Source organism: Haematobia irritans, chromosome 1 (genome assembly GCF_050003625.1).
Source record: "Haematobia irritans isolate KBUSLIRL chromosome 1, ASM5000362v1, whole genome shotgun sequence".
Lineage (NCBI taxonomy): Eukaryota > Metazoa > Arthropoda > Insecta > Diptera > Muscidae > Haematobia > Haematobia irritans.
In genome coordinates, this window is record NC_134397.1 from 260,615,235 (window position 1) to 260,687,323 (window position 72,089).

At 33.0% G+C, this 72,089-nt stretch overlaps 1 protein-coding gene across 1 annotated transcript; it reads left to right on the forward strand.

Moving 5' to 3' along the window:
* The first annotated feature begins 11,761 nt into the window (after nt 1–11,761).
* On the forward strand, nt 11,762–51,265 carry LOC142219674 (glycerol-3-phosphate dehydrogenase [NAD(+)], cytoplasmic-like). Its single transcript, XM_075288554.1, has 7 exons — nt 11,762–11,847; nt 11,926–12,310; nt 12,365–12,553; nt 12,621–12,958; nt 13,017–13,109; nt 13,183–13,397; nt 51,001–51,265. Exons 1-6 carry the CDS (start codon nt 11,807–11,809, stop codon nt 13,211–13,213), a joined length of 1,077 nt encoding a protein of 358 aa, XP_075144669.1. The 5' UTR covers nt 11,762–11,806; the 3' UTR covers nt 13,214–13,397; nt 51,001–51,265.
* Nucleotides 51,266–72,089: the final 20,824 nt, after the last annotated feature.

Here is a 72,089-nt window from a genome sequence, read left to right on the forward strand (position 1 = left end):
GTATTTAATCGGGTTTTTTTGTTTAATATAAGTATGGACTAACTTACAATGGAGAAGACGGTGTTAAGAAGTTGTTAGATACCTTGCCATCGGCAAGGTATACCGCAACCCAAGTAATTCGATTGTCGATGACAGTTTTTAGTACAAGTTTCTATGCAATCCATGGTGGAGGGTACATAAGATTCGGCCTGGCTGAACTTACGGCCGTATATACTTGTTTGAGTATGAAATTGTGGGGTATCAAACAGTTGATCCGTTGCAACTTAAGTATTTTCTCACATGTTAAAAAAAAAAAAAAACAATAATTGCAATTAACATTAATCCTCTTTAAAATGTTTGTTACGATGTAAAACAAACTCGTCTATCTGAAAATATGCTATTTTTCCATGCATTTATTTCCGCTTAAGATAATCGCATTAAAAATCCTCTATCCCTTGACACATTTTGTTTGCATTTAACAAACAAGTAATTATTGCTCACTCTTTTGCGTTGGTGTAAGGATAAACCAACAACATCAAGCTCTTAATTAAATTATTTGTAATTAGTAAACAATCAATTATTATTGGAAAACAACAGCACCATATGAGCTTCAGTTGAAAGTGTATAACTCTCTTGCAAATGCGGGCAAATGTTTACCTATTTCATTGTATCCTGCCACCAGTGCTAGCAGTGTCTCACAGCAAATACGATTAATGGGTCATTTCGAAATGAACTTGCCAAACGGAAGACACTCAGTCACATACAGAAGGACATCAATTGACTTGATTTATTTGATCGTAAATGTAATGAAAAGCACACAGACACAAGTCATCCCGCAATGACATTTAACTAGAGGACCTCAAATCAACACCAAGTGGTGGTAAAATCTAAAGTCATATGGAAGCTATATTTTGTGGTACCCTATAATAAGTCTACTGAATTGTTATATCTAACATAGGCACCATGAGTTTCTATTAAGATAACTATCATAAAAAGTTGCCACATGTAGCTATTAAGATAAGACCATTAATGTGATTCTGTATGCCAATCATGGTAGAGGGACCACAAGATTCTGCCTGGCTGAGCTTAAGGCCTTATGAAATTGTTGCCAAATTGATTAAATTTCTATTAGAATTAAATTTCAATTTTTAAATTTCTCAATAATATCACCAGGTCATAGGCTTCTTCAACAATTGTCCAATAGAGTTAAAAGCCTAGGTTTGCTATAGACTCTCTCTCTATCTGCTTTGTTAAAAATATGAATGGCAATGAACTCAACTCAGTCTATGTTGTCGCTCGAGTAATGCTACAAATTTACCACGTCAGCATGTACATTTTGTGAATAAATCAAATATTTAATATATTTTTTATTCTTGGCAGTGTGGTGGTTTGGTGTAATTGATATTGATTCAATTATGATGTAAAACTAATATTTGGAAGAAGGGGTTCGTTACAAATTTAGCTAATTTTTGACCCACAACCACGTTGGTAGAATTCTACCAAAAATGGTAGATTTTTTACTGTTTGGTAAATTGATAAAATTCTTCTTCAAATTTCTGTATAAATAGACTATTGACAAAATATTAGAAATAAATTTTTGAAAAAAAAAATTCTATGGAAATAAAATTTTAACAAAATTTTCTATAGAATTAACATTTTGACAAAACAAAATCTTGACAAATTTTCTATAGGAATACAATTTTGACAAAATTTTCTATAGAAATACAATTTTGACAAAATTTTCTATAGAAATACAATTTTGACAAAATTTTCTTTAGAAATAAAATTTTCACAAAATTTTCTATAGAAATAAAATTTTGAAAAAACTTTCCATAGAAGTAAAATTCTCACAAAATTTTCTATAGAAATCAAATTTGGAGAAAATTTTCTATAGAATTAAATTTTGACAAAATTGTCTATAGAAATAAAATATTCTACAGAAATAAAATTTTGAAAAAAAATCTATTAAAATAAAAATTTGACAAAATTTTCTATAGAATTGAAATTTTGACAAAATTTTCTATAGAAATAAAATTTTTACAAAATTTTGTATAGAAATAAAATAATGACGAAGTTTTCAGGATGCTTGAAGTTTTAGTAGAATTTGAAAAATATTCCTCTCGAACTAAGAGGTACTTCAATTGTCTATATAAATAAAATTTGGGGAAAATTTTCTACAGAAAGTTTAACAATATAGAAGTACTTATTTTGACAATATTTTCTGTAGAAATAAAATATTGACAAAATTTTCTATAGAAATAAAATTTTAAATAAATTTTTTTTTTCGATAGAAAAAAACTCTTGACAAATTTTGACAATATTTTCAATAAAAATAAAATTTTGACAAAAATTTCGATGGAAATAAAATTTTGACAAAAATTTCTATAGAAATAAAAATTTTGACAAAACTTTCTATAGAAATAAAATGTTGACAAAATTTTGTATAGAAATAAAATTTTAAATAATTTTTTTTTCGATAGAAAAAAAATCTTGACAAATTTTCTATAAAAATAAAATTTTGTAAAAATATTCTATAGGAATAAAATTATGTCAAAATTTTCTATAGAAATAAAATTATGGCAAAATTTTCTTTAGAAATAAAATTTTGACAAAATTTTCTACAGAAATAAAATTTTGAAAAAAAACTCTACAGAAATAAAATTTTGAAAAAAAAAAATTCTATAGAATTAAAAAAAACGGTGTATAGAAATAAACTTTTGACAAAATTTTCTATAGGAATAAAATGTTGACAAAATTGTCTATAGAAATAAAATATTCTACAGAAATAAAATTTTGAAAAAAAAATTCTAAAGAAACAAAATTTTGACAAAATTTTCTATAGAAATACAATTTTGGCAAAATTTTCTATAGAAATGAAATTTTGACAAAATTTTCGTTAGAACTAAAATTTTGACAAAATTGTCTGTAGAAATAAAATATTCTACAGAAAGAACATTTTGCACAAAAATTTCTATAGAAACACAATTTTCACAAAATTTGGTATAGAAATAAAATAATGGCAAAATTTTCAGGATTCTTGAAGTTTTAGTATGATTTGAAAAATATTCCTTTCGAACTACGAGGTACTTCAATTGTCTATATAAAAAAAAATTTTGAAAAAATTTTCTACAGAAATACAATTTTAACAAAATAGAAGTAAAAATTTTGCCAATATTTTTTATAGAAATAAAATTTTGACAAAATTTTTTGTAGAAATAAATTTTTCACAAAATTTTCTATATAAATAAAATTTTGAAAAAAAAACTTTCCATAGAAGTTAAACTCTGACAAAATTTTATATAGAAATAAAATTTTGAGAAAATTTTCTATAGAAATAAAATTTTGACAAAATTGTCTATAAAAATAAAATATTCTACAGAAATAAAATTTTGAAAAAAAAATTCGATTGAAATAAAATTTTGACAAAATTTTCTATAGAGGTGAAATTTTGACAAAATTTTCTATAGAAATGAAATTTTGACAAAATTTTCTATAGAAATAAAATTTTCACAAAATTTAGTATAGAAATAAAATAATGGCGAAGTTTTCAGGATTCTTGAAGTTTTAGTAGGATTTGAAAAATATTCCTCTCGAACTAAGAGGAACTTCAATTGTCTATATAAATAAAATTTGGAGAAAATTTTCTACAGAAATACAATTTTAACAAAATAGAAGTAAAAATTTTGCCAATATTTTGTATAGAAATAAAATTTTGACAAAATTTTCTATAGAAATAAAATTAAAATTTTGACAATATTTTCTATAAAAACAAAATTTTGACAAAAATTTCTATAGAAATTAAATTTTGACAAAACTTTCTATAGAAATAAAATGTTGACAAAAATTTAGTATAGAAATAAAATAATGGCGAAGTTTTCAGGATTCTTGAAGTTTTAGTAGGATTTGAAAAATATTCCTCTCGAACTAAGAGGAACTTCAATTGTCTATATAAATAAAATTTGGAGAAAATTTTCTACAGAAATACAATTTTAACAAAATAGAAGTAAAAATTTTGCCAATATTTTGTATAGAAATAAAATTTTGACAAAATTTTCTATAGAAATAAAATTAAAATTTTGACAATATTTTCTATAAAAACAAAATTTTGACAAAAATTTCTATAGAAATTAAATTTTGACAAAACTTTCTATAGAAATAAAATGTTGACAAAAATTTCTACAGAAATAAAATTTTTTTTTGATAGAAAAAATCTTGACAAATTTTCTATAGAAATAAAATTTTTAAAAAAATTTCTATAGAAATAAAATTTTGAAAAAATATTCTATAGGAATAAAATTATGGCAAAATTTTCTATAGAAATAAAATTATGGCACAATTTTTTTAGAAATAAAATTTTGACAAAATTTTCTACAGAAATAAAATTTTGAAAAGAAAAATCTATATAATTTTAACAAGTATATACAGCAGTAAGTTCGGCCGGGCCGAATCTTAAATACCCACCACCATGAACCAGATATTAGGGTTTCCTTTGAAATTTCAGGAGGGCTAGAAGACTTGAGGACACTTCCCGAAGATAAATTTAAAGATTTCACCTATGAGGACTATATCAGATTCTGGATTTATAAGAACCATTTTTGCTCGAGTTTTAGAGGAATCATTAACATCTCTTGTAAGTGTGCAAGAAAAATATAAAATAACGTCTTGATTTGAAATCTTAAATCTGTAGAAGTAAAATCTGGAAATTTTACATTGAGTTTCAAACAATTTTCATGATCAGTATTTACAATTTCTGGCAAATCAGATAAAAACTACGGTTTCTAGAAACCCAAGGAGTTTAATCGGGAGATCGTTCTGATGGGGGCTATACTAAAATATGGACCGATACTCACCGCTTTCGGCACACCTCTTTATGACCCGAAAATACCTATAGATTTCCAATTTCAGGCAAATAGGATAAAAACTTCGGATTCTAGAAGCCCAAGAAGTAAAATCGGGAAATCGGTCTATATGGGGGCTATACAAAAATATGGACCGATACTCACCATTTTCGGCACACCTCTTTATGGTCCCAAAATACCTCTAGATTTCCAATTTCAGACAAATTGGATAAAAACTACGGTTTCTATAAACCCAAGACCCCAAATCGGGAGGTCGTTTTATATGGGGACCATAAGCGTAGGAAGGCCTCTGGGGAGGGGGCTTAGACCCACCCAGAAAAATTTTAGCCCCCCCCCAGAATTTGAAAACCTATTTACGATTTTACATTTTTCTAAAAATTAAACAAGTATATACACAGCAGAAAGTTCCGCTAAAGATTTTCATGCACAATCGAATTACTTTGGTTGTGGTAGCAGTTGCCGATGGCAATGTTTTTAATCTGGTATTTATAAAATAAATCTGTGGTTGAACTTTTGATTTAGTTGAATAACTAAAGCTCCTTTATTATTTTGTTTACCCCCATTTTCATAAAGCTCCGTTAGTGTTCCGTTAACTAACCAACTTCTAAACCGTATTATAGACGAAGCTGTCATTTTGCCTTTATATTCCATAGGCCAGTTAGGAACTTAAATGACGAAATTTTTTCAGTTAAAATTAATCGGAGAGAAAATATTTGCTATTTACTTTCTGTTAACTGGCAGTTAAAGCCTAACGGAGCTACATGAAAATGGCCGTTAGTCTGGTTTAGTCAATTTAATTTAAAAAATAGTAATTGATACTATTTGGGGGCTACACCAAAATATGGACCGATACTCACCATTCTCGGCACACCTCTTTATGGTCCTAAAATACCTCTAGATTTCCAATTTCAGACAAATTGGATAAAAACTACGGTTTCTATAAGCCCGAGACCCCAAATCGGGAGATCGCTCTATATGGGGGCTATACCAAAATATGGACGGATACTCACAATTTGGCACACGTATTTGTGGTCCTACAATACCTCTAGATTTCCAATTTCAGGTAAATTGAATAAAAACTGCGGTTTCTATAAGCCCAAGAAGTAAAATCGGGAGATCGGTCTATATGGGGGCTATACCAAAACATGGACCGACACTCACCATTTTTGGCACACCTCTTTATGGTCATAAAGTACCTCTAGATTTTCAATTTCGCGCAAATTGGATGAAAACTACGGTTTCTATAAGCGAAAGACCCCAAATCGGGAGGTCGGTTTATATGGGGGCTATACCAAAACATGGACCGACACTCACCATTTTTGGCACACCTCTTCAAGGTCCCAAAATATCTCTAGATTTTCAATTTCGCGCAAATTGGATGAAAACTACGGTTTCTATAAGCGAAAGACCCCAAATCGGGAGGTCGGTTTATATGGGGGCTATACCAAAACATGGCCCGATATAGCCCATCTTCGAACTTGACCTGCGCGCAGACAAAAGACGATTCTGTGCCAAATTTCAGGACGATAGCTCCATTATTGAATGCTGTAGCGTGATTACAACAGACAGCCAGACAGACATACAGACAGACGGACAGACGGACAGACGGACATGCTTATTATACCCACCACCATAGGATGGGGGGTATATTCACTTTGTCATTCCGTTTGTAACACATCGAAATATTGCTCTAAGACCCCATAAAGTATATATATTCTGGGTCGTGGTGAAATTCTGAGTCGATCTGAGCATGTCCGTCCGTCCGTCCGTCCGTCCGTCTGTTGAAATCACGCTAACTTCCGAACGAAACAAGCTATCGACTTGAAACTTGGCACAAGTAGTTGTTATTGCTGTAGGTCAGATGGTATTGCAAATGGGCCATATCGGTCCACTTTTACGTATAGCCCCCATATAAACGGACCCCAAAATTTGGCTTGCGAGGCCTCTAAGAGAAGCAAATTTCATCCGATCCGGCTGAATTTTAATACATGGTGTTAGTATATGGTCTCTAACAACCATGCAAAAATTGGTCCACATCGGTCCATAATTATATATAGCCCCCATATAAACCGATCCCCCGATTTGGTTTGCGAGGTCCCTAAGAGAAGCAAATTTCATCCGATCCGGCTGAAATTTGGTACATGGTGTCAGTATATGGTCGCTAACAACCATGCAAAAATTGGTCCACATCGGTCCATAATTATATATAGCCCCCATATAAACCGATCCCCCGATTTGGTTTGCGAGGCCTCTAAGAGAAGCAAATTTCATCCGATCCGGCTGAAATTTGGTACATGGTGTTAGCATATGGTCTCTAACAACCATGCAAAAATTGGTCCACATCGGTCCATAATTATATATAGCCCCCATATAAACCGATCCCCCGATTTGGCTTTCGAGGCCTCTAAGAGAAGCAAATTTCATCCGATCCGGCTGAAATTTGGTACATGGTGTTAGTATATGGTCTCTAACAACCATGCAAAAATTGGTCCACATCGGTCCATAATTATATATAGCCCCCATATAAACCGATCCTCCGATTTGGCTTGCGAGGCCTCTAAGAGAAGCAAATTTCATCCGATCCGGCTGAAGTTTGGTACGTGATGTTAGTATATGGTCTCTAACAACCATGCAAACATTGGTCCACATCGGTTCATAATTATATAGCCTCCATATAAACCGATCACCAGATTTGACCTCCAGAACTCCTTGGAAGACCAAAATTCATCTAATTCAGTTGAAATTTGGTACGTGGTGTTAATATATGGCCTCAAACTCCCATGCAAAAATTGGTCGATATCGGTCCATAATTATATATAGGCCCCATATAAACCCATCCCCAGATTTGACCTCCAGAGCCCCTTGGAAGGGCAAAATTCTTCCCATTCGGTTGGAATTTGGTACGTGATGTTGGTATATGGTATCCAACAACCATGCAGGAATTGGTTCCTATCAGTCCATAATTATATATAGCTCCCATATAAACCGATCCCCAGATTTGACCTCCGGTGCCTTTTGGAGAAGCAAAATTCATCCGATCTGCTTGAAATTTGGTACGTGGTGGTAGTATATGATATTTAACAACCATGCCAAAAGTGGTCCGTATCAGTCCATAATCGTACATAGCCCCATATAAACCGATCCCGAGATTTGGTTTTCTAACCTCTTGGAGGAGCAAATTTAATACGAGTGAGTTGAAATTTGGTACATTGTGCTAGTATATAGTCGTTAACAACCATGCCTAACTAGGTCCATATCGATCTATAGTTATATATGGCCCTCAGATAAATCGATCCCCAATCACACAAAAATTGGTCCATATAAAGTTCATAATTGTATATAGCCCCCATATAAGCAACCCCCATATTTCATTTCTGGCTCTCTACGTACAAAAAGTCCATATCGATTCGTAATTATTTGTAGACTTAACTATACATAACTTTTTTGTCTAATACATACCATGTATGGACTAAATCACAATTTAGAAAACGATGTTAAGAAGTTTTAAGATACCACAACCCAAGTAATTCGATTGTGGATGATGGTCTTTCGTAGAAGTTTCTACGCAATCCATGGTGGTGGGTACATAAGATTCGGCCTGGCCGAACTTGCGGCCTTATATACTTGTATCGTCTTAGAATTTCTCCCTGATCAAGAATATATATACTTTATATAGTCGGAAATCGATATTTCGATGCGTTACAAACGGAATGACAAACTTATACCCCGTCACCATTCTATGGTGGTGGGTATTAAAAACGGTGTATAGAAATAAAATTTTGACAAAATTTTCTATAGAAAAAAAGAAAGTTTCTATAGAAAGAAGTAAAATTCTGACAAAATTTTCTATAGAAATCAAATTTTGAGAAAATTTTCTATATACAAATTTTAAATAAAATTTTTTTCGATAGAAAAAAATCTTGAAAAATTTTCTATAGAAATAAAATTTTTACAAAATTTTCTATAGAAATAAAATTTTGACACAATTTTCTACAGAAATAAAATTAAAAAAAAAAAAAAAATTCTACAGAAATAAAAATTTTAAAATATTTCTGTAGAATTTTATAAAAACGGTGTAGAGAAATAAAATTTTGACAAAATTTTCTATATAAATAAAATGTTCACAAAATTGTCTATAGAAATAAAATATTCTACAGAAATAAAATTAAAAAACAAAATCTATAGAAACAAAATTTTCTATAGAAATACAATTTTGACAAAATGTTCAATAGAAATAAAATTTTGACAAAATTTTTTGAGAAAATTTTCTACAGAAATACACTTTTAACAAAATAGAAGTAAAAATTTTGCCAATATTTTTTATAGAAATAAAATTTTGACAAAATTTTCTATAGAAATAAAATTTTGACAAAATTGTCTATAAATATAAATAAAATTTTGACAAAAATTTCTATATAAATATAATTTTGAAAAAAAAATATAGAAATAAAATGTTAACAACATTTTCTATAGAAAACAAAATTTTCTATAAACATAAAATTTTGACAAATTTTTCTATAGAAATAAAATTTTTACAAAATATTCTATAGGAATAAAATTATGGCAAAATTTTCTTTAGACATAAAATTTTGACAACATTTTTTATAAAAATAAAACTTTGATTAAATTTTCTATAAAAATAAAGTTTGCCAAAATTTCCTATAGAAAAAAAATCTTTACAAATTTTCTATAGAAATAAAATTTGGACAAAACTTTCTATAGAAATAAAACATTGACAACATTTTCTATAGAAATAAAATTTTGACAAAATTTTCTATAGAAATGAAATTTTGACAAAATATTCTATAGGAATCAAATTATTGGTGGCAAAGGAAAAGAGAAATATTTGTATGAATTTATTTCGGCATAAGCTTTTTTCGTAAGGTTCAAGTGTGGTTCACCTTGGGTTTATTGAACTGCCTGTATTTATTCAGATAGTTGATAGTTTTGCTGCAAGTAGAGGATGCTGATGAGGAATGTAGTAATTCCGAAACGTGCGTCCATCCAAGCATCTTGTAGTCTATAGGGCTTTGCTCAAATAAATTTGACAAACATTCTTTTCCTCTGTTGGTTAAGCTACACTTGTAGTTTAGTCAATGCATGGTTTTAAGCTGAAATCAAAAAAACAACAAAAATGATTAAAGAAAAAAACCAACAATAACAAAACAAAACGAAAGAAGTAAAAATTTTGACAATATTTTCTATAGAAATTGAATTTGATAAAATTTTCTTTAAATTCAATATCTTTAAAAAATTTAATTTTCGTGTTAGATCATACTATCAAAATCCATTGTGAGTAAGTTCTATTTTTTTTGTGGAAGTAGAAATTTTCCCTTGATGGCGCAAGCTTAAATCCTTATATTTAAGATTTAAAATTTGACACATTTAAAATTGTCGCAAAACATATAATAAATAAACTTCTAAAATAAAATAATAAAACATTTCTTTCGAAGAAAATATGATCAACAATTTCAAAATAAGGACTGGGTAGATTTTATTTTTTGATAACATTTTATTAAAATTTTTGTATATTATTTTTTGCCACAAGTGGCAACCGTGTCTATGACACATAATTAAGGAGATTGTATCGAGCCAATTACTCGTACATAACATATTGTTCTTATTTTGAATGTAGTTAATTCCCATAGTCCCCATTTTTTTCCTTCGTACCACTGTACCCACTTAGTTGCTTTATGTCACTGTACCCATTGCATTCATTTCATGCATAAAGTACAAGTAGTATCGAAGGGAACCTACTTTAACCACTCAACGTTAGTGAATTATACGCTAATAATTCCCATTTGGTTGGTGTCACGGCCGACTTAAGAATGTAGGTTTGTCGGGACGATGGCATGAATCAATCGAGTAGTAAAGCGAGTGGCACTGACCGCAGTCTAACTTCCGATAGGAGCACCCGATTCATCCCACTACCTTCTCCTATCCCCCTTCCTCCCTAAGGCTATACTAGCACCCCTCTAACGCAGTTCGTCCGTTCGGCTGCTTACGCGGTTCGTCCGCTTACGCGATTTGTTCGCTTACGCGATTTGTTCGCTTACGCGATTTGTTCGCTTAAGCGATTTGTTCGCTTACGCGATTTGTTCGCTTACGCGATTTGTTCGCTTACGCGATTTGTTCGCTTACGCAGTTCGTCCGCTTACGCTGTTCGTCCGCTTTCGCTGTTCGTCCGCTTACGCAGTTGGGCTGCAATCGCTTACTCGATTCGTTTGCTTACGCAGTTCGTCTGCTTACGTGGTTCGTCCGCTTACGCGATTCGTTCGCTTACGCAGTTCGGCTGCTAACGCAGTTCGTCCGCTTACGCTTTTCGTCCGCTTACGCAGTTCGGCCGCATACGCGGTTCGTCCGCTTACGCGATTCGTTCGCATCATTCAAGTGCTAGTATAGCCGAAACCGACACGAGCACCATCGGTCCGATACCATCGTCATTCTCGTATAGGAGCACCATCGGCCCGACACAATCGTCATCTGCGCACGCGAACACCATCGGCCCGGTACCATCGTGATCTCCGCACACGAATGTTATTGCACCAGTCCTCGTCATCGTCCAACCCAGCGCAGCCCTCAGTTCTTCATAGTCGAAGCCCCACCAGACGTCGCCGCTCCTTCAGCCCATTCATTGCCCCTTCAGCCCATTCATTGGGATAAAAGTAGTGTGCTATAGTTTAAGGTTTGTGACCTACCTAAGCCCACGAAGAAAACCACGTTACAGGATATAAGCAAAATAATTATTTTATATAAATTTTGTGAATTTTTAAGAATTTGCATTACATTTTGGGATCGCCGCGAACTTCGCTTCTTTTACCCCTAGGACGGATATTTAAGGAGATATTAACAAAGTAATTTATTTTTTTTTTGTTGACATAGGCCTTTGTCTAAAATCGTATATATTTGAGTTTTCTTTCCAAATAAAATATATTTTTGATTATTGTTTAAAAAAAAGTTTCAAACCAATGGAAAAAACTAGCATTTGTGTCATTGGATCTGGAAATTTGTAAGTTGAAATTCTTTCATTTCATACACACTAACCACATTTCTTAAATGGCCTTGGATTACTACCCTTCATAACCAGAGGCACTGCCATAGGCAAAATATTAGCTGAAAATGCTGCTATTCTCACCGATGTTGAAGATAGTGTCAATTTGTTTGTCTATGATGAACTTTTCGAAGGAATTCGCCTTAGCGAAATTATTAACACTCATCATGTGAATGCCAAATATTTGCCAATGTTGCAGTTACCAGAAAATTTAATAGCCTGTACAGATCTGGTGGAAACAGCTAAATATGCTGATATCATTGTATTTGCAATGCCCCAGCATTTAATTGAGGATTTTTGTCAAACACTTTTGGGAAAAATTAAACCAAATGCCATGGCCATATCGATAATAAAGGGATTTACGATAAATGAAAATGGAGGTATTGAATTAATATCGCAGACCATTATGAAATTTCTGAAGGTAAGAAGATGACATTAAAAAACAAAAAAATTATCCTATTCCGAAAACAAACAGATTCCCTGTGCCGTTTTAATGGGGGTCAATATGGCCAGTGAGGTGACTCTGAATAAATACTGTGAGGCCACATTGGGTTGCCGTGATATGAAAAATTCCAAATTATTCAAAGATCTATTTAGCACACCCAATTTCCGGGTAACTGTGATTGATGATGCCGATTGTGTGGAAGTTTGTGGCTACTTAAAGGTTCGTAAAATAAAATTCCTAACCCCAAAAGGGAACGCTTGTCATCATCATACGTACCGACATACAGCACATCATAGCATTTTCATCAGGCCTTTTGGATGGCCTTGAGGCTAATGAGAATACCAAGTCAGCTTGTCTAAGATTTGGCCTTAACGAAATAATTCGCTTCATTGATGTCTTCTATCCGGGTTGTAAACTATCGACATTGCTTGAAAGTTGTGGCATTGCCGACATGATGACAGTTTGCTGTAGTAGCCGTAATCGACGTCTGGGTGAACTTGTGGTAAAAACTGGCCACAGTGTTGACCATTTGGAGAAAACCTCAATGGGTAGAGAGAAAATATTGGGTCCCATGACAGTGAAGGCGGTGAACTATATGCTGCAACAAAAGGGTCTTCAAGAGAAGTAAAATTATTTATATTTGCTTACTTTATTTCATTTATTCATCTATTTATATTAATAGATTTCCCTTATTTGTAATGATTTATAAAATTTGTCAAAACATTTGCAAACCCGAAGAATTGTTAAATTGCATTGCCAATATGCCAAATATAATGTAAGTAAACAATTTTTTTTTTTTTTTTTGCTTTATCAACTTAAATCTTAACTTTTTGTTTCTAATATTTCAGCTACCATCCAACACATTTGTTTCCACTATAAAAACAAAAATTAAATTATTTGAGAGAAAATCTAGCAAAATTCGTTGTATTAAAATAGGCTGAAAAATTTTAAAGGGATTCCAATCTCCAAAAACCATGCAATATTTTTTGATCAAATTTCAAAAATTTATATTATTTTTCTTTTGTCTAATAAGCCATCAAAAGGGTGAAAAAGAGACGAGCATGTGAGTAAAATCAATTTGAAGATTACAAAAAGTAATTATTTTTGTTTGTATAAAATCAATTAAAAACAAGTAAAAACAAGTAAGGAAAGTCTAAAGTCGGGCGGGGCCGACTATATTATACCCTGCACCACTTTGTAGATCTAAATTTTCGATACCATATCACATCCGTTAAATGTGTTGGGGGCTATATATAAAGGTTTGTCCCAAATACATACATTTAAATATCACTCGATCTGGACAGAATTTGATAGACTTCTCCAAAATCTATAGACTCAAAATTTAAGTCGGCTAATGCACTAGGGTGGAACACAATGTTAGTAAAAAATATGGGAAACATTTAAATCTGAAGCAATTTTAAGGAAACTTCGCAAAAGTTTATTTATGATTTATCTCTCGATATATATGTATTAGAAGTTTGGGAAAATTATAGTAATTTTTACAACTTTTCGACTAAGCAGTGGCGATTTAAAAGGAAAATGTTGGTATTTTGACCATTTTTGTCGACATCAGAAAAACATATATATGGGAGCTATATCTAAATCTGAACCGATTTCAATCAAATTTGGCACGCATAGCTACAATGCTAATTATACTCCCTGTGCAAAATTTCAACTAAATCGGAGAAAAAATTGGCCTCTGTGGTCATTTGAGTGTAAATCGGGCGAAAGCTATATATGGGAGCTATATCTAAATCTGAACCGGTTGGTCTATGATTAAAAGGTTGGTCTATGATTACTCTTTCTTGGCGTTACATACAAATGCACAAACTTATTATACCCTGTACCACAGTAGTGGTGAAGGGTATAAAAAATGTGTTTTTCTTTGTTAGACCGGGGACTTATCAGCCAACCCGTTATGTATTTGGGACAAAAACATTTATATATAGCACCCAACACATTTGACGGATTTGATATAGTATCGAAAATGTGGATTTACAAAGTGGTGCAGGGTATAATATATTCGGCCCCGTCCGACTTTAGACTTTCCTTACTTGTTTTAATGAAACGTCTTCAATCACAAAAATGATAAAATCAATCACAGTTTTAGTTGGGCATAAAAAATAATTAATTAACAAATTAATTGTTGTCATAAATAAACTTTTTCGAAGTTTCCTTAAAATTGCTTCAGATTTAAACGTTTCCCATATTTATACCCTTCACCACTACTGTGGTACAGGGTATAATAAGTTTGTGCATTTGTATATAACGCCAAGAAGGAAAAGTCTGAGACCCATTGTTTAGTATACCGATCGTCTTAGAATTAAATTCTGGGTCGATTTAGCGATGTCCGTCTGTCTGTCTGTAAGTCTGTCTGTCTGTCTGTCCGTCTGTCTGTCTGTCTGTCTGTCTGTCCGTCTGTCTGTCTGTCCGTCTGTCTGTCTGTTGGTGTATTTTTGTGTGCAAAGTACAGCTCGCAGTTTTAGTCCGATTGTCCTAACATTTGGTATAGAGTCCTGTTTCGGCTCAAAGACGATCCCTATTGATTTCGGTTCAGATTTAGATATAGCTGCCATATATATTTTTCACCGATTTGGTCATAATTGGCGTGTATATCAACCGATCTTCCTCAAATTCCGTACATCTGAATATTTTATGAGTCTCGAAAAACTTGCAAAATATCAGCCAAATTGGTTCAGATTTAGATATAGCTCCCAAATATAGCTTTCGCCCGATTTACACTCATTTGCCCACAGAGGCCAATTTTTTGCTCCGATTTAGTTGAAATTTTGCATAGGGAGTAGAATTAGCATTGTAACTATGCGTTCCAAATTTGGTTGAAATCGGTTCATATTTAGATATAGCCCCTATATATAGCATTCGCCCGATTTACACTCATATGACCACAGAGGCCAATTTTTTGCTCCGATTTAGTTGAAATTTTGCACAGGGTGTAGAAATAGCATTGTAGCTATACTTGTCAAATTTGGTTGAAATCGGTTCAGGTTTAGATATATCTCCCATATATATGTTTTTCTGATTTCGACAAAAATGGTCAAAATACCAACATTTTCCTTGTAAAATCGCCACCGCTTAGTCGAAAAGTTATAAAAATGACTCTAATTTTTCTAAACTTCTAATACATACATATCGAGCGATAAATCATAAATAAACTTTTGCAAAGTTTCCTTAAACTTGCTTCAGATTTAAATGTTTCCCATATTTATACCCTGCGCCACACTGTGGAACAGGGTATTATAAGTTAGTGCATATGTTTGTAGCACCCAGAAGGAGACGAGATAAACACATGGTGTCTTTGGCAATAATGCTCAGGGTGGGTCCCTGAGTCTATATAACCATGTCCGTCTGTCCGTCCGTCCGTCTGTCTGTGAACACATTTTTGTGATCAAAGTCTAGGTCGCAATTTAAGTCCAATCGACTTCAAATTTGGCACATGTTCCTAATTTGGGTCAAAATAGAACCCAATTGATTTGGGAAGAAATCGGTTCAGATTTAGATATAGCTCCCATATATATCTTTCGCCCGATATGCACTAATATGGACCCAGCAGCCAGAGTTTTACACCGATTTGCTTGAAATTTTGTACAAACATAATACTTAGTCGTATAGTCAGATTTAGATATAGCTCCCATATATATCTTTCGCCCGATATGGACTAATATGGTCCTAAAAGCCAGAGTTTTGGCCCAATTTGGTTGAAATTTCGCACAGGGAGTAGATTTAGCATTGTAGCTATGCGTGCCAAATTTGGTTGAAATCGATTCAGATTTAGATATAGCTCACATATATATCTTTCGCCCGATATGCACTTATATGGACCCAGAAGCCAGAGTTTTATCCCGATTAACTTGAAATTTTGCACAAGGAGTACAATTGGTAGTATAGTCATGTGTGCCAAATTTGATTGAAATCGGTTCAGATTTAGATATAGCTTCCATATATATTTTTCGCCCGATATGGACTTATATGGCCCCAGAAGCCAGAGTTTTGGCCCAATTTTGCACTAGGAGTACAATTAGTAATATAGTCATGTGTGCCAAATTTGATTGAAATAGGTTCAGATTTTGATATAGCTTCCATATATATGTTTTTCTGATTTCGACAAAAATGGTCAAAATACCAACATTTTCCCTGTAAACTCGCCACTGCTTAGTCGAAAAGTTGTAAAACTGACTCTAATTTTTCTAAACTTCTAATACATATATATCGAGCGATAAATCATAAATAAACTTTTGCGAAGTTTCCTTAAAATCGCTTCAGATTTAAATGTTTCCCGTATTTTTATACCCTTCACCACTACTGTGGTACAGGGCAGGGCTGTGGAGTCGAGCCAATTTTGCTCGACTCCGACTCCGACTCCAGCATTTTTCATCAGCTCGACTCCGACTCCGACTCCGACTCCGGAGTCGACTCCGGGTAATATAACTAAATCTCATTTTAGTACCACTAATTTGTAGTTCTATTGAGGGGATATATATGGGGTATATATATGGATCGATATAAAGTATCGTATTTATTTATGTGTGCAAGAAAGGTCTTAATTTCGCATTTATACCAATTAAACTCTTTATTTCAAATTTAGGGCAATGTTTAATAAATAAAATAATGATATAAATACCCATCATAATATGAGAAGATACCGACAGTATATGTATTTGTGGACGAAAATTATTATAAAGGGTTATATTCCCATATGCATGAATTTGAATCTGAATCGATTTAGACAAAATTGTATATACTTCTAGAAAATCTCTGTACCTAAAATTTAAATCTAACGTTATGGGACGTAACACAATTATAGCAAAAAATAAAAATGCAAAGAAAGTCTAAAGTCGGGCGGGCCGATTGTAACATACTCTGCACAACTTTGTATTTAGATCAACATTTTGATAAAATCTGAAATCAGACTTCTACAAAATCTCGTGCAATATTTGGGAAACATTCATAATTTTTTATATAGCAAAATTTGAGTCACTTTTACCAGTTTTCGACTTAGCAATGAGTATCAGTAAGAAAAAAATTTGAGAAAATTTGCTACATAAATAAAATTTTGACAAATTGTTTTATAGAAATAAAATTTTGAAAAAAAAATATAAATAGAAATTTTGGAAAAATTTTTGTGTAGTAAATAAAAGTTTGCAAAATTTTCTATAGAAACAAAATTTGAACTAAATTCTCTATATAAATAAATTTTTACCAAATTTTCTATAAAAAGACTATAGTAAACAAATTTTGACAAAATTTTCTATAGAAATAAAATTTTGAAAAAAATATCAATAGAAATTTTTGGAAAATTTTTTGTGTAGTAAATAAAATTTTGCAAAATTTTCTAAAGAAATAAAATGCTGCAAAATTTTCTATAGAAAGAAAATTTAGACTACATTTTCTATAAAAATAAAATGTTGACTAAATTTTCTATCGACATAAAATGTTGTATAAATTTTGTATAAAAAAAATCTATAATAACAAAATTTTGGCACAATTTTCTATGGAAAAAAATTTGAAAAAATTATTAATAGAAAATTTGGAAAATTTTTTGTGTAAATAAAATTTTGCACAATTTTCTATAGAAGCAAAATTTTGGCTAAATTTTCTATAGAAATAAATTTTTGACAAAAATTTCTACATAAAAATATTTTTATACCCCCCACCATAGAATGGTGACAGGGGTATAATAAGTTTGTCATGTCGAAGATGAGCTAGATCGGTCCAGGTTTTGATATAGCTCCCATATCAACCGATCGCCCGATTTGGGGTCTTGGGCTTATAAAAACCGTAGTTTTTATCCAATTTCCCAGAAATTGGAAACCTAGAGGTATTCTAGGGCTATAAGGAGGAGTGCTGAAAATGGTGATTATCGGACCCTGTTTTAATATAGCTCCCATATAGACAGAACTCCCGATTTTATTTCTTGAATCCGTAGTTTTTATCCAATTCTAGAGGTATTATAGGACCATTACAAGGCGTGCCGAAGATGGTCACTATCGGACGAAGTTTTGATATAGCCCCCTTTTAGACCGATGTTACGAGTTTACTTCTTGGACTTCTACAATCCGTAGTTTTTATCCAATTTGCCTGAAATTTGAAATCTGGAGGTATTCTAAGACCATTAAGAGGTGTGCCGAATATATTGTGTATCGGTCCAGTTTTTGATATAGTCCCCTTGGGGTCTATATTCTAGAGCTACAATAGATATGCTGAATACTGTACGTATCCTTCCATGTTTTTGGCGTAGCCCCATTAGTCCGATTGACCAAAATAGACCCAAAAAATAATTGAAGAAGAAAATTATTGAATTTTTCTGCAGAAATAACATTTGGACAAAAATTTCTATAGAAATAAAATTTTAACAAAATTTTCATAGAAATAAAATTTTAAGAAATTTTTCATAGAAATAAAATTTTAACAAAATTTTGTATAGAAATAAGCTTCTTAAAAAATTTTGGGATACAATATTATGCAAAAATTTTGTACAAATTTCTGCTAAATATGTAATAGAAATAAAATTTTGGCTGAATTTTTTACAGAAATTAAATTTTGGCTAAATTTTCAATAGAATTAAACTTTGGCTACATTTTCTATAGAAATTAAATTTTGGCTAAAATGAAATCTATTGAAATAAAATTTGGACCAAATTTTCTATAGAAATAAAACATGGACAAAATTTTCGATAGAAATAGAATGAGGTCAACATTTTATATAGAAATAAAATTTTGAAAAAATTTTCTTTCGAAGAAAAATTTTAGAAAAATTGTAACTTTTAAATTATTTTAATTTAAATTAGAAAACTGGTCCCCTGGTACGAATTTTGGAAAAATTTGGTCTAAAATAAAAATTCGTTGTTGCAACGGTGGTAAGGCCTCCATATAGACCGATTTCAGATATTGAGGGTACAGAAGGTGCATTTACCATAAATGTAAATTTGCCAGATATTACTTCCCGTAATCACAAAACAGTTGGTGTACTATAGATTTTAGATTTCAAATCAAGGTATTTTTTCTTAATTTTCTTGCACATTTACAGGATATGTTTATGATTCCTTTGAAACTCAAACAAATATAGTTCTTATAAATCCGGAATCTGATAGGTAAAATCTTTGCATTTATTTTCGGGATGCGAACTGGTTAAACTGATCTGTCATCAAACCCCCATGAAATTTTCTAAGGAAATTAGTATATTTGATTCATGGCGGTGGGTATTTATGATTTGGCCCGGACGAACATACAGCTGTATATACTTGTTTTATTTTTTATTTTCTATAGAAATAAATGTTGACTTAATTTTCTATAGGAAAAAAATTTTCTATAGTAATAATATTTCGAATAATTTTTTTATAGAAATTAAATTTTGAAACATAAAATGATAGCCGTAATTGGAAACATAAAATGATAGCCGTAATTGGAAGTTGATTTTTATTTCCAATCGCGGTGTACATTGATCGAATGCATAACGCATTGGAAACTAATTTGCGTAAAAACTTTTTTAGTTACAAAAATGTGAAGTGTTTTAAAAAATTTGGTTTAGCCGGAGTCGGAGTCGAGCAAAATTTTTACGACTCCGACTCCGACTCCGACTCCAGCCAAATCTTCAGACTCCGACTTCAAGACTCCGACTCCACAGCCCTGGTACAGGGTATAATAAGTTTGTGCATTTGTATGTAACGCCTAGATATATTGCTCATAGACCCATCTTTTAGTATACCGATCGGCTTAGAATTAAATTCTGAGTCGAATTAGCGATGTCCGTCTGTCTGTCTGTCGGTCCGTCCGTCTGTCTGTATATGTAATTTTGTGCACAAAGTACAGGTCGCAGTTTAAGTCCGATCGTCCTCAAATTTGACATAACGTCTTTCTTCGGATAGAAGACAATCGCTATTGATTTTGGAAAAAATCGGTTCAGATTTAGATATAGCTGCCATATATAGTTATCACCGATTTGATCATAATTCACGTATTTATGAACCGATGTTCTTAAAATTTTGTACATCTGAATGTTTTGTTAGTCCCGTCAAAACTGCCAAATATCAGCTAAATCGGTTCAGATTTATATATAGCTCCCATATATACCTTTCGTCCGATTTGGACTTATATGGCCCCAAAAGCGAGAGTTTTGCCCTGATATGCTTCAAATTTTGCACAACGAGTACGTTTAATAGTATCGTTAATTGTGCCAAATTTAGTTGAAATCGGTTCAGATTTAGATATAGCTCCCATATATATCTTTCCACCGATTTGGACTTATATGGCCCCAAAAGCCAGAGTTTTGCCCTGATTTGCTTCAAATTTTGAACAACAAATACGTTTAATAGTATCGTTAAGTGTGCTTAATTTGGTTAAAATCGGTTCCGATTTAGATATAGCTCCCATATATATCTTTCGTCCGATTTGGATTTGTATGGCCTCGAAAGCCAGAGTTTTGCCCTGAGTTCCTTGAAATTTTGCACAAGGAGTACGTTTTATAGTATCGTTAACTGTGCAAAATTTAGTTGAAGTCGGTTCAGATTTAGATATAGCTCCCATATATAACATTCGCCCGATTTGGTCTAATATGCCCACAGAGGCAAAAGTGCTACTCTGATTTACGTGAAATTTTGCAGAGGGAGTAGAATTGAACTTGAAACTTTACACAGGCAGTAGAATTAAGGTTCTGCATATGCGTGTTTATTTTGGTTGAAATCGGTTCAGATTTTAATATAGCTCCCATATATATCTTTCGCCCGTTTTTCCGTCATATGACCACAGAGGTCAAAGTTGTTATCCGATTTACGTGAAATTTTGCACAGGGAGTAGATTCAACATAGTAACTATGCATGTGAAATTTGATTGCAATCGGTGCAGATTTCGATATAGATTCCATATATATGTTTGTCCTATTTAGGGAAAACTGGCCGAAATACCTACATTTTCCTTATCAAATCGCCACTGCTAAGTCGAAAACTTATCAAAATGACTCAAATTTTCCTATTACTCTATTACACATCTATCGACCGATAAATCATAAATACACTTTTGCGAAGTTGCCTCAAAATTGGTTCATATTTAAATGTTCCCCTATTTATACCCTTCACCACTACTGTGGTACAGGGTATAATAAGTTTGTGCATTTGTATGTAACGGCAAGAAGGAAAAGTCTGAGACCCATCGTTTAGTATACCGATCGTCTTAGAATTAAATTCTGAGTCGATTTAGCGATGTCCGTCTGTCTGTCTGTCTGTCTGTCTGTCTGTCCGTCTGTCTGTCTGTTGATGTATTTTTGTGTGCAAAGTACAGCTCGCAGTTTTAGTCCGATTGTCCTAAAATTTGGTATAGGGTCCTGTTTCGGCTCAAAGACGATCCCTATTGATTTTGGAAAAAATCGGTTCAGATTTAGATATAGCTGCCATATATATTTTTCACCGATCTGGTCATAATTGGCGTGTATATCAACCGATCTTCCTCAAATTCCGTACATCCGAATATTTTATGAGTCTCGAAAAACTTGCAAAATATCAGCCAAATCGGTTCAGATCTAGATATAGCTCCCATATATAGCTTTCGCCCGATTTACACTCATTTGCCCACAGAGGCCAATTTTTTGCTCCGATTTAATTGAAATTTTGCACAGGGAGTAGAATTAGCATTATAGCTATGCGTGTTAAATTTGTTTGAAATCGGTTCAGATTTAGATATAGCTCCCATATATAGCTTTCGCCCGATTTACACTCAAATGACCACAGCGGCCAATTTTTTGCTCCGATTTAGTTGAAATTTTGCACAGGGAGTATAATTAGCATTGTAGCTATGCGTGCCAAATTTGGTTGAAATCGGTTCAGATTTAGATATAGCTCCCATATATAGCTTTCGCCCGATTTACACTCATATGACCACAGAGGCCAATTTTTTGCTCCGATTTAGTTGAAATTTTGCACAGGGAGTAGAATTAGCATTGTAGCTATGCGTGCCAAATTTGGTTGAAATCGGTTCAGATTTAGATATAGCTCCCATATATATGTTTTTCTGATTTCGACAAAAATGGTCAAAATACCAACATTTTCCTTGTAAAATCGCCACTGCTTAGTCGAAAAGTTGTAAAAATTACTCTAATTTTCCTAAACTTCTAATGCATATATATCGAGCGATAAATCATAAATAAACTTTTGCGAAGTTTTCTTAAAATTGCTCCAGATTTAAATGTTTCCCATATTTTTTTTTACTAACATTGTGTTCCACCCTAGTGCATAAGCCGACTTAAATTTTGAGTCTATAGATTTTGTAGAAGTCTATCGAATTCTGTCCAGATCGAGTGATATTTAAGTGTATGTATTTGGGACAAGCCTTTATATAGCCCCAACACATTTGACGGATGTGATATGGTATCGAAAATGTAGATCTACAAAGTGGTGCAGGGTATAATATAGTCGGCCCCGCCCGACTTTAGACTTTCCTTACTTGTTATACCCACCACCATAGAATGGTGACGGGGGTATAATAAGTTTGTCATTCCGTTTGTAACACATCGAAATATCGATTTCCGACTATATAAAGTATATATATTCTTGATCAGGGAGAAATTCTAAGACGATATAACGATGTCCGTCTGTCCGTCTGTCTGTCTGTCTGTCTGTCTGTCTGTCTGTCTGTCTGTTGTAATCACGCTACAGTCTTCAATAATTTTGCACAAACTCGTCTTTTGTCTGCAGGCAGGTCAAGTTCGAAGATGGGCTATATCGGTCCAGGTTTTGATATAGTCCCCATATAATCCGACCTCCCGATTTGGGGTCTTGGGCTTATAGAAATCGTAGTTTTTATCCATTTTGCCTGAAATTTGAAATCTGGAGGTATTTTATGACCATAAAGAGATGCGCCAAAAATGGTGAGTATCGGTCCATGTTTTGGTATAGCCCCCATATAGACCGATCTCCCGATTATATTTCTAGGGCTTCTAGAATCGAAAGTTTCTATCCAATTTGCCTGAAATTGGAAATCTAGAGGTATTTTATGACCATAAAGAGGTGTGCCAAAAATGGTGAGTATCGGTCCATGTTTTGGTATAGCCCCCATATAGACCGATCTCCCGATTTTACTTCTTGGGCTTATAGAAACCGCAGTTTTTATTCAATTTACCTGAAATTGGAAATCTAGAGGTATTTTCGGGTCATACAGAGGTGTGCCGAAAATGGTGAGTATCGGTCCATATTTTGGTATAGCCCCCATATAGACCGATCTCCAGATTTTATTCTTGGGCTTATAGAAACCGTAGTTTTTATCCAACTTGCCTCAAATTGGAAATCTAGAAGTATTTTAGGACCATAAAAAGGTATACCGAAAATGGTGAGTATAGGTCCATGTTTTGACATAGCCATCAGATAGACCGATCTCCCGATATTACTTTTTGGGCTTCTAGAAACCGTAATTGTTGTCAACTTTGTCTGAAATCGAAAATCTGGAGATTTTTAGGAATATAAATAGGTGTGCAAGAAATGATTTTATTTTTAGGCTTTTAGAATCCGTAGTTTTTATCTAATTTGCCTGAAATGAGAAATCTATATGTATTTTAGGATCTTAAATATGAGAGCCGAAAATGGCGTGTATTGGTCCATGTTTTGGTTTATCTCCCAAATAGACCGATCTCCCGACTTTACTTCTTGGGCTTTTAGAAACCATAGTTTTTTTTTCAAATTTGCATGAAATTTTAGGAACATTAAAAGGTGTGCCGAAAATGGTGATATCGGTCCATGTGCACTGATAATGAAAATTGTTTGAAACTGAATTATACTTTCCAGATTTTACTTCTGGTAATCATTTAAATAATGGGGGTAAAAATCTACCGATGTTAGATTTTAAATCAAGGCGTTATTTCATCGTTTTCTTGCACACGATGTTTATGATTCCTCTAAAACTCAAACAAATATGGTTCTTATAAATCGAGAATCTGATCTAGGTAAAATCTTTGAATTTATCTTCGGGAAGTGTACTGGTTGAACTGATCTGCTTGTCATCAAATGCCCCTGAAATTTTCACAGGAAACTATAATATTTGATTCATGGTGGTGGGTATTTAAGATTCGGGCCGGCCGAACTTACTGCTTTATATACTTGTTTTTACTAACATAATGTACCATCCCAGGGCATTAGCCGACTTCAATTTTAAGTCTATAGATTATAAATTTTGTTTAGATGCCCGCTTGTTCGGCAAATAGCTATTGTCGCATTTTCCCTACCTATAAGCACTCCCAATGTTCAGGAGGTTATTATGGTATAGAATAATGAGTTCAAAAAGTACTAAAGACCCGTTTTCTGTATGTATATAATGTACCCTTCCATTACATCCAATTCAGCACCATAAAGTAATCTGTTAAATAATCGATAGATTATATTGGGCATTACCAGTTGAGCATGAAATCGATAAGAAAGACGCTGTCTCTCTCACAGAAAATAAATGAGAGAGAAATTCAAAAATATAATCCAGGGACCATTTAATTTTGGTATCTAAAAGTAATGTACAAAATAGTGTCTCTAGCAAAACTAAACAAAAACACACACTTATGATCGGAATAGAGTTTCGGTGGTTACGCGTAATGCATAAAAAGATATGATATAATCGTAAGGTGAAGTTTGGTTTACTGAACAAAAATAAGCAAAGTCCCGCTAGAAGACGTCACAAAAATTCCACTTCTCATAATTTGTTTAGTTGTTCTATGGGTTGCAAATGGTTTGGTCGGACACGGAGTTCTCATAGGGTAATCAAAACGAAAGAAAAATGTAAGTAAAAAATTAGTAATAATTCTATTATATAGCAACTATATTTATTTCATATTTATATTCAAATTTCAGGTGCAGTTTATTTACTTTCTAGCAGGATTGGACCTCCATAACAACACATACGCCTAACAATGCAGCGACAAAAGAAGTGCCAATTTGAAAGTAAATGCGTCTTACCACGAATATTAAAATAATTCCTTGTTGTTTGTATAGTCATAACTTAATTATTTTACTTATAAAATAAATAACATATTTAGTTAAAGTCCAAATATAAATTTGGCTTAATAAAAAACTATAAAAATCATTCTAGCAAAATTAGTGCTTATTTAGCTAGCATTTTTTCACTATCCTTTTCAGTGGGTAGAGAAGTGTGTACAAATTATGTGTGAATTTTCAGCTACCAAATTGGTGGTTATCGATAATGCAGAGAATAGTCTATTGGTTATATTCAGCGACATGTTCTCGTTAAACTCTCCGCTAAAACACATGGGGTGTAATGCGGAGCGTAAGTAGGGGTGTTTATAAATTAGTAGCTATATAGTTAGGTATTCGCTGCTTCCCAGAACAAGCGGGTGGAGTCAGATTTAAATGTATATGTATTTGGGACAAAAAAACCGAACACATTTGACGAATTTGATATAGTATCGAAAATGTGGATTTACAAAGTGACTTTAGACTTTTTTTACTTGTTTTTAATTGATTTTATACAAAAAACAAGTATATACGGCCGTAAGTTCGGCCAGGCCGAATCTTATGTACCCTCCACCATGGATTGCGTAGGAACTTCTACTAAAGGCTGTCATCCACAATCGAATTACTTGGGTTGCGATAACACTTGCCGATGGCAAGGTATCGTAAAACTTTTTAACACTGTCTTCTAAATTGTAAGTTAGTCCATAAGGGGTATATATTAAACAAAAAAAAAAAGGCCGATTAAATACGTATATAATTCAGTTTGACAAAATTTTCTATAGAAATAAAATTTTGACAAAATTTTCTATAAAAATAAAAACTTGACAAAATTTTCTATAGAAATAAAATGTTGACAAAATTTTCTATGGAAGTAAAATGTTGACAAAATTTTCTATAGAAATAAAATGTTGACAAAATGTTCTATAGAAATAAAATGTTGACAAAATTGTCTATAGAAATAAAATGTTGACAAAATTTTCTACAGAAATAAATTTTTTACAAAATTTTCTATAGAAATAAAATTTTGACAAAATTTTCTATGGAAATAAAATGTTGACAAACATTGCTATAGAAATAAACTTTTTACAAAACTTTCTATGGAAATGAAATTTTGACAAAACTTTCTATAGTAATGAAATTTGACAATTTTTACATGGCTGTTAGAGGCCATATACTAACGAAATGTACCAAATTTCAACCGCATCGGATGACTTTTGCTCCTCCAAGAGGCTCCGGAGGTCTAATCTGGGGATCGGTTTATATGGGAGCTATATATAATTATGGACCGATATGGACCAATTTTTGCATGGTTGTTAGAGACCATATACTAACACCACGTACTAAATTTCAATTGGATCGGATGAATTTTGCTCATCCACGAGGCTCCAGAGTTCAAATCTGGGGATCGGTTTATATGGGAGCTATATATAATTATGGACCGATATGGACCAATTTTTGCATGCTTGTTAGAGACCGTATACTAACATCAGGTACCCAATTTCAAACGGATCGGATGAATTTTGCCCCTCCAAGAGGCTCCGGAGGTCAAATCTGGGGATCGGTTTATATGGGAGCTATATATAATTATGGACCGATATGGACCAGTTTTTGCATGGTTGTTAGAGACCATATACTAACATCAGGTACCAAATTTCAACCGGATCGGATGAATTTTGCCCCTCCAAGAGGCTCCGGAGGTCAAATCTGGGGATCGGTTTATATGGGGGCTATATATAATTATGGACCAATTTTTGCATGGTTGTTAGAGACCGTATACTTAGACCACGTACCAAATTTCAACCAGATCGGATGAATTTTGCTGCTCCGGAAGGCTCCGCAAGCCAAATTTGGGGATCGGTTTATATGGGGGCTATACGTAAACGTGGGTCGATATGGCCCATTTTCAATACCATCCGACCTACATCAATAACAACTACTTGTGCCAAGTTTCAAGTCGATAGCTAGTTTCGTTCGGAAGTTAGCGTGATTTCCACAGACGGACGGACAGCCGGACAGACGGACAGACGGACGGACGGACGGACATGCTTAGATCGACTCAGAATTTCACCACGACCCACAATATATATACTTTATGGGGTCTTAGAGCAATATTTCGATGCGTTACAAACGGAATGACAAAGTTAATATACCCCCATCCTATGGTGGAGGGTATAACAAGTAAGGAAAGTCTAAAGTCGGGCGGGGCCGACTATATTATACCCTTCACCATTTTGTAAGTCCACATTTTCGATACCATATCAAATCCGTCCAATGTGTTGGATGCTATATGAATCCATACACATATATTCTGTATATCTGAGCAGATCTGTACAGAGTTCTGCAATACTTATAGATTTTACATTTAAGTCGGCTAATGCGCAGAGGTGGAACACAATGTTAGTAAAAAACAAGTATATAAAGCAGTAAGTTCGGCCGGCCCGAATCTTAAATACCCACCACCATGAATCAAATATTATAGTTTCCTGTGAAAATTTCAGGGGCATTTGATGACAAGCAGATCAGTTCAACCAGTACACTTCCCGAAGATAAATTCAAAGATTTTACCTAGATCAGATTCTCGATTTATAAGAACCATATTTGTTTGAGTTTTAGAGGAATCATAAACATCGTGTGCAAGAAAACGATGAAATAACGCCTTGATTTAAAATCTAACATCGGTAGATTTTTACCCCCATTATTTAAATGATTACCAGAAGTAAAATCTGGAAAGTATAATTCAGTTTCAAACAATTTTCATTATCAGCACATGGACCGATATCACCATTTTCGGCACACCTTTTAATGTTCCTAAAATTTCATGCAAATTTGAAAAAAAAACTATGGTTTCTAAAAGCCCAAGAAGTAAAGTCGGGAGATCGGTCTATTTGGGAGATAAACCAAAACATGGACCAATACACGCCATTTTCGGCTCTCATATTTAAGATCCTAAAATACATATAGATTTCTCATTTCAGGCAAATTAGATAAAAACTACGGATTCTAAAAGCCTAAAAATAAAATCATTTCTTGCACACCTATTTATATTCCTAAAAATCTCCAGATTTTCGATTTCAGACAAAGTTGACAACAATTACGGTTTCTAGAAGCCCAAAAAGTAATATCGGGAGATCGGTCTATCTGATGGCTATGTCAAAACATGGACCTATACTCACCATTTTCGGTATACCTTTTTATGGTCCTAAAATACTTCTAGATTTCCAATTTGAGGCAAGTTGGATAAAAACTACGGTTTCTATAAGCCCAAGAATAAAATCTGGAGATCGGTCTATATGGGGGCTATACCAAAATATGGACCGATACTCACCATTTTCGGCACACCTCTGTATGACCCGAAAATACCTCTAGATTTCCAATTTCAGGTAAATTGAATAAAAACTGCGGTTTCTATAAGCCCAAGAAGTAAAATCGGGAGATCGGTCTATATGGGGGCTATACCAAAACATGGACCGATACTCACCATTTTTGGCACACCTCTTTATGGTCATAAAATACCTCTAGATTTCCAATTTCAGGCAAATTGGATAGAAACTTTCGATTCTAGAAGCCCTAGAAATATAATCGGGAGATCGGTCTATATGGGGGCTATACCAAAACATGGACCGATACTCACCATTTTTGGCGCATCTCTTTATGGTCATAAAATACCTCCAGATTTCAAATTTCAGGCAAAATGGATAAAAACTACGATTTCTATAAGCCCAAGACCCCAAATCGGGAGGTCGGATTATATGGGGACTATATCAAAACCTGGACCGATATAGCCCATCTTCGAACTTGACCTGCCTGCAGACAAAAGACGAGTTTGTGCAAAATTTCAGCACGATTGATTCATTATTGAAGACTGTAGCGTGATTACAACAGACAGACAGACAGACAGACAGACAGACAGACAGACGGACAGACGGACATCGTTATATCGTCTTAGAATTTCTCCCTGATCAAGAATATATATACTTTATATAGTCGGAAATCGATATTTCGATGTGTTACAAACGGAATGACAAACTTATTATACCCCCGTCACCATTCTATGGTGGTGGGTATAAAAATCATAAAATTGAATAATTTCTTCTACAATGTTTGTATTACAGAAAAAGGTGCTAAGAACTAAAAAATATCGTGGAAGTTAGAAAGATGTGGGGGAATATACAATTAGGCAGAAACAAAATTTTGAGCATTCAGGTCGAAAACGTATGTTGTTAGCACCTATATTACCTGTTTATTTTCATAATTCATTATGATTGTAAAGATATAAATAAATAAATAAAATTTTGAGCACAATATTGTTTGGGAGAATTTTTTTTAAGCATATAATATTTTTGGGTGCAAAATGCTTCCAAACATCTTATATGTTCACATAATAACATATTGTTTTTTTGGAAGACAACATTATTGAATTTGGATGCAAAAATACAAAATGTTTGGAACTTAGACTACCCAAACATATATTGTTTAGGCCAATATGCTTTCAAACATATTATATATTGGAAGAGATCAAACATATAAATGTTTGGGCAATACCCAAAAATGTATATGCTTGAAGCAAAATATGTTTGGGAGTATATGTTACAGAAGCGATTTTTTGTGAGCGTGTATGTAAACTTGTGTAAGACTGTGTATATGGCCCCAGAAGTTAGAGTTTTGGCCCAATTTGGTTGAAATTTTGCACTAGGAGTTCAATTAGTAGTATAGTCATGTGTGCCAAATTTGATTGAAATCGGTTCAGATTTCGATATAGCTCCTATATATATATATTTTGCCCGATATGCACTTATATGGTCCCAGAAGCCAGAGTTTTATCCCGATTAGCTTGAAATTTTGCACAAGGAGTACAACTGGTAGTATAGTCATGTGTGCCAAATATGATTGAAATCGGTTCAGATTTAGATATAGCTTCCATATATATCTTTCGCCCGATATGGACTTATATGGCCCCAGAAGCCAGAGTTTTGGCCCAATTTGGTTGAAATTTTGCACTAGGAGTACAATTAGTAGTATAGTCATCTGTGCCAAATTTGATTGAAATCGGTTCAGATTTAGATATAGCTCCCATATATATCTTTCGCCCGATTTACACTCATATGACCACAGAGGCCAATTTTTTACTCCGATTTAGTTTAATTTTGCACAGGGAGTAGAATTAGCATTGCAGCTATGCGTGCCAAATTTGGTTGAAATCGGTTCAGATTTAGATATAGCTCCCATATATAGCATTCGCCCGATTTACACTCATATGATCACAGAGGCCAATTTTTTGCTCCGATTTAGTTGAAATTTTGCACTGGGTGTAGAGTTAGCATTGTAGCTATGCTTGCCAAATTTGGTTGAAATCGGTTCAGGTTTAGATATATCTCCCATATATAGCTTTCGCCCGATTTACACTCATATTATCACAGGGACCAATTTTTAACTCCGATTTAGTTGAAATTTTGCACAAGGAGTAGAATTAGCATTGTAGCTATGCGTGCCAAATTTGATTGAAATCGGTTCAGATTTAGATATAGCTCCCATATATATGTTTTTCTGATTTCGACAAAAATGGTAAAAATACCAAAATTTTCCTTGTAAAATCGCCACTGCTTAGTCGAAAAGTTGTAAAAATGACTCTAATTTTCCTAAACTTCTAATACATATACATATATCGAGCGATAAATCATAAATAAACTTTTGCGAAGTTTCCTTAAAATTGCTTCAGATTTAAATGTTTCACATATTTTTTTGCTAATATTGTGTTCCACCCTAGTGCATTAGCCGACTTAAATTTTGAGTCTATAGATTTTGTAGAAGTCTATCAAATTCTGTCCAAATCGAGTGATATTTAAATGTATGTATTTGGGACAAACCCCCAACACATTTGACGGATGTGATATAGTATCGAAAATTTAGATCTACAAAGTGGTGCAGGGTATAATATAGTCGGCCCCGCCCGACTTTAGACTTTCCTTACTTCTTTTGTTTAATATATACCCCGTATGGACTAACTTACAATTGAGAAAACGGTGTAAAGAAGTTTTAAGATACCTTGCCATCGGCAAGTGTTACCGCAACCCAAGTAATTCGATTGTGGAGGACAGTCTTTAGTACAAGTTTCTATGCAATCCATGGTGGAGGGTACATAAGATTCGGCCTGGCCGAACTTACGGCCATATATACTTGTTTATTTTCACTTACCAATTATTATAAACTGTTTGGAGTAAATTCATTTATTTGTCTAAAATTTTCCATTTTTTTTATTTCTTCCAATTGACCACACACTCCGTTGCACGAAGAAGTATTGAAAATCACATGGTTTTTCATTGTATTTTACGGTAGTGTTTTGTCAAAGTTTTATCATATTATCTTCAACAACTTTTCAAAGATTTCGTCAACATTTTGGCAAAGTGGAAGTAATTCGCAAACAATTTTGTAGATGTATGGAATATGAGCGGTTTCAAGTCAAGTTGAATTTATGTTGAAAATTATATTTACCCTCAAACTGAAAGGTTGTTGCATTTGAAATGCGCTCATCCTGTGGTTATTGGGTAACATCCCGCAAGACCTTTGGTATGAATTTAAATCGCTTTCGCTTAGAAGATCGAAAGACCTTGGGATCATACCCTGTTTAAGTTTGGAGACATGTATGGACCGAAACGGTCTAACGCTCTCTTTGGTTACATTGTTTAATATGTCTCTGTTTGCTCCACTGTAATCCCTGTGGCACAGTGTTCTATTTCTGGAAAAGGCCAGTAACTTTGCATATGCAATTAGCAGTGAACCATATTGTACAGTATGTGGTATCTTAATATAAAATTCGACAGATATCAAAAAAGCCTCGAGAAAAAAACAAAAACAAAATCGTGCCATATCTATCACTCATGGCCCAAAATCGTATATACATGAAAGTATGTGCCATTTTGTATATAAAATTTATAACATATTGCAAAATATTTTCTATAAATGATTAAAGAGGTTAATGTACACCACCATCTACGCCACCCTATGGAACATTTTTCTCATTCAGTTAATAACATTGACACACCAAAGAAAAAAAAAAACTTAACATCTTTGTGATTTAATGTTGATGTTGATTCCAGCATAAGATAACAATTCTTTTCACTTCTTGTCAAAAATTCCATACGTATTTGACATTCATCAGCAATGCATGAAAGAATATGTGATAAGTCGTAAAATAAAATCATTTTTCACTGTGCCATCTTCGTCTTCGTCATTTATTCATTCATTGAAAAAAAAAAAAAAAACGAACATTCTGACAGCCAGCATTGTTGATAGAAGGAAAGAAATCTGAATACTGAAGTATAACCAAATACAATATAGTACTTTTTTTGAACCTTTTGTCATTTCATAAGAGTTTTACATTTCTAGACACAATTATCATATCGAGACAAAATTCCATAGATGTACGGGAGCATAGTCAAATAACAAAAACTTATTTGTCTACAAAAATGCTCAAAGAGTCATTGCATCGAAATATATGTTGACATGAACAAAAATGGAAAAAGCCTTTAGAGTCTAAGACATAACAAATATATACGCTCAGAAAATACAGGGTCGCTTAAAATAAAATGAAAACATTTTTTTTTTTGGATCCGGAAACTGATCTGGAAGACATTCTGGGATTTAAAGCTGGAAGCTGTAACGATCTACCTATACCTATTTCCCTTGGAGTTGGCTACCTACTGGCCCCAGCTATGTTCAGTCGTGGGGGCGTTCTTTTCCAACAGAAAAAGGTGTCGATGCGAATGCATAAAGAAAACTTTTAGGTAGCTCTTAAAAATATTTAATACGATAACTGAAAAGAAAAGGATTAGATTGAAAGATAGAAGGAGAAGGACGTTATTAAGATGGCGTGACCCTAGATGTTAATTGGTCACATATATATGACACCCACCCGACCATTCAGAAAGGCATTTAATACCTACTGACCTCGAGAGTATCCTTTAGCAAGATTACCAAACCTTTCGTGAAAAAACCAGTAAGGAAAGTCTAAAGTCGGGCGGGGCCGACTATATTATACCCTGCACCACTTTGTAGATCTAAATTTTCGATACCATATCACATCCGTCAAATCTGTTTGGGGCTATATATAAAGGTTTGTCCCAAATACATACATTTAAATATTACTCGATCTGGAAGAATTTGATAGACTTCTACAAAATCTATAGACTCAAAATTTAAGTCGGCTAATGCACTAGGGTGGAACACAATGTTAGTTAAAAACCAGTAAGGAAAGTCTAAAGTCGGGCGGGGCCGACTATATTATACCCTGCACCACTTTGTAGATCTAAATTTTCGATACCATATCACATCCGTCAAATGTGTTGGGGCTATATATAAAGGTTTGTCCCAAATACATACATTTAAATATCACTCGATCTGGACAGAATTTGATAGACTTCTACAAAATCTATAGACTAAAAATTTAAGTCGGCTAATGCACTAGGGTGGAACACAATGTTGGTAAAAAATATATGGGAAACATTTAAATCTGGAGCAATTTTAAGAAAACTTCGGAAAAGTTTATTTATGATTTATCGCTCGATATATATGCATTAGAAGTTAAGGAAAAATAGAGTCATTTTTACAACTTTTCGACTAAACAGTGGCGATTTTACATGGAAAATGTTGGTATTTTGACCATTTTTGTCGAAATCAGAAAAACATATATATGGGAGCTATATCTAAATCTGAACCGATTTCAACCAAATTTAGCACGCATAGCAACAATGCTAATTCAACCCCTTGTGCAAAATTTCAACTAAATCGGAGTTAAAAATTGGCCTCTATGGTCATATGAGTGTAAATCGGGCGAAAGCTATATATGGGAGCTATATCTAAATCTGAACCGATTTCAACCAAATTTGGCACGTATAGCTACAATGCTAATTCTACTCCCTGTGCAAAATTTCAACTAAATCGGAGCAAAAAATTGGCCTCTGTGGTCATATGAGTGTAAATCGGGCGAAAGCTATATATGAGAGCTATATCTAAATCTGAACCAATTTCAACCAAATTTGGCACGCATAGCTACAATGCTAATTCTACTCCTTGTGCAAAATTTCAACTAAATCGGAGCAAAAAATTGGCCTCTGTGGGCAAATGAGTGTAAATCGGGCGAAAGCTATATATGGGAGCTATATCAAAATCTGAACCGATTTGGCTGATATTTTGCAAGTTTTTCGAGACTCATAAAATATTCGGATGTACGGAATTTGAGGATGATCGGTTGATATACACGCCAATTATGACCAGATCGGTGAAAAATATATATGGCAGCTATATCTAAATCTGAACCGATTTTTTCCAAAATCAATAGGGATCGTCTTTGAGCCGAAACAGGACCCAATACCAAATTTTAGGACAATCGGACTAAAAATGCGAGCTGTACTTTGCACACAAAAATACATCAACAGACAGACAGACAGACAGACGGACAGACAGACGGACAGACAGACAGACAGACGGACATCGCTAAATCGACTCAGAATTTAATTCTAAGCCGATCCGTATACTAAAAGGTTGGTCTATGATTACTCCTTCTTGGCGTTACATACAAATGCACAAACTTATTGTACCCTGTACCACAGTAGTGGTGAAGGGTATAAAAACTATGTTTACGAAAACATTATAACGTATTTTAGAATTCAAAGGACATAAAATGGAATGAAATTAAATAATATAAAAACAAGTATATACGGCCGTAAGTTCGGCCAGGCCGAAGCTTATGTACCCTCCACCATGGATTGCGTAGAAACGTCTACTGAAGACTGTCATCCACAATCGAATTACTTGGGTTGCGGTAACACTTGCCGATGGCAAGGTATATTAAAACTTCTTAACACCGTCTTCTAAATTGTAAGTTAGTCCATACGGGGTATATTAAAAAAATCCGATTAAATACGTATATAATTAAGTTTAAAGTTTCTATAGAAATAAAATTTTGACAAAATAAAATTTTGACAAAATAAAATTTTGACAACATTTTCTATAGAAGTAAAATTTGGAAATTTCTATAGAAATGAAATTTGGAAAAAAAATTTCTATAGAAATAAAATTTTGACAAAATTTTCTATAGAAATAAAATTTTGACAAAATTTTCTATAGAAATAAAATTTTTACAAAATCTTCTATAGAAATAACATTTTGACAATGTTTTCCATAAAAATAAAATTTTGGTAGTTTATTTTTGGCTCGAGTGGCAACTATGAATATTAACCGATATGGACCAATTTTTGTCTGATTGGGGATCGGCTATATATAACTATAGACCGATATGGACCAATTTTGGCATGGATATTAGCGGCCTTATACTAACACCACGTTGCAAATTTCAACCGGATCGGATGAATTTTGCTCCTCCAAGGATATCAAATCTTGGGATCGGTTTATATGGGGGCTATATATAATTATGGACCGATATGGACCAATTCTTGTGTGTTTGTTAGAGACGACATTCTAATACCATGTTCCAAATTTCAATAGGATCGGATGAATTTTGCTCCTCCAAGAGGATCCGGAGGACAAATCTGGGAATCGATTTATATGGGGGCTATATATAATTATGGACCGATATGGACCCATTTTTGCATGGTCATTTGAGAACATATACCAACACCATGAACCAAATTTCAGCCGGATCGGATGAAATTTTCGTTTCTTAGGGGATCGGTTTATATGGGGGCTATATATAATTATGGACCGATGTGGACCAATTTTTGCATGGTTGTTAAATACCATATACTAACACCCTGTACAAAATTTCAGCCGGATCGAATGAAATTTGATTCTCTTAGAGGCTCCGCAAGCCAAATCGGGGGATCGGTTTATATGACAAAATAAAATTTTGACAACATTTTCTTTAGAAGTAAAATTTGGAAATTTCTATAGAAATGAAATTTGGAAAAAAATTTCTATAAATTTCTATATAATTATGGACCGATGTAGACCAATTTTTGCATGGTTGTTAGAGACCATATACAAATACCACGTACCAACTTTCAGCCGGATCGGATGAAATTTGGTTCTCTTAGAGGCTCCGCAAGCCAAATCGGGAGATCGGTTTATATGGGGGCTATATGTAATTATGGACCGATATAGACCAATTTTTGCATGGTTGTTAGAGACCATATACTAACACCATGTACCAAATTTCAGCCGGATCAGATGAAATTTGCTTCTCTTAGAGCGATTGCAAGCCAAATTTGGGGGTCCGTTTATATGGGGGCTATACGTAAAAGTGGACCGATATGGACCAATTTTTGCATGATTGTTAAAGACCATATACTAACACCATGTACGGCTATACGTAAAAGTGGACCGATATGGCCCATTTGCAATACCATCCGACCTACATCAATAACAACTACTTGTGCCAAGTTTCAAGTCGATAGCTTGTTTCGTTCGGAAGTTAGCGTGATTTCAACAGACGGACGGACGGACGGACTCAGATCGACTCAGAATTTCACCACGACCCAGAATATATATACTTTATGGGGTCTTAAAGCAATATTTCGATGTGTTACAAACGGAATGACAAAGTTAATATACCCCTCATCCTATGGTGGAGGGTATAAAAAATGATTTTGATACAACAATAATTGTGTGTTATGCAAAATGTAACGAAATGGATATGAATTATTACCGAAAAGTCCTATGATATGTTTGGAATTATGATTAACTAAATTAATGCAATAAATCGTGTTAAAATAAAATATAGAGAAAAAAAATTAAAAATTACATTATAAAATGTACGTGCTTCATTTGTCCTTTCGAGTAATCTTTGGAACAGTACTTAAACAAATATGTTTTCAAGAGATCCTTATAATGTGCTTAGCCGTCTCTACGAAAAGGATCGCTTGTCTAGAGTTCCTGGATCCACACAAACTTCCGAATAAATCAAATTCTTGTTCTTTTCTTTAACTTTCCTCGTAATCGACCTCAAAATGCCTGAGATGCAAAATCGTAACACTAATTATCTTACGAAACTGATTCAATAACAATTATCTTTCTTACCTCTTCTTGTAATAATCGTGGAATTTTAAGTCTGAACAGTTTGAAATTGAAATTTAAATGAAAAATTCGATATACCCAAAAATGAAAATCAAATACACAAATTTCAAGTGTGCAGCCTACTAAAATTTTTAGTCATTTATGTTTATGTTAAAGTTTTAAATATAAAGAGCAAGAGTCACTACAAAGCTATTCTTTTAACCATAGGTTAGGTTAGGTGGCAGCCCGATGTATCAGGCTCACTTAGACTATTCAGTCCATTGCGATACCACATTGGTGAACTTCTCTCTTATCACTGAGTGCTGCCCGATTCCATGTTAAGCTGAATGACAAGAGACCTCCTTTTTATAGCCGAGTCCGAACGGCGTTCCACATTGCAGTGAAATCACTTAGAGAAGCTTTGAAACCCTCAGAAATGTCACAAGTATTACTGAGGTGGGATAATCCACCGCTGAAAAACTTTTTGGTGTTTGGTGGAAGCAGGAATCGAACCCACGACCTTGTGTATGCAAGGCGGGCATGCTAACCATTGCACCACGGTGGCTTTTAACCATACAGTGCATTCATTTTTAATCTCACCGCCGACCATTTTTTGCCAGTAAACGCCGCCGCCGAATATGTCGACTCTTCTCGATTCAAATTTAGCTGCCAATTAATCAAAAGTAGCGGTTTAAATCAGAACAAGTACATACAGCCGTAAGTTCGGCCAGGCCGAATCTTTTTTATTTTACCCTCCACCATGGATTGCGTACACGCTCACAAAAAATCGCTTCTGTAACATATACTCCCAAACATATTTTGCTTCAAGCATATACATTTTTGGGTATTGCCCAAACATTTGTATGTTTGATCTCTACCAATATATAATATGTTTGAAAGCATATTGGCCTAAACAATATATGTTTGGGTGGTCTAAGTTCCAAACATTTTGTATTTTTGCATCCAAATTCAATAATGTTGTCTTCCAAAAAACAATATGTTATTATGTGACCATATAATATGTTTGGAAGCATTTTGCACCCAAAAATATTATATGCTTAAAAAAAATTCTCCCAAACAATATTGTGCTCAAAATTTTATTTATTTATTTATATATTTACAATCATAATGAATAATGAAAATAAACAGGTAATATAGGTGCTAACAACGTAGGTTTTCGACCTGAATGCTCAAAATTTTGTTTCTGCCCAATTGTATATTCCCCCACATCTTTCTCACTTCCACGAGATTTTTTAGTTCTTAGCACCTTTTTCTGTAATACAAACATTGTAGAAGAAATTATTCAATTTTATGATTTTTTTTATTTTAACTTTACCTTTTGCCGAACGGGGATTCGAACAGCGGACCACACAGTTTGTAAGGATCAAAGAAGTAGCTGATCAATTGCCCAAGGAAAAATAAAATGTTAATTTTGTAATAACAAGCAACAACCACCAACTTAATTCAATATCGCTCCCTGTTAAATGGCGCTCCAAGCTACTAAACACATATATGTTTATAGGCTATTTCTAAATTAATATATGTTTGCATCCAAGCATATTATATTTACAAACATTTTATGTCCCAAACATAATATGTTCTAACATATTAACATATATGTCCCAAACATGTTATGCTAGTTTATGAACATTATATGCTTGCACTCAAAAATATTGTGTTTAAAAATTTGTGTTCCAAACATATAATGTTTATAGCCAAACATATGAAAAACAGTCTTTTTCAACCGTGTAGAAACTTCTACGAAAGACTGTCATCCACAATTGAATTACTTAAGTTGCGGTAACGCTTGGCGATGGAAAGGTATCTTAAAACCTCGTAACACCGTCTTCTAAATTGTATGTAAGTCCATACGTGGTATATATTAAATCAAAAAATCTATGGAAATAAAATTTTAACAAAATTTTCTATAGAAATAAAATTTTGACAAAATTTTCTATAGAAATAAAATTTTGACAAAATTTTCTAAAGAAATAAAATTTTGACAAAATTTTCTATAGAAATAAAATGTTGGTAGATTATTTTTGGCTCGAGTGGCAACTATGATTATGAACCGATATGGACCAATTTTTTATGTGGTATGGTTGTAAGCGGCCATATACTATCACCACGTTCCAAATTTGAACCGGATCGGATGAATTTTGCTCCTCCAAGAGGCTCCGGAGGTCACTTCTGGATATGGACCAATTCTGACACTGTTGTTAAAGCTCATATACTAACACCATGTTCCGAATTTCAACCGGATTGAATGAAATTTGCTTCTCTTAGAGACTCCTCAAGCCAAATCTGGGGATCGGTTTATATGGGGGCTATATGTAATTATGCACCGATGTGGACCAATTTTTGCATGGTTATTAGAGTCCATATACCAACACCATGTACCAAATTTCAGCCGGATCGGATGAATTTTCTTCTCTTTTAGGCTCCGCAAGCCAAATATGGGGATGGGTTTATATGGGGTCTATATATAATTATGGACCGATGTGGACCAATTTTTGCATGGTTGATAGAGACCATATACCAACACCATGTACCAAATTTCAGCCGTACAGATCGGATGAAATATGCTCCTCTTAGACGCTCCGCAAACCAAATCTGAGGGTCCCTTTATATGGCTATACGTAAAAGTGGACATCAATAACACCTACTTGTGTCAAGTTTCAAGTCGATAGCTTGTTTCGTTCGGAAGTTAGCATGATTTCAACAGATGGACGGACGGACGAACATGCTTAGATCGACTCAGAATTTCACCACGACCCAGAAATATATATACTTTATGGGGTCTTAGAGCAATATATCGATGTTTTACAAACGGAATGACAAAGTTAATATACCCCCATCCTATGGTGAAGGGTATAAAAATGTATTAATAATTTTTAACCAAAATTTTGAGCTTTTCACCCACAATCAATCAATATCAAAGTGTTATAATAATTTTGCAAAAATTTACCTCAGAAAATATGAATGAAATATAAATTTAATGGTAAGATTAGTTGTACAACTAATCTCGTTACCATTCGAATAACTTCAAATTGATTTTATAAGGGATAATTGTCCGCCGCGGAAGAGCCATATTATTTAGTGTCCGACGCCGCCGACAAAAATGGTTCGGCCTCATTCTCTGCCCACCGCCATGGAATGGTAAAAGTTTGTCATTCCGTTTGCAACACATCGAAATATTTATTTTCGACTATATGAAATATAACATGTTGGCTGATAAGTCCCAGGTCTAACAAAGAAAACACATTTTTTGTCAAAATTCGTTTTTATTATTCAACATAGTTGCCTTCAAGAGCGATACAACGATTATAACGATCTTCCAATTTTTTGATACCATTTTGGTAGTACTCCTTCGGTTTTGCATCAAAATAGGCCTCAGTTTCGGCGATCACCTCTTCATTGCAGCCAAATTTTTTCCCTGCGAGCATACTTTTGAGGTCTGAGAACAAGAAAAAGTCGCTGGGGTCCAGATCTGGAGAATACGTTCGAAGACCAATTCATGAATTTTTGCCATCGTTCTCAATGACTTGTGGCACGGTGCGTTGTCTTGGTGGCCAACACTTTTTTCTTCTTCATATGGGGCCATTTTGCCGCGATTTCGACCTTCAAACGCTTCAATAACGCCATATAATAGTCACTGTTGATGGTTTTTTCCTTCTTAAGATAATCGATCAAAATTATTCCATGCGCATCCCAAAAAACAGAGGCCATCACTTTGCCAGCGGACTTTTGAGTCTTTCCACGCTTCGGAGACGGTTCACCAGTTGCTGTCCACTCAGCCGACTGTCGATTGGACTCAGGAGTCTAGTGATGGAGCCATGTTTTATCCATTGTCACATATCGATGGAAAAACTTGGGTGTATTACGAGTTAACAGCTGCAAACACCGCTCAGAATCATCAACACGTTGTTGTTTTTGGTCAAATGTGAGCTTGCGCGGCACCTATTCCGCACAGAGCTTTCGCATATCCAAATATTGATGAATGATATGACCAACACATTCCTTTGATATTTTTAAAGCCTCTGCTATCTCGATCAACTTCATTTTACGGTCATTCAAAATCAGTTTGTGGATTTTTTTGATGTTTTCGTCGGTGACCACCTCCTTCGGGCGTCCACTGCATTCACCGGCCTCCGTGCTCATTTCACCACGCTTGAATTTTGCATACTAATCAATTATTGTTGATTTCCCTGGGGCAGAGTCCGGAAACTCATTATCAAGCCAAGTTTTTGCTTCCACCGTATTTTTTCCCTTCAGAACACAGTATTTTATCAAAACACGAAATTCCTTTTATTCACATTTTTTTCACAATAACAAAAGTTGCTTCACAAAAGACGCTCTAAATATCTCACAAACTAATTGACTTACAGACGTCAAATTTTGACACGAATCATTTGAAGGTTGGTACATATAAAACAAGTAAGGAAAGTCTAAAGTCGGGCGGGGCCGACCATATTATACCCTGCACCACTTTGTACATCTAAATTTCGATACCATATCACATCCGTTACATGTATAGGGGGCGATATATAAAGACTTGTCCCAAATACATACATTTTATCACTCGATCTGGACAGAATTTGATAGACTTCAACAAAATCTATAGACTCAAAATTTAAGTCGGCTAATGCACTCGGGTGGAACACAATATTAGTAAAAAAATATGTGAAGCATTTAAATCTGGAGCAATTTTAAGGAAACTTCGCAAAAGTTTATTTATGATTTATCGCTCGATATATATGTATTAGAAGTTAAAGAAAATTAGAGTCATTTTTACAACTTTTGGACTAAGCAGTGGCGATTTTACAAGGCAAATGTTGGTATTTTGACCATTTTTGTCGAAATCAGAAAAACATATGTATGGGAGCTATATCTAAATCTGAACCAATTTCAACCAAATTTGGCACGCATAGCAACAATGCTAATTCTACTCCCTGTGGAAAATTTCAACTAACTCGGAGTTAAAAATTGGCCTCTGTGGTCATATGAGTGTAAATCGGGCGAAAGCTATATATGGGAGATATATCCACATCTGAACCAATTTCAACCAAATTTGGCGCGCATAGTTACAATGCTAATTCTACTCCCTATGCAAAATTTAAACTAAATCGGAGCAAAAAATTGGCCTCTGTGGGTAAATGAGTGTAAATCGGGCGAAAGCTGTATATGGGAGCTATATCAAAATCTGAACCGATTTGGCTGATATTTTGCAAGTTTTTCGAGACCCATAAAATATTCGGATGTACGGAATTTGAGGAAGATCGGTTGATATACACGCCAATTATGGCCAGATCGGTGAAAAATATATATGGCAGCTATATCTAAATCTGAACCGATCAATAGGGATCGTCTTTGAGCCGAAACAGGACCCTATAGCAAATTTTAGGACAATCGGACTAAAACTGCGAGCTGTACTTTGCACACAAAAATACATCAACAGACAAACAGACATGGCTAAATCGAATCAGAATTTAATTCTAAGCCGATCCGTATACTAAAAGGTTGGTCTATGATTACTCCTTCTTGGCGTTACATACAAATGCACAAACTTTTTATACCCTGTACCACTGTAGTGGTGAAGGGTATAATGAACAGCAAGAAAAAGCAAGTAAGAAAAGTATAAAGTCGGTCGGTACCATTATATCTAATTTTTCTTTCCTCAGAAAATAAAATTCTTCTAGTCTGAGAACAATTCCTGTGGAATCTTCCACTGTGCACTGTCAAAATGCCTCATTACCTAGCATTCCATCGCAAAGTTTCATGTCAATTCAAAACAATTTTTTTTTGAAAGTAAAATTCTTAAACCCCCAAAGGCTTAATTAAATACCAATCCCTACCCACATCTGGCGACAACGATCAACTCCCACATATCGCACATATGAAAGGCGTAATAGATTATAAAACAAATTTGGCTACGGTTGGTTGTGCTTTTAGGCTAAGGCGTTATGTAAGCAATTTACCAAATTCCATAGCCATAGTCTGCGACACTCTTTCCTCCATCAACGAATTATTTGGCATTGGAGTGAAATTCCTCTCAGGTTGAAAATGCTTGCTGTGCACCTCAATAACTTTTTGTCTTAAATTGGGATTACATTTGACTTTAAAATGAAAACGGTGTAAAGTTGTCACCTACAGTCTGGTGGCAAACGGACACAGATGTTTGCTCTTTACATTTTTAAAATGTTCAAGAAGTTTTGTGAGCGGGTCGGCAATGGAAAAAGTCTTTAAAACAGGTATTTAATGGATTGCACTGTGTTTAAATGTTGGATTAATTTTAGAAAATTGTAACTAATTCAAGAAAATTTATAAGATATAATTATTTTTTCACTTTTTATAGACAATTTATAAGTTTGAAGAAAAAATTGGAGTTAAAAATTGCAAAAATGTCTTTAGCAACAAAATAAGAAGTAATAAATATGTTCTTTTTGGGTCCGGAAATAGTGCAAAATTGGCGCAGAAGCGATGAATTTAACATGGACTTGTCATAGGACGGATATCCACCATTTTAACAGCCGCTGCACTGAATTTGCATCACTTCTTAAGGTGTGATCCGCATTCAGTGTTTTGGATGTGAATTAAAAACTTTTTAGTTTTTTGCCAAATAAATAATTTTTATTTTCAAAAATTCGAAATTTTTCTAGATTAGCATTTTTTGACAAAATTTTAATAATTTATACCCCTTTTAACACATTTGAAACAAAAAAAGTTAAATTTACCCATTAAAATAATTAAAACAAGTAAGAGAGTCTAAAGTCGGGCGGGGCCGACTATATTATACCCTGCACCACTTTGTAAATTTAAATTTTCGATACCATATCACATCCGTCAAATGTGTTTGTCCCAAATACATACATTTAAATATCACTCGATCTGGAAGAATTTGATAGACTTCTACAAAATCTATAGACTCAAAATTTAAGTCGGCTAATGCACTAGGGTGGAACACAATGTTAGTAAAAAAATATGGGAAACGTTTAAATCTGAAGCAATTTTAAGGAAACTTCGAAAAAGTTTATTTATGATTTATCGCTCGATATATATGTATTAGAAGTTTAGGAAAATTAGAGTCATTTTTACAACTTTTCGACTAAGCAGTGGCGATTTTACAAGGAAAATGTTGGTATTTTGACCATTTTTGTCGAAATCAGAAAAACATATATATGGGAGCTATATCTAAATCTGAACCGATTTCAACCAAATTTGGCACGCATAGCTACAATGCTAATTCTACTCCCTGTGCAAAATTTCAACTAAATCGGAGTTAAAAATTGGCCTATGTGGTCATATGAGTGTAAATCGGGCGAAAGCTTTATATGGGAGATATATCCAAATCTGAACCGATTTCAAGCAAATTTGGCACGCATAGTTACAACGCTAATTCTACTCCCTATGCAAAATTTCAACTAAATCGGAGTAAAAAATTGGCCTCTGTGGGCAATTCAGTGTAAATCGGACGAAAGCTATATATGGGAGCTATATCTAAATCTCAACCGATTTTGCTGATATTTTGCAAGTTTTTCGAGACTCATAAAATATTCGGATGTACGGAATTTGAGGAAGATCGGTTGATATACACGCCAATTATGGCCAGATCGGTGAAAAATATATATGGCAGCTATATCTAAATCTGAACCGATTTTTTCCAAAATCAATAGGGATCGTCTTTGAGCCGAAATAGGACCCTACACCAAATTTTAGGACAATCGGACTAAAACTGCGTGCTGTACTTTGCACACAAAAATACATCAACAGACAGACAGACAGACAGACAGACGGACAGACAGACGGACAGACAGACAGACGGACATCGCTAAATCGAATCAGAATTTAATTCTAAGCCGATCCGTATACTAAAAAGTTGGTCTATGATTACTCCTTCTTGGCGTTACATACAAATGCACAAACTTATTATACCCTGTACCACAGTAGTGGTGAAGGGTATAAATATGGGAAACGTTTAAATCTGAAGCAATTTTAAGGAAACTTCGAAAAAGTTAATTTATGATTTATCGCTCGATATATATGTATTAGAAGTTTAGGAAAATAAGAGCCATTTTTACAACTTTTCGTGGCTATGCGTGTAAAATTTGGTTGAAATCGGTTCAGATTTAGACACATCTCCCATATATAGCTTTCGTCCGATTTACACTCATATAACCCCGATTTAGTTGAAATTTTGCACAGGGAGTAGAATTAGCATTGTACCTATGCGTGCCAAATTTGATTAAAATCGGTTCAGATTTAGATATAGCTCCCATATATAGCTTCCGCCCGATTTACACTCATTTGCCCACAGAGGCCAATTTTTTCCTCCGATTTAGTTGAAATTTTGCGTTTGGAGTAGAATTAGCATTGTAACTATGCGTGCCAAATTTGGTTGAAATCGGTAAAGATTTGGATATATCGCCCATATATAGCTTTCGCCCGATTTACACTCATATGACCACAGAGGCATATTTTTTGCTCCGATTTAGTTGAAATTTTGCACAGGGAGTAGAATTAGCATTGTAGCTATGCGTGCCAAATTTGGTTGAAATCGGTTCAGATTTAGATATAGCTCCCATATATATGTTTTTCTGATTTCGACAAAAATGGTCAAAATACCAACATTTTCCTTGTTAAATAGCCACTGCTTAGTCGAAAAGTTGTAAAAATGACTCTAATTTTCCTAAACTTCTAATACATATATATCGAGCGATAAATCATAAATAAACTTTTGCGAAGTTTCCTTAAAATTGCTTCAGATTTAAATGTTTCACATATTTTTTTACTAATATTGTGTTCCACCCTTGTGCATTAGCCGACTTAAATTTTGAGTCTATAGATCTGTAGAAGTCTATCAAATTCTGTCCAGATCGAGTGATATTTATATGTATGTATTTGGGACAAAGCTTTATGTATAGCCCCCAACACATTTGACGGATGTGATATGGTATCGAAAATTTAGATCTACAAAGTGGTGAAAGTCTAAGGTCGGCCCCGCCCGACTTTAGACTTCCCTTACTTGTTTTGTATACCCACCATCATAGAATGGTAATGGGGCTATAATAAGTTTGTCATTCCGTTTGTAACACATCGAAATATCGATTTCCGACTATATATTCTAAGACGATATAACCATATATGTCTGTTTGTCTGTAGTAATCACGCTACAGTCTTCAATAATGGCACTATCGTCCTAAAATTTGGCACAGACTCGTCTCATTTTTGCACGCAGACCAAGTTCGACGATGGGTTATATCGTTCCAGATTTTAATATAGCTCCCATATAAACCGATGCCTTGATTTGGGGTCTTGGGCTTCTAAAAACCGTAATTTTTATTCGATTTGCCTGGAATTGGAAATCTAGATGTATTTTAGGACCACAAATTGGTGTGTCTTGGCCCATGTTTTGGTATAGCCCCCATATAGACCGATCTCCCGAGTTTACTTCTTTGGCTTCTAGACACCGCAATTTTTATCCCATTTACCTGAAATTGAAAATCTAGAGGTCAATAAAAATGTGTGTCGAATATGGTGTGTATCGGTCAACGATTTGGTATAGCCCCCATATAGTCCGATCCCGTGATTTGACTTCTTGGGCTTCTAGACACCATTATTTTTATCCGATTTACCTGAAATTCAAAATCTTGAGATATGTTCGGTCCACGAATAAGTACGCCGAATATGGTGTGTATTGGTTTATGTTTTAGTATTTACCTCATATAGACCGATCTCCAGATTTGACCTCTTAAGTGTGTATACATGCCAATTTTTATGCGATTTGCATGAAATTCAAAATAGAGAGGTATTTTGGGTCCGTAAGCCGAGTATCTCCCGATTTGGCTTCGAGACCCCGCAATGTTTACTAATTTTCATTAACGAATTGTATTATATAATCTTGTCATTCCGTTTGTAACACATCAAAAAATTATCTCAGACCCCATACACTGAAAGTGAAATTTTTGAGTCCATCTAGTCCATCCGCCCGATTCCATGTCAAGCTCAATGACAAGGGACCTCCTTTTTTTAGCCGAGTCCGAACGGTGTTCCACATTGCAGTGAAACCACTTAGAGAAGCTATGAAACCCTCAGAAATGTAACCAGCATTACTGAGGTGGGATAATCCACCGCTGAAAAACTTTTTGGTGTTCGGTCGAAGCAGGAATCGCACCCACCACCTTGTGTATACAAGGCGGGTATGCAAACCCTTGCACCACGGTGTTCCGATCAGTAACTCATGACCTGATCAGCAATTGTCATTGGCTCGATTTGCTGATTGAGCCAAGATTCGGGTGGGTTTTTGTCCCGCTATTTGTATTTGCAAACATTTGAAAATTTTCCGAATATTTATTTTTCACAAAATGTGCAAAAAAACTTTATTTCAAATTTTAGAATTGATTCCGTTCCAAAGACGAAGTTTCTCAAAAGTAAAGACACTTTTTGGGAAATTATCTGTCTTTAAATCTAGGCTCTATAGAATAAAAATTATAATACACAGCTTATTTACCGAATTTTCATTCCCATTTGTTTGCGATATATTAGTAAAGCTATGCAAATGCTTTGTAAAAATGCAAAAAAAAAAAACTTTTATTAATTCCAAAAAAAATTTAAACCAAAGATACAAAATCCTCAAAATAAGTCTTAGCCTATATTTGAAGCTTTTTTTATCTTTAATCCATAAAGTCAATATCTCAATTATTTTAATGATTTTTTCTTTAAATCCTCGGACCTTATTTTTAACCACTGTACCAATTTACATATGTCTTACAACCCAGCAAAAAACATGCGACGCCAAAATATTGGTGAAGATTGTGCACATTGATAAAGTGTACACTAAACAAGTATATACAGCAGTAAGTTCGGCCGGGCCGAATCTTAAATACCCACCACCATGAACCAAATATTAGGGTTTCCTTTGAAATTTCAGGAGGGCTTGAGGACTTGAGGACACAACCCGAAGATAAATTTAAAGATTTCACCTATGAGGACTATATCAGATTCTGGATTTATAAGAACCATTTTTGTTTGAGGTTTAGAGGAATCATTAACATCTCTTGTAAGTGTGCAAGAAAATTATAAAATAACGTCTTGATTTGAAATCTGTAGAAGTAAAATCTGGAAATTTTACATTGAGTTTCAAGCAATTTTCATGATCAGTGCGCCTTCTACACCCTCAAGAAGTGAAGTCGGTCTATATGGAGGCATTACCAAATGGACCGATAAAAACTTAATCCGATACACGTTTTTGTGAGCCTAAAATACCAGAATATTTACAATTTCAGGCATATCAGATAAAAACTACGGTTTCTAGAAACCCAAGGAGTTAAATCGGGAGGTCGTTCTTATGGGGGCTATACTAAAATATGGACCGATACTCACCATTTTCGGCACACCTCTTTGTGACCCGAAAATACCTCTAGATTTCCAATTTCAGCCAAACTGAATAAAAACTTCGGATTCTAGAAGCCCAAGAAGTAAAATTGGGGAATCGGTCTATATGGGGGCTATACCATAATATGGACCGATACTCACAATTTTTGGCACACGTATTTGTGGTCCTACAATACCTCTAGATTTCCAATTTCTGGTAAATTGAATAAAAACTGCGGTTTCTATAAGCCCAAGAAGTAAAATCGGGAGATCGGTCTATATGGGGGCTATACCAAAATATGGACCGATACTCACAATTTTTGGCACACATATTTGTGGTCCTACAATACCTCTAGATTTCCAATTTCAGGTAAATTGAATAAAAACTGCGGTTTCTATAAGGCCAAGAAGTAAAATCGGGAGATCGGTCTATATGGGGGCTATACCAAAATATGGACCGATACTCACAATTTTTGGCACACGTATTTGTGGTCCTACAATACCTCTAGATTTCCAATTTCAGGTAAATTGAATAAAAACTGCGTTTTCTATAAGCCCAAGAAGTAAAATCGGGAGATCGGTCTATATGGGGACTATACCAAAATATGGACCGATACTCACAATTTTTGGCACACGTATTTGTGGTCCTACAATACCTCTAGATTTCAAATTTCAGGAAAATTGAATAAAAACTGCGGTTTCTATAAGCCCAAGAAGTAAAATCGAGAGATCGGTCTATATGGGGGCTATACCAAAACGTGGACCGATACTCACCATTTTTGGCACATCTCTTTATGGTCATAAAATACCTCCAGATTTCAAATTTCAGGCAAATTGGATAAAAACTACGATTTCTATAAGCCCAAGACCCCAAATCGGGAGGTCGGTTTATATGGGGACTATATCAAAACCTGGACTGATATAGCCCATCTTCGAACTTGACCTGCCTGCAGACAAAAGACGAGCTTGTGCAAAATTTCAGCACGATTGCTTCATTATTGAAGTCTGTAGCGTGATTACAACAGACAGACAGACAGACAGACAGACAGACAGACAGACAGACAGACAGACGGACAGACGGACATCGTTATATCGTCTTAGAATTTCTCCCTGATCAAGAATATATATACTTTATATAGTCGGAAATCGATATTTCGATGCGTTACAAACGGAATGACAAACTTATTATACCCCCGTCACCATTCTATGGTGGTGGGTATAAAAAACAGTGAACCCACCCGGAGGAAAAAATTTTGGTTAATATTAGAAAAATTCGATTATTTTTAGAAAATTTTAACCAAACACTATTACAAACGCTGACATCACGCTGATATCACAAAAATAAGTAAATATTTTTTGACAAATTTAAGAAAAAATTTTTAGACATAACTATTTTTTTTCACTTGTTAAAGAAAATTTTATAGAATGAAGGAAAAAATTTGAGTTAAAAATTTCAAGAATGTCTTTAGGGCCATACGAAGTTCAAGATGGGCGCATTATTGGTAAAATTTGCAAATTTGAAGATTATTGAAATTTTCTTAAAACGTAATAATTCCACGAACTAAAACAGAAATGAAATCGGCTTTAGTGAAATATAGTTATGTTAGGCTTCACTTTTTTGAGTGTAGTGTTTTTTTTTCAACCTGCGTTGTTTATTTGCATTTTGTTTTGCTGGGACACATTTTGTCCACATACATTATTTTCATAATATGTCGATGATGTGCTTTTAAGAATCCAAACCATTTGAAATTTTTCTCAAATTACTAAAAGATTATCTTGGATCAAACATGGAAATTTATTCACATCCCAAAAAGTATATATGCACCAACATATGGCCATTTCTAAGTTGAAAAGGTTCAGTGGTAAAGCTAACACCCAACATTTAGTGTGGAATGTGTGGATTTTTCTCCATAAAAAATTTTTTGCGAAGGCATAATTATTTCAAAAGAATAGGCTGTATGGTGGTAATCACAAGCAGGTTATCTCAATGAACTTTAAATTGATTTTGAATGGCTTAAACGTGAGTTAAATCAAAAATGCCTGAAATAGAGGAGTTTGGAGAATCTTATTTTGTCACCATAACCTAACCTGATCGAGAGCCTTTAAACCTTTAATAAGAAATGATATAAAAACCAAAAACACAAATAATGAATTTTACATGAATGTCATACCCTCTAAAAGTCCTTCTCAAGGTATCTCCATCTCACAATCACAATACAAAGCATACCTGTAGGGCAATTTATTTAAATCTGTTTCATCGAGATAAGCTAAGGAGCAAACTTTTACTTTGAGATTAATTTGCGTTTTGTTTCTTTTTTGTTTTTATTTTTTCTCTCAGCAAGCCACCAAAGAAGGAGAATATTTGGTCTCGTGCTATTAAATGGAAGTTTGTAATTTTTCATGCTTCTAACCACATGTGGCTTTTCTGAACTCTCTCTCCCTCTCTAACACACACTCTCTGTCTCTGAGGTTAGTATTTTGTACATTTTTAACCTTGTGTCATTATTATGGAGAAAATTAATCAGACTGATGTCAAAGTGTTTTGTTTGAACATAATCATTTATTGCTGAAATAAATTGGCTTTCCTCAAAAATTTATCAAAACGGTTAATAAACTTTTTCTTTTCTTGTATTATTATCTTAACAGCAGCAGATGCTTTGATGGCAAATTCGTGTGATTTTCCAAGATTATTTTTAATGCAGTCATTGCTAGAGGTCTTAATGTTTGCAAAACATGGCATATGATAAATGTAATAAGTTTTAAAAAGAAAATTTCATATCATGAGATCTTCTGAGAGAAGATGAAACTTGCAAGTGGTTGATATAGTAAAAATTTTTAAATTTTTTTGCATAATTATAAGTTTGGAAAAATGAACCTCATATATTACGTTTATTGCATTAAGATAAGTTGTTCGAGATAAATTGGACAACAAATGGGATCATCTTAAACATTTTTATGAATTTTAATATTTGGTGTTTATGAAGCACACTGAATAACAATATACATTATGTTATATGAAAGACTACACAGAAAAAAGTGTCTTGTAAATTTAACGATCATAGTTAAAAAAACATTTACGGTAATATAGTTAATTTTTCGTAACCACATCGAAAATTAACTTAACTAAAGGAAAACTTGTAAAATGGCAGTAAACTGCGAATTATATTAAACTATGGTAGGTATCCAGCCAAAAAAGAGCTTCCAAAAACGTAGTTTGGATCCCCAATCTGTGATCCGGAAGTAGTGCAAACTTGGATCATCTCCAATGAATTTTACATGGGCTTGTCATAGGACGGAAGTACTCCCTTTTTGGATCCTTTGCATTACTTTAGAAGTTGTGCCTTGGAAGTTAATTTGAATGAAGAAATTTAAAAAGCGAACAAAAAAAAATTTTTTTCAAACAATTTCACTTTTTTTTCATCCATATGTTTTATTACACTATTATTTTTCTATTATCTAAATCTTACAATTTGAAAACCTTTTTCGCTCCGACCAGGGGTTAAGCCTGGGTTTGCTGGCACCATAACAGAACGCCTTAGCACACTCAGCCACAAACGCCATTGAACATAAAGCGTCGAAAGGTCAATTCAAATGTTTGTGATATGATCGTAATACGACACCAAGGAATAACATTCTAATTGCTTCTCGAGATGTTCTTTATTAGTATGAACGAAAAAATAAGAAACGCAGGTTCAAATCTCACCAGCGGCAATTTTTTTTCAAATATTTTTCTAAAAAAATATTTTGTTATGTTATGCATCGCTTTTATACCCTGCGCCACACTGTGGAACAGGGTATTATAAGTTAGTGCATATGTTTGCAATACCCAGAAGGAGACGAGATAGACACATGGTGTCTTTGGCAAAAATGCTCAGGGTGGGCTCCTGAGTCGATATAGCCATGTCCGTCTGTCCGTGAACACATTTTTGTAATCAAAGTCTAGGTCGCAGTTTTAGTCCAATCGACTTCAAATTTGGCACAAGTATGTATTTTGACTCAGAATAGAACTCTATTGATTTTGGACGAAATCGGTTCAGATTTAGATATAGCTCCCATATATATCTTTCGACCGATATGCACTCATATGACCACAGTGGCCAATCTTTTATTCCGATTTAATTGAAATTTTGCACAAGGAGTACAAATAGCATTGTAGCTATGCGTGCCAAATTTGGTTGAAAATGGTTCAGATTTAGATATAGTTAACATATATAGCTTTCGCCCGATTTACACTCATATGACCACAGAGGCCATTTTTTTGCTCCGATTTAGTTGAAATTTTGCACAGGGAGTAGAATTAACATTGTAGCTATGTGTGCCAAATTTGGTTGAAATCGGTTCAGATTTAGATATATCTCCCATATATAGCTTTCGCCCGATTTACACTCATATGACCACAGAGGCCAATTTTTAACTCCGATTTAGTTGAAATTTTGCACAGGGAATAGAATTAGCATTGCAGCTATGCGTGCCAAATTTGGTTGAAATCGGTTCAGATTTAGATATAGCTCCCATATATATGTTTTTCTGATTTCGACAAAAATTGTCAAAATACCAACATTTCCCTTGTAAAATCGCGACTGCTTAGTCGAAAAGTTGCAAAAATGACTCTAATTTTCCTAAACTTCTAATACATATATATCGAGCGATAAATCGTAAATAAACTTTTGCGAAGTTTCCTTAAAATTGCTTCAGATTTAAATGTTTCCCATATTTATACCCTGCGCCACACTGTGGAAGATGGTATTATAAGTTAGTGCATATGTTTGTAACACCCAGAATGAGATGAGATAGGCACATGGGGTCTTTGGCAATAATGCTCAGGGTGGGTCCCTGAGTCGATATAACCATGTCCGTCTGTCCGTCTGTCCGTCTGTCCGTCCGTCTGTCTGTCTGTGAACACATTTTTGTGATCAAAGTCTAGGTCGCAATTTAAGTCCAATCGCCTTCAAATTTTGCACATGTTCCTAATTGGGGTCAGAATAGAACCCTATTGATTTTGGAAGAAATCGGTTCAGATTTAGATATAGTTCCCATATATATCTTTCTCCCGATATGCACTAATATGGACCCAGCAGCCAGAGTTTTATACCGATTTGCTTGAAACATACAAACATAACACTTAGTCGTGTAGTCAAGTGGAGAAAATTTGATTGAAATCGGTTCAGATTTAGATATAGCTCCCATATATATCTTTCGCCCGATATGGACTAATATGGTCCTAAAAGCCAGAGTTTTGGCCCAATTTGGTTGAAATTTTGCACAGGGAGTAGATTTTGCATTGTAGCTATGCGTGCCTAATTTGGTTGAAATCGATTCAGATTTATATATAGCACCCATATATATTTCGCCCGATATGCACTAATATGGACCCAGAAGCCAGATTTGTATCCCGATTAGCTTGAAATTTTGCACAAGGAGTACAATTGATAGTATAGTCATGTGTGCCAAATTTGATTGATATCGGTTCAGATTTAGATATAGCTTCCATATATATTTTTCGCCCGATATGGACTTATATGGGTCCAGAAGCCAGAATTGTGGCCCAATTTAGTTGAAAATTTGCACTAGGAGTAAAATTTGTAATATAGTCATGTGTGCCAAATTTGATTGAAATCGGTTCAGATTTAGATATAGCTCCCATATATATGTTTTTCTGATTTCGACAAAAATGGTCAAAATACCAACATTTTCCTTGTTAAATCGCCACTGCTTAGTCGAAAAGTTGTAAAAATGACTAATACATATATATCGAGCGATAAATCATAAATAAACTTTTGCGAAGTTTCCGTAATATTGCTTCAGATTTAAATGTTTCCCATATTTATACCCTGCGCCACACTGTGGAACAGGGTATTATAAGTTAGCGCATATGTTTGTAACACCAGAAGGAGGCGAGATAGACACATGGTGTCTTTGACAATAATGCTCAGGGTGGGTCCCTGAGTCTATATAGCCATGTCCGTCTGTCCGTCCGGCCGTCCGTCCGTCCGTCCGTCCCTCCGTCCGTCCGTCTGTCTCTGAACACATTTTTGTGATCAAAGTCTAGGTCGCAATTTAAGTCCAATCGCCTTCAAATTTGGCATATGTTCCTAATTTGGGTCAGAATAGAACTCTATTGATTTTGGAAGAAATCGGTTCAGATTTAGATATAGCTCCCATATATATCTTTCGCCCGATATGGACTAATATGGTCCTAAAAGCCAGAGTTTTGGCCCAATTTGGTTCAAGTTTTGCACAGGGAGTAGATTTAGCATTGTAGCTATGCGTGCTAAATTTGGTTGAAATCGATTCAGCTTTAGATATAGCTCCCATATATATCTTTCGCCCGATATGGACTAATATGGTCCTAGAAGCCAGAGTTTTGGCCCAATTTGTTTGAAATTTTGCACTAGGAGTACAATTAGTAGTGCAGTTAAGTGTGGAAAATTTGATTGAAATCGGTTCAGATTTAGATATAGCTCCCATATATATCTTTCGCCCGATTTACACTCATATGACCACAGTGGCTAATATTTTACTCCGATTTAATTGAAATTTTGCACAGGGAGTAGAATTAGCTTTGTAACTATGTGTGCCAAATTTGGTTGAAATCGGTTCAGATTTAGATATAGCTCCCATATATATGTTTTTGCTGATTTCGACAAAAATGGTAAAAATACCAACATTTTCCTTGTAAAATCGCCCCTGCTTAGTCGAAAAGTTGTAAAAAGACTCTAATTTTCCTAAACTTCTAATACATATATATCGAGCTATGAATCATAAAAAACTTTTGCGAAGTTTCCTTAAAAATGCTTCAGATTTATATGTTTCCCATATTTTTTTACTAACATTGTGTTCCACCCTAGTGCATTAGCTTAGGTTAGGTGGCAGCCCGAAGTATCAGGCTCACTTAGACTATTCAGTCCATTGTGATACCACATTGGTGAACTTCTCTCTTATCACTGAGTGATGCCCGATTCGATGTTAAGCTCAATTACAAGAGACCTCCTTTTTATAGCCGAGTCCGAACGGCGTTCCACATTGCAGTGAAACCACTTAGAGAAGCTTTGAAACCCTCAGAAATGTCACCAGCATTACTGAAGTGGGATAATCCACCGCTGAAAAACTTGTTGGTGTTCGGTCGAAGCAGGAACCATTGTACCACGGTGTCTCCCCATTAGCCGACTTAAATTTTGAGTCTATAGATTTTGTAGAAGTCTATAAAATTCTGTCCAGATCGAGTGATATTTAAATGTATGTATTTGGACAAACCTTTATATATAGCCCCCAAAAATATTTGACGGATGTGATATGGTATCGAAAATTTAGATCTACAAAGTGGCGCAGGGTATAATATAGTCGGCCCCGCCCGACTTTAGACTTTCCTTACTTGTTTTTACTAAAATTGTGTTCCACCCTAGTGCATTAGCCAACATAAATTTTGAGTCTATAGATTTTGCAAAAGTCTATCAAATTCTGTCCAAATCGATGATATTTAAATGTATGTATTTGGGACAAACCTTTATATATAGCACCCAACACATTTGACGGATGTGATATGGTATCGAAAATTTAGATCTACAAAGTGGTGCAGGGTATAATATAGTCGGCCCAGCCCGACTTTAGACTTTCCTTACTTGTTTGGTATTGATTCCGAGCCAAAGAAGCGGAGAATACAAGTAAGGATACCTTTAAGACATAATCTCTTTTATATTTGGGTTTTTGTACTTGCTTCTAGGAAGCAAATTTTAATTTTTCGCTTTTTCAGCTTGTCCAAATTAAGACTCGACTTCTTATTAAAAATTATGCTATGTTTCAAGTAAAAAACGTCTTTAAACTAAAGTTTCGAAAAACATATCCTATATTTGAACAATTTTTTGCTTTGTAGTCAAGATGCAAAAAGACAACAAATTTAAAGACAATTTCATTAAAGTTAAAGAATTTTTCTGAATTAATAAAGTCATGTTGACCTTAGCCCAAACATTTTTTCTTTCAGGTTATGATACCTATTTGTAAGTCAAATCACTTAATTATAAAGACAATATGACTTCATTGAAAAGTTTATCGACTTTTGGACAAGGAAAAACTAGAGAAATGCGTCTTCTATACTAAGCAAAATTTGCACATGAAATCTTTGACCTCACGAAAATATTTTTATCAGTGTAGTGCATTAGCCGACTTAAATTTTGAGTCTATAGATTTTGTAGAAGTCTATCAAATTCTGTTCAAATCGAGTGATATTTAAATTTATGTATTTGGGACAAACCTTTATATATAGCACCCAACACATTTGACGGATGTGATATGGTATCGAAAATTTTGATCTACAAGGTGGTGCAGGGTATAATATAGTCGGCCCCGCCCGACTTTAGACTTTCCTTACTTGTTTTCTTTTATTGTTGGTTTGTACTTCAATCATATTTGATGTTTTGATCTCAAAACTAGAGTAGCTTAACCAACAGAGGAAAATAATGTTTGTCAAATTTATTTGGGCAAAACCCTAAACTACTATTGTAGTTTAGTCAACGCAATGGTTTTTAAGCTGAGATCAAAACAACAAATATGAAATAAAATTTTGACAAATTTTTTTGTTGAAATAAGTGTAGCTTAATCAACAGAGGAAAAGTATGTTTGTCAAATTTATTCGGACAAAGCCCTATAGACAGCACGACTGTTGGATGGACAGCTGTTTCGGAATTACCAAATTAGTCATCAGCATTCTCAAAGGATAAGTGAAGTATTTGTAAACAAATTTATTTAGGCATAGCCGACTATCGAAAACTTTTTTCAGTTGGTTCAAGTGAAATTTACTTTGGGTTTAGTAAATTTCTCCAATTTATTCTGATAATTGGTTGATAGTTTCGCTGCAAGTAGAGTATGCTGATGAGGAATGTGGTAATTCCGAAACGGCCGTCCATCGAACCATCTCGCAGTCTATAGGACTTTGCCAAAATAAATTTTTACAAATACACTTTATCTCTGTCAGTTAAGCTACACTTGTAGTTTGGTCAACGTCTGGTATTAAGTTGAAATCAAAACAACAAAAATGATTGAAGAACTAAACAAAAATCTTCACAAAATTTGCTTTAAAAATAAAATTTTGACAAAATTTTCTATCAAAATAAAAATTTGGCATAATTTCCTATATAAATAAAATTTTGGCAAAATTCACCCTTACAATAAAATTTTGGCAAAATTTGTTATAAAAATAAAATTTTGAAAGTTTCTGTAGAAATAAAATTTTGCCAAAATTTTATATAGAAAACATTTAGGCAAAATATTCTATAGAAATAAAGAAAAATAATTTTTGCAAAATTTGCTATACAAATAAAATTTTGGAAAATTTTCTTCCATTGTATTAACATAAAACTTGGTCAACGTCTGGTATTATGTTAAGTTGAAAACAAAAACCACAAAAATGATTGAAGAACAAACCAAATTTATTGGTTATAAATTTTCTAAGGAAATAAAATTTTGACAATATTTTCTATGGAAATGAACTTTTGACAAAATTTTCTGTAGAAATAAAATTATGCCATAAATTGCTTCAAAAATAAAATTTTGACAAAAATTTCTATCAAAATAAAAATTTGGCAAAAATTCCTATATAAATAAAATTTTGGAAAAACTTTCCTTAACAATAAATTTTTGGCAAAACTTGCTATAAAAATAAAATTTTTAAATTTTCTTTAGAAAAAAAATTTTGGCAAAATTTTCTTTAGAAATAAAATTTTGGCAAAATTTTCTTTAGAAATAAAATTTTGGCAAAATTTTATATAGAAATAAAATTTGGCAAAATTTTATATAGAAAAACATTTTGGCAAAATATTCTAGAGAAATAAATTTTTAGCAAAACTTTCTTTTGGAAAATAATTTCTGCAGAAGTTTCTATAGAAATAAAATTTTTAAAAATTTGCTATAAAAATAAAATTTTGCCAAAATTTGCTTTAAAAATAAAATTTTGACAAAACTATAGGGCTTAGCCAAAATAAACTTGACAAATACGCATTACCTCTGTCAGTTAAGCTACACTTGTAGTTTGGTCAGCGTATGATTTTAAGCTGAAATTAAAAGCCACAAAAATGATTGAAGAACAAACCAACAAATTTCATAAAATTTTCTAAAGAAATAAAATTTTGACAAGATTTTCTATAGAAATCAAATTTTGACAAAATTTTCTGTAGAAATAAAATTTTTGGCAAAATTTGCTTTAAAAATAAAATTTTTATAAAAATTTCTATAAGACTAAAAATTTGGGAAAATTTTCTATACAAAAACAATTTTGGAAAATTTTGCCTTAAAAATAAAATTTTGCCAAAATTTGCTAAAAAAATACAATTTTGAAATTTTCTTTAGAAATAAAATTTTGGTAAAATATTCTATATTTTCTATTTTACAAAAATTTCTATAAAAATAAAAAAATAAAAATTTGGAAAAATTTCCTACATAAATAGAATTTTGGAAAAATTGTCCTTAACAATAAAATTTTGGCAAAACTTAAGTTTAAATAAAGTTTTGAAATTTTCTTTAGAAATAAAATTGTGGCAAAATTTCCTATAGAAATAAAATGTTGGCAAAGTTTTATATAGAAAAACATTTTGGCAAAATATTCTATAGAAATGAAGTTTTAGCAAAACTTTCTTTTGAAAAATAATTTTTGCAGAATTTTCTATGGAAATAAAATTTTGCAAAATTTGCCATAAAAATAAAATTTTTGCAAAATTTGCTTTAAAAATGAAATTTTCACAAAACTATAGGGCTTTGCCAAAATAAATTTGACAAATACACGTTACCTCCGTCAAATAAGCTACACTTGTAGTTTGGTCAGCGTATGGTTTTAAGCTGAAATCAAAAACCACAAAAATGATTGAAGAACAAACCAACAAATTTCATAAAATTTTCTAAGGAAATAAAATTTTGACAAGTTTTCTATAGAAATGAAATTTTGACAAAATTTTCTGTAGAAATAAAATTTTGGCAAAATTTGCTTTGAAAATAAAATTTTGACAGAAATTTCTATCAAAATAAATTTCTTATATAAACAAAATTTTGGAAAAATTTGCCTTAACAATAAAATTTTGGCAAAATTTGCTATAAAAATAAAATTTTGAAATTTTCTTAAAAATAAAATTTTGATAAGATTTTCTATAGAAATGAAATTTTGACAAAATTTTCTGTAGAAATAAAATTTTGGAAAAATTTTAAATTTTTTACAAAAATTTCTATATAAATAAAATTTGGAAAATTTTGCCTTAACAATAAAATTTTGGCAAAATTTGCTATAAAAATCAAATTTTGGTAAAATTTTCTATAGAAATAAATTTTGTCAAAGTATTCTATAGAAATAAAGTTTTAGCAAAACTTTCTTTTGAAAAATAGTTTTTGCAAAATTTGCTATAAAAAAAGAAATTGCCAACATTTGCTTTAAAAATAAAATTTTGACAAAACTTAATATAGAAATAAAATTTTGGCAAAATTTTCTGTAGAAAATTGTTTGTTTGGTAGTTTTTTGCTAGAATTCTCTCCAAAATTTGGTGGATTAGTTTTACTTCGAGTGGCAGCAGTGCTCAGGGACCGATCACGTCCTCTTCTGGGTGTTACAAACTCTGATCCAAAATGTGGCGCAGGGTGTAATTACAATCGGAAAAGAAACTGCTCAATCATATGAACTCTTTTAAAATTACAATGCCAAGTAAAAATTCAAAATCAACCATAAACTTTATTAAAAAAAAAATGAAGAATTTAATAAAATTGAATGACAATGAAATAATTAATTCATTTTTATGTCCCAATAAATTTTATGATTGAGACTATTTTTGTCTCATAAAAGCAATTGCAGAATTAATTTCGTGATTGAAACAGAAAAAAAATGTTTTTCTTTACTTCCTTCACTTCATTTATAGTGGCTTATATTAAATTAACACTTTTGTGTTTCTTCCATTGTATTAACATAAAACTTTTATTTTCTTCACCATTTATATGGTTTGTGCATTAAAGTTCACTGACATTTAAGTCATAGCAGTAAAGAGTCAAATCTATTACAGAGATATGTGAAAACTTTTGTCCTAATTTTTTGCACCTGATGTAACGCACATAAAACTTTTCATTATGTCCTTAATAGCATGCAACATTATGACTGAAATTTGCAATGGCTTTAAAGGTTCTTAAGGTGCCAAAATAAATTGTACATATACGAGTCATTCTATATTATTTGTTCTAAATAGAGTTGCTGTACAGATGGGCTATATATAGAAGATAGTAAAATCATTTATTTAAATAATTGGTTAATTTTTACAAAATATTTAATAGAAATAAAATTTTTATAAAATTTTCTATACAAATAAATTTTGACAAAATTTTCTATAGAAGTGAAATTGTGACAAAATTTTAGATAGAAATAACATTTTGATGAAGTTTTTTATAAAAATAAAAAAATAACAACAGTTTCCATAAAAATAAATTTTAACAAAATTGTCTAAAGAAATAAATAAAGACAACATTTTCTATAGAAATGAAATTGAGACAAAATTTTCTATTAACATAAAATTTTGACAAAATTTTCTATAGAAATAAAAAAAATTAACAAAATTTTCTATAGAAATACAATTTTGACAACATAAATAGCAATAAAATTTTGTCAAAATTTTATTGCTATAGAAATAAAATTTTGACTAAATATTCGATACAAATAAAATATTGTCAAAATTTTCTATATAAATAAATTTTTGACAAAATTTTTTATAGAAATAAAATTTTGACAAAATTTTTTATAGAAATAAAATTTTGACAAGAATTTCCATAGAAATAAAATTTTTCTATAGAAATAAAATTTTGACAAAATTTTTTTATAGAAATAAAGTTTTGACAAAATTTTCTATAGAAATGAAATTGTGACAAATATGTCTATAGGAATAACATTTTGACGAAGTTTTCTATAAAAATAACAAAATAACAAAAGTTTCTATAGAAATAAAATGTTGATAAAATTTTCTATAGAAATAAATTTTGACAAAATTTTCTATAGAAATAAATTCTGACAACATTTTCTATAGAAATGAAATTGTGACAAAATTTTCTATAAAAATGACATTTTGACAAATTTCTCTATAGAAATAAAATTTTGAAAACATTTTCTATAGCAATAAAATTTTGACAAATTTTTCTATAGAAATGAAATTGTGACAAAATTTTCTATAAAAATAAAATTTTGACAAAGTTTTCTAAAAAAATAAAAAAATTAACAAAACTTTGTATAGAAATACAATTTTGACAACATTTTCTATAGCAATAAAATTTTGACAAAATTTTCTATAGAAATAAAATTTTGATAAAATTTTCATTAGAAATAAAATTTTGATAAAATTTTCAGTAGAAATAAAATTTTGACAAGAATTTCCATAGAAATAAATTTTGACAAAATATTCTATAGAAATAAAAAAATTAACAAAATTTTCTATAGAAATAAAATATTGACAAAATTTTCTATAGAATTAAAATTTGACAAAATTTTCTATAGAAATAAAAGTTTCTATAGAAATACAATTTTGACAAAATTTTTTATAGAAATAAAATTTTGACAAAATTTTCTATACAAATAAATTTTGACAAAATTTTCTATAGAATTAAAATGTTGGCAAAATTTTCTATAGAAATAAAATGTTGACAAAATTTTCTATAGAAATAAAATTTTGACAAAATTGTTTATAGAAATAAAATTTTGACAAATTTTTTTATAGAAATTTGCTTGAAAATGAAAATCTATACGAATGTTAGATCCGCAATTTTTATGGTGTATGTCAGATTCTACTTCGTGAACCCTTTTGAACGGGACTCTTTGAGGGAAAATGTTTCATCAAATCCACCTGAAACTTCATATATCATCACGTAACGAGGGGTTTTCATAGGAAACAATTAAATTTAAATATTTAAAATTCGGACGGTCATATGTACTTGAAATTAGGTGTTTATGTGTTCCAAAAGGTGTTTAGGTGCTCCAAAAGGCCTTACCAAAATTGTTTAGTTCATAGATGTATGTATTAATCAATTTAATAACATGTATCTCAAGTAAATCCATAATAATTCATTCTGTCTATGGTAAAATATTTTCTCCATAATATTTATGTATTTTCAAATTTGTATTTTTTTACAATTTATTATACTAAGTATGTACGATTTGTTCGATAAATATTTTTGTAACATACAACAAAATTGTTCATACAAGGTGAGAGCAAGCTAAAAAATAACAATAATCCACAAGAGCATAGTGTAACATATTTCTCACACGTCCAAAACTGATTTAAAACTTTAACACCCTTCATAAAGTTTCATGACCCCCACTAATGGATGGTGTGAGAGCGCCACACCCATTGAAAGAGTGCTTGCCATTCAACAGCTAGCCGGTAATTACCCCATGTAGTTCAATATTAGCGTCAAGCGTTATGTTAAATGCGTTCGCATCGACAGCGACTACAAACCAAACAAACAATGAGGAAGTTTAGTGATGCCACTTCAGAATTGTGAATTGTAGAAGAAATATAGAAAATTGGGATTGAAAATATCAAAATTTCACGGACCTAAACATATCATATCCAGCACACATATTGGAATTCCAATCACGGTTGCCACTCCTGTCAAGAATAATAACCAACGTTTGAAGAAAATTTTACAGTTGAAAAAACTTTTAGTTTGTAGAATAAAACAAATAAAACTTTTGTCAAAGTTTTATTTGTATAGATTTGGCTAGCGGAGCCTCTAAGAGATGCAAATTTCACCCGATCCGGCTGAAATTTGGTACATGGTGTTAGTATATGGTCTGTAACAACTATGCAAAAATTGGTTCACATCGGTCAATAATTATATATAGTCCCCATATGAACTAGAGGTGTGCACGTGACACGAAATTGTCGTGACTCACGAAAATTTTCGTGACTCACGCGTGAGTCGTGAGTCACGCTCATGGCAACGGCGTGAGTGTGCGTGAGCGTGATTAACATACCAAAATGTCGTGCGTGAGTGTGAGTCACGAAAATATTATCTTCGTGAGTGTGCGTGAGTAAAGATTTACGCTCACGAAAATAATCCCGCTCACCGACATAAAACGCTTAAGACTTATATTCATTTACAATTTTAGTGACAGCTGGGATGTTAAGAGTGTAATAACGCTCTCGATTTTAAAAATGTTCATATTTTCAGACACGTCGCTAAGGTAAATTACTCAAAAAATTGTTCGTGAGTCACGACATTTTCCGTGAGTCACGGTATTTTCGTGAGTCACGACATTTTCGTGCGTGAGTACACATTTTCTTTTTGTGAGTGTGCATGAGCGTGAGTCCTACCAAACAATATCGTGCGTGAGTGTACGTAAGTAAGATTTTTCCATCGTGAGTGTGCGTGAGCGTGAGTAAAATACTACTCACGTGCACACCTCTAATATGAACCGATCCCCCGATTTGGCTAGCGGAGCCTCTAAGAGATGCAAATTTCACCCAATCCGGCTGAAATTTGGTACATGGTGTTAGTATATGTTCTCTAATGACCATGCAAAACTTGGTTCACATCGGTCAATAATTATATATAGCTCCCATATAAACCGATCCCCCGAATTGGCTTGCGGAGCCTCTTGGAAGACCAAAATTCATCTGATTCAGTTGATATTTGGTATGTGGTGTTAATATATGGCCTCAAACACCCATGCAAAAATTGGTCGAAATCGGTCCATAATTATATATAGCCCCCATATAAACCGATCCCCAGATTTTACTTCCGGAGCCCCTTGGAGGAGCAAATTTCATTCGAGTCGGTTGAAATTTGGTACATTGTGCTAGTATATGGCCATTAACAACCATGCCTAAATAGGTCCTTATCGGTCTATAGTTATATATAGCCCTCAGATAAATCGATCCCCAATCACACAAAAATTGGTCCATATCAAGTTCATAATTGTATATAGCCCCCATATAAGCGACCCCCATATTTCAATTCTGGCTCTCTACGTATCGTGCAAAAGTGCATATCGATTCGTAATTATTTGTAGACTTACCCACACATACCTTTTTTGTCGAATATATACCACGTATGGATTAACTCACAATTTAGAAAACGATTTAAGATACCACAACCCAAGTAATTCGATTATGGATGGCAGTCTTTCGTACAAGTTTCTACGCAATCCATGGTGGAGGGTACATAAGATTCGGTCTGGCCGAACTTACAGCCATATATACTTGTTTAGTTTGATTAAAAAAAGTTAGGCTTTTAATTAAAAAAAAAAAATAATTGAATTGTTCAATCATGTTATGGTACCTTTAAACCCAGGTTCAAGCCCTGGTCGTAAAATTTGTGAAAAGAAATTGGTTTTCTTTTTTTTAATTTCTTCATCCATGAACTTCCAAAGCAATTCAAAGTATCCGAAAAAGAAGTACTTGCGTCCTATTACAAGCCCATGTAAAATTCATTAGAGGTGATCAAAGTTTGCCCTACTTTGGTTTTAGGTTATTGTATCTATGATTTATTGTTTTATGCCTATATTTAAAAAAGGAGCACTTCTTTGAAATAACTAAATAAAGCCACCTCTTGGTGAAGATCAAAATCTTTAGATGCCAATAAAGATTTTTTTCTGTGAACGTGTCTTAAACTTTCCACTCAAACCATTTGCAATGACAAACTTCACGATAATAAATTACTCTCGCATAGCTCTGTGATTGTTAGTTTCTCAACAATTTTTGTTTTTAATTTCCTCTGAATTGGACAACAATAAAATTCCATCCCTAGAGGCATCCCTACTCTAAGGGCTAGACCAAATAGCTTATGTCTTAGTGCAAAAAGTTCCCAAGAGTCCTTAAAAGTTCTTACATTATCTAAGGAGATTTGTAGATGGCACACAGAATGGCTGTCCATATTTCCTTGTGAAGATATGAAATATCTGTCAGTCACTATCTTTATAGTCTCCCCCACCCCCGACCTTCTGAAGTAGCTTAGAGTCTGCTAGTACTCATTCACCCGAACCCACATGAGGGCGAGTGTTTGGTTTTCCTTTGCGTGTAAAGATACAAAAGGCAATAAAATCAACAAATAAGTGTGAATGTTGACACACACACGCACCAGTCCCACCACCCACACAAATGTGTGAAGAGTGTTTAGGTTGTTCATTCTTGTGTTCGGTCATATTTTTGTGTGCTACAAGAGAATACATTTTCACCATAAGAAAGCGAGCATTATATGTGAATGGGTACGTGAAATGGGAGGGAGGTAGACTAAAGAAAGTGAAATGAATGTGGACGCAAACACGTGCGTTTGGGGTTTTGTTTACGAATTTTATGATAAAAACAAGAAACTATTGAAAGAGAGAGGAGCGGCTGATAGAGCGCATGGTCAAGTGAGAACTCTGTTATCGTATTTATTCTAACAGAGTATAAGAGGGAAATGAGTTTTCCCATTAAATTAACATTTGCAGTAATATTGTTTAACAGAATTTTATTAAACGGTTATAAGTTTTAATATTAAAATTTGTATGCTTTCGAAAATAAATGGGGCCTAATAATTACTTGGAAATTTGGTAAATATATCGCAATTATTACCAATGGAATTTGGATATAATAAATAAAATTGTCCATCGCTCTTACACGTTGGACAGTATGTCGATTTATATGGGGGATATGTAAAAACATGGACCAATATAGCCCATCTTCGAACTTGATATGCTTGCAGATAAAAATCAAGTACATTAAATTCGGCCCGGCCGAATCTTAACTACCCAACACCGTGAATGAAATATAATAATTTCATTTGATAACTCATCATCGTAGCTGGAATTCCAGGATTATATCGAAGTATGGATTTGATGACAAATATTCTACCTGGCAGATGGGTTCAAATCGTCAAAATCATTTTAAGCTTCTTCTTATGGAGGCTAGGGAGCCACCGTGGTGCAATGGTTAGCATGCCCGCCTTTCATACGATTTGGAAACTATAACGAAAATTGCGATGTTGAGAGTCCCAAGAAATCAAATCTGGTCTATATAGGGTCTGTACCAAAACGTGGATCGATACACATCATATTCGCCACCTTTACATTTTGAATTTCAGCCATATCGTATAAAAATTACGGTCACTAGCACGGTTGCCATAGTTGGTAGAATTCTACCAAAAATGGTAAATTTACTGTTTGGTAGATTGGTAGATTCCTTGATGATTTGATAGATTTTATAAAATATTCCTCTCCAATTAAGAGGTACTTACATTTCCTATAGAAATGTAAGTTCCTCTTAATTAGAATTTTGACAAATTTTTCTATAGAAATAAAATTTGGACAAAATTTTCTATAGAAAAAAAATGTTGACAGATTTTTCTATAAAAATAAAATTTTGACAAAATTTTCTATAGAAATAAAATTTTGATAAAATTTTCAATGGAAATAAAATTTTGATAACATTTTCTATAAAAATAAAATGTTGACAAAATTTTCTATAGAAATAAAATTTTGATAAAATTTTCAATGGAAATAAAATTTTGACAACATTTTCTATAGAAATACAATTTTGAAAAAAAATTCTATAGAAATAAAGCTTTTTTTCTATAAAAATAAAATGTTGACAACATTTTCTATAAAAAAAATTTACAACATTTTCTATAAAAATAAAATTTTGACAACATTTTGTATAGGAATAAAACTTTGACAAAATTTTCTATGGAAATATAATTTTAAAAAATTTTCTATAGAATTAAAATGTTGACAAAATTTTTTATGGAAATAAAATTTAAAAAAAAAAAATTCTACAGAAATAAAATTTGGACAAAATTTTCAATGGAAATAAAGCTATGACAAAATTTTCTATAGAAATAAAAATTTGACAAAATTTTCTATAGAAATAAAATTTCGACAAAATTTTCCACAGAAATACATTTTGACAAAATTCTCTATGGAAATAAAATTTGGACAAACCTTTCTATGGGAATAAAATTTTAAAAATTTTTCTATAGAAATAAAATGTTGACAAAACTTTTATGGAAATAAAATTTTGAAAAAATGTTCTATAGAAATAAAATTTGGACAAAATTTTCAATGGAAATAAAGCTATGACAAAATTTTCTATAGAAATAAAAATTTGACAAAAATTTCTATAGAAATACAATTTCGACAAAATTTTCTATGGAAATAAAATTTTGACAAAATTTTCCACAGAAATAAATTTTGACAAAATTCACTATGGAAATAAAAACAATAAAAACAAAACTTTCTATGGAAATAAAATTTTAAAAAATTTTCTATAGAAATAAAATGTTGACAAAAATTTTTATGGAAATAAAATTTTTAAAAGTTTTCTATAAATTAAAATTTTGAAAAAGTTTTCTATAGAAATAAAATTTGGACAAAATTTTCAATGGAAATAAAGCTATGACAAAATTTTCTATAGAAAGAAAAATTTCACAAAATTTTCTATAGAAATAAAATTTCGACAATATTTTCCATAGAAATAAAATTTCGACAATATTTTCCATAGAAATAAAATTTTGACAACATTTTCTATAAAAATAAAATTTTGACAATATTTTCCATAGAAATAAAATTTTGACAACATTTTCTCTAGAAATAAAATTTTGACAACATTTTCTATAGAAATAAAACTTTGACAAAATTTTCTATAGAAAAAAAATTTTGACAAAATTTTTATATAGAAATAAAATTTTGGACAAAATTTCTTATGTAAATAACATTTTCACAAAATTTTCTATAAAAATAAAATTTTGACAAAATTTTCCACAGAAATACATTTTGGAAAATTTTTTATAGAAATAAAATTTTGGACAAAATTTTCTACAGAAATAAAATTTTGACAAAAATTTCTGTGGAAATAATTGAAATCTAATTCTGTAGAAATAATAGAATTCTAATTTTGACAAAATTTAATATCTTTAAAAAAATTAACTATTGTCATATCGAAGTTCATACACAAAAAATTGTATCTAATAGGAGAGATGATAATATGTAATATTGCACATACTGAAATAAAATTAAAAAAAAAAAATATTTCTTTCGGAGAAAAAAGTATTTTCAAAATACGATTTTCTAAAATTGGTAGAGTTTTGGTAATATATTCTTCAAATTTTGGTTGATATATTTTGGCTTGAGCCTAAGAAGCCAAATCTGGAGATCGATCTATATGCCGGATATACCAATACCTGGACCGATACACGCCATATTCGGCACATCTCTTTTTGAGCATAAGATATCGCAACATTTCCAATTTCGCACTCAACAAAAGTTTACTTGGATCCAAAGATTTTGACCTTCCTTTAAGGATTTTGGTATTGATTCCGAGCCAAAGATGCGGGTTCTTTAAAATAAAGACGTTTTTTATGGACCTTCCTGGCTTTAAATCTAGGAACAATAAAATTAAAATTGGATACAGATCTCATTTATCGAATTTTTATACTCTGTTTCTGGTATTTTATTAAAGGTATTCATGTACAAACAAATTCCAGTTTCAAAATCCAAATTATGCCAAGTACTTCAAAGTAAAAACTGTTTTCTTAATGCCAAAAAAAAAACTTTAAACCAAAGATGCAAATCCTTAAAATAAGCCTTAGCCTATATTTGAAGCGTTTTTATCTTAAATTTAAAAATTCAATATGTCAGTTGAGTTAAAGACGATTTCTTTAAATTAAAAATGTTTTTCTTTATTTTAAGTTAAATTTGCCTTACTTCAAAGATCTACAACTGCAGCAGAGAGACGCAAACTTTCAAGATTTGTGTCCTAGATATAATGAAAAAAAAAAAATTTTATGCAAGGATTATAAACTTTCTTTTAATTCAAATGTCATTATTTTAAAGAATTTTGTCCTTAGCATTGCGTAAATTTCGAGTCCAAAAATTTAAGTTGCATTATCTTCCATATTAGGTCAATATTTTTTTTTCAGTGCGGGCAAATCACATGAAAATGCGATTGCGGTGTATTAGGACCCCAAATCGGGAGGTCGGTGTATATGGGGTTTATATCAAAACCTGGACCGATATAACCCATCTTCGTTATTGGCCTGCGTGCAGACAAAAAACGAATCTGATCCAATTTTTAGCAGGATAGCGCCATTTTTGATGGCTGTAGCGTGATTACTATGCAACAAATTTAGAACATATATCGATTAATGACAAATATATGAATTTTACATTATATTTGGGGATTTTTTTCATATTAAATGATTTGGGGAATGTTATAGAATTTTTCATACTGTTTCTTTGGGGATTTTTGTTTTTTTCTTTGTTTTAGGCTATTTTTAATTAGGGATACTTTCCATATTTGTTTTGGAGTATCCTTCATTTAGGGCATTTTCTCTTTGGAACCGGGCAAGCTTTTTCAACCATCTAAAGGTCATAATTTGTGCCAAAGGTAGCAAAGTTGAGCATATCTTAAGATAAAATTACTTTAACAATTATATTAATTACTAGCGTAACCCGGCCCGCTTCACTGCGCCTTGCGAAGCGTATTTGTAGGAATATTTTGCGTTAACTTAGAGAACCATATCCTTCGTGATAAAAAAAATCGAAAAGTGGCTTGTCAAGGAAAGGTATCCTTTTCCTCAACATATCTGAAAGTTAGGCACTATATTATAGTAACATACAAAGAATTATTGTTTCCCATCCAATAAATCGGAAAAAGCAAAAGTAGTAAAAAATTTTACCACATTAACATTTGCTAAAATGTTGGAAAATGATGCACCCTCTACGTTGGCTGCCAATTTCATGTAAATTTAAGTTCTTTACTAACAAGAAGTCTGACAGAAGCCTGTGCAAAATACATAAAATTATGTACCGAGTTCCCATTTATGGACAACCCTCTACTTTCAATTACAAAAAAAAAAAAAAAATAACGAACAAAAGGGAACCCTCTGCCCACCTTTGCTCCACTCCGACCTGATATCGGACTATCACGTACCCTATATTAATTTCACAACTACTCAATGGTCCCTATAAATTCTATCGAAGTAAATCGACAAAGTTTATTTCAATTTTCCCCTTCCCAACCAGATATCGAAAAATCATATACTAATTTAAAAATCATATATAAATTTAATCACCTCCTCCCACGTTCCCTGTAAATTTCAAGTAGATCGGAGATTTTTAAATATTGCTCTATTTTTTTAAAGGGACGTCACTTTCACCGATACAATATCGACAAACACCGTAGTGAATAGCACCCCTAAGCTTCCCTGAAAATTCTGGAAACTTTCCTTCAAGTGTGGGGCAAGGAAGGTTGCCTCTTCGTTCATAACCTTCCCACATTGCCTTTGTAAATTTCAAGAAAACTTAAATTTTTTTTTGCAGTTTCGGAGGAGGACCTCTTCCCCGACCAAATATCGAAAAGTGATGTAGCGTATCTCAGAAAATGTCAAGCAAATTATAAGCCTAAAGGGGGCGGTCTCTCTTCCGTCCAAATATCACAAAATCAGGTATCAACTATTAATATCGTAACCTCTCCCCAGTCCTCTGTAAATTTCAAATAACTCGGTAAAGTTTAATTGTTTCTCTGTATGTACTTAAGAGAGGCGGATGTCTCCCTATGCCCTTTTATTTTTATTAAAAAATCAGGAACCTGATATAAATTTCATAATCTCACCCATTTTTTCCTTAAAATTTCAGTCGGGGGAGTTTAGTTTTGTTTTCACTGTACCTTAAAAAAAAAGTCGGGCAAAGGGGTGGTCCCCCTCCGCCACAAAATATCGAAATATAAAGTAGCGGATCTTTGTGTAGATGCCAACCCCAACATTCAATGAAAATTTCAAGCAAGTCGCATAATTTTTTTCCAAGTTTCAAAAAGTAGGGCAAGGGGGAGCTCCCCTCCCCGTCCATATATGAAATCATCAAGTACCCCATATTAATTCCATAAACTCACTGCAAAAATCTCAGATAATTTAGAGAATTTTAGTTTTTTCACTGTACTTTAAAAAAAGTCGAACAAAGGGGAAGTCCCCCTCCGCCACAAAATATAAAGTAGCGGATCTTTGTGTAGATGCCAACCCCAACCTTCAATGAAAATTTCAAGCAAATTGGTCAACTTTGGTCCAATTTTCAAAAAGTCCGACAAAAGGGAGGTCCCCCTCCGCGACCAGGTGTCAAAAAATGAGGTACCCTATTTTCACCACATGGATGCCCCCTACGATCTCTGAAAGTTTCAAGTAAATCGGTTCAGCCGTTTCGGAGCCAACTCGGAACATGCAAACAAACAAACAAATAAACAAACATAGATTGAATTTTATATGTATAGATAATTTAATAATAATATTATTATAGTAACCATTAACTTTTTCCATAAAATATTGGGAAATATTTTGCACATACCTCTGCAATCACTGTTCAAAACAGTGCCGAGTGCATTACTACTAACGCTTGCCAATATAACTGTTATGTTTATGTTAACATTATGGCATTCAATGCAGTAATGTGTACTGTTA

What these genes read in the sequence shown, in the direction of transcription:
- LOC142219674 (XM_075288554.1), top strand. Translation starts at nt 11,807, where the DNA reads ATGGAAAAAACTAGCATTTGTGTCATTGGATCTGGAAATTT. An exon ending in CCATTATGAAATTTCTGAAG is followed by an intron (nt 12,311 to 12,364) that starts GTAAGAAGATGA and finishes GAAAACAAACAG; the next exon opens with ATTCCCTGTGCCGTTTTAAT. An exon ending in AAGTTTGTGGCTACTTAAAG is followed by an intron (nt 12,554 to 12,620) that starts GTTCGTAAAATA and finishes ACCGACATACAG; the next exon opens with CACATCATAGCATTTTCATC.